Source organism: Talpa europaea, assembly GCF_964194135.1.
Source record: "Talpa europaea genome assembly, chromosome: 12".
Lineage (NCBI taxonomy): Eukaryota > Metazoa > Chordata > Mammalia > Eulipotyphla > Talpidae > Talpa > Talpa europaea.
In genome coordinates this window covers 46094996-46160389 of record NC_140079.1, presented here as the reverse complement: position 1 = coordinate 46160389, position 65394 = coordinate 46094996, and the positions used below count along the sequence as shown (strand labels likewise).

The 65394-nt window shown below is 47.1% G+C and overlaps 2 protein-coding genes across 5 annotated transcripts; both read right to left on the bottom strand.

The window, feature by feature from the left end:
• Positions 1-6730: 6730 nt before the first annotated feature.
• RAB8A (RAB8A, member RAS oncogene family) lies at positions 6731-24949 on the bottom strand (the record flags this gene model as incomplete). Its single annotated transcript, XM_084251119.1, has 8 exons — positions 24772-24949; positions 20663-20723; positions 18827-18887; positions 15647-15724; positions 14080-14169; positions 12870-12935; positions 11333-11383; positions 6731-6823 (listed from the first exon to the last, which is right to left on the bottom strand). The coding sequence occupies exons 1-8, from the start codon at positions 24893-24895 to the stop codon at positions 6731-6733; spliced, it is 624 nt and encodes a 207-aa protein (XP_084107245.1). The 5' UTR covers positions 24896-24949.
• A 3918-nt stretch (positions 24950-28867) lies between these two features.
• TPM4 (tropomyosin 4) lies at positions 28868-49043 on the bottom strand (the record flags this gene model as incomplete). 4 transcript variants are annotated; one of them, XM_084250459.1, is made up of 9 exons in its annotated part: positions 28868-28950; positions 32953-33022; positions 33109-33171; positions 35386-35461; positions 36963-37033; positions 37573-37690; positions 39625-39758; positions 43722-43847; positions 48930-49043. In XM_084250459.1, 9 exons carry the CDS (start codon positions 49041-49043, stop codon positions 28868-28870), a joined length of 855 nt encoding a protein of 284 aa, XP_084106585.1. The 4 variants fall into 4 exon arrangements, with proteins under 4 accessions (XP_084106585.1, XP_084106587.1, XP_084106586.1 ...); XM_084250460.1 differs by lacking the exon at positions 28868-28950 and adding an exon at positions 31694-31966; XM_084250461.1 differs by lacking the exons at positions 43722-43847; positions 48930-49043 and adding an exon at positions 43175-43306.
• Positions 49044-65394: the final 16351 nt, after the last annotated feature.

Below are 65394 nucleotides of genomic sequence, written 5' to 3'. Positions count from 1 at the left end.
ATATTCTTTGTCATATGTTATTATATATTTGTTATGGTATTCATTTTGAGGATCCTTACACATATTGTGGGCTCTGGTTTGGAAGCCTGTGCCTACCAGATTAGCCAGTCCCGGATGTGAGATTCTGCCTCCTTCTACACCCAAAATACACAGGCAAAACCACTTCCTCCTCCCCTTTCTAGCAAAAAAATTACTCAGCTCCTCATAGCCAAGTTGGGGGCCTCCTTAAGGACCTATCAACTTGACCCAGCCAGTCTTGGTAGTCTTCACTGTGGACTCAAGCTGGGTCACCCCACCTTCTCTGCTGGGGTGGAATCTATGGGTCAACAAAGCCCAAGCAGGAGACACATGGAACCCAGATTCTCATAACTCAGTCAGCAGCTGAGTAATTGCACCTCTCTGGACCTCAGTTTCCCTATCTGTATAGTGGGCATGACGATAGCCTGCCTTAGTCAGATGATGATGGTGATGGATACAGACATCTAACATGCAACATAGGGTTGGGATGATCATATCAGCATTCCACTGTCACTTAATCTGATGACTTTGGGTGTGGCTGGAGGACACCCAAGTTTGGGTTCCAAACTGCAAGATCTGGACTGCCTTCAGCAACTCACTTCTTTCTGATCCTCCAGGCCTTATGCAGCTCAAGGGAAGGGCTCTGGGCCTCCACAACAAGGAGCAATGCGTTGGGGAGGTTTCCTTAAGCAGGTTAGCCCTGAGGTGGGACCCCTGTGTCTGCAGTCCAGGCACAGCTGCTGGAGAGATACCTTGTCCACCTAGACCCTGGCAAGCCTTTACTGAACACCTGCTACATACCAGGTCCTTGGGGGACACAGGCATAACCCCAAACCCTCCTAATATCCACCATCTAGTGAGTGATGCAGAAGAATGAAAAATAATTAATAATAGTTGTTTCAGAGGTTGTCGGAAGTGCTTGAGAGACCCTGGTCACTTAGAAATTTTGCGCATTGGGGTCTCATTTGCTTGGAGTTTAGTCTCCAGAAACATGGGGCTTATCAGTGCCCTTCTGGCCTTGTCCCCTGAAGTTCCACCACACAGGGCTTCAACCCGATTCACATGACCTACTTAGGCGGATGTGGTTTCCCACGAACTAACGTATTCTGAGAATGTCACAACAGAATTGTCCCCTACTTCTTGGTCACCACAGTCCTAGAATCTGCAGACAGACCTGCTGCCCCCAGGGGAACTGCTGGAAGGGTGTAAGGGCATCGGTAGGGAGATAGCGAGCCTAGAACACCAAAGCCCCTGACCCTTTGATGTCAGTCCCCCTCCCCCCCCCTTCCCCAGCCCCGACTCAGATAGTCAGAGTCCCAGGAGATGGCCCTTGGGGTAGGCAGGCACAATGGTGTCTCAGCCCTGGATATGCTGGGGCCACAGAGGGCAGAAATGTGGAAGTCCTAAAGCTCTCTCAATACTGGACTTCATGCAAGTTTATTGTTCTGTCATCCTGTAACAAGATGGTCCCTAGGAGGAGGGGAGGTTCCAGGTTCCCTGCCCCACCCAAAGGAGGGTGGAGCTGAGCAGGGAGAGAAGAAGCTGCAGAAGGGCCGGAGGAAGGAAGGAAGCAGGATGGAGAGCCAGAAGGAGACCTGGAGGAGGCACATGGAGCAGGGAAACACGTGAAGAAACTGCACTTGCCTTTTGGTCGTGAACTGGGTGACACAGATGTGGGTGAGAGACCTGTGGGGAGGTGACAATGGCAGTTTTTGTCTTGATTTTGATTTTGCTCTTTTCTTGCCTGACTTGTCTGGTTGTTTCTAATCCTTTTCTGTGGGTCCCCACCAGAAGGTGCTTTAGACTTGTGGCAGGCTTTTGGGCCTTGCTCTGGTCCACTAATGATAACAATAAAAGTCCTGCTTGGGTGGACTCTTACCCATGAGGGGATGGGTAACTGTGGGTGCATGATTTAGAAACTATATTGTTTGCCTTTCCTGTATTGTTTCCTAATTGTATTAAAGTTCCTTTTCATTAAAGTCTCACATGTTTTGTGTTGATGCGGTGGATAGCAGAACCTATTTAGAGCAGGCAGGTTTGCAGGGTCTGGGGTGCCCCTCTCCTGCCCTGTAATAATCCTACAATACCTCCAGTCTATTCATTCATTCATCCCACAAACATTGGCTGAGTCCCAGCTGCAGGCACCAAGTTGGGGATAAAGCAGAAGACAAAACAGGCACTGGCCCTACCCTGCTGGAGTTCACAGTCTCAGGGCAAATGGATGTTACACATGTTCACACACAGGAGAGGCTGGTGGAAGAGGAAGTGGCAAGGGCAAAGGCCCTGAGATCGGAATGAACTTGGCTTATTTGAGGAGATTACAGCCAAGGTTCCCAAAAGATCAAGACAACCCAGATATCCATCAATGGGAGAATGGATAAGAAACAGTTGTGGTCTCTCCCACAGTGAAGTATTACTCTGTCCTAAAAAGGAATCACTCTCTGATGCACACTGCAACGCAGGTGGATCTTGGAAGTTTTATACCGAGTGAGAGAAGTCAGATGCAAAAGGCCACAGTATGTTATCCACTTATGAAATGTCTAGAACAGGTGAATTCATAGACGGAAGGCAGATGAGTGGTTGTGGGGTCTGGGGACTCGGTGGGGAGTGACCGCTCATAGGGACTGTGATATGTGATAATTGCACAACTCTGAGAATATACTACAAAGATATTGACTTGTGTATTGTGTGAATTATATCTCAGTAAAGTTTTTATTCCAAAAAGGCCAACATGTCATCTTTCTTGGTACAAGGGAACCATATCTGAGCCACGTCCCTACCTGCCACCCAATCAGATTTTATAGAAATAAGGAGAGTTAGTGACTCTCTGAATAATTTTTGGATATAAGATGAGACAAAGGAATTTAAGTCCTCCCTTGACCTGGTTGGGGGCAACTGGTGAAAATTTGGGGCATTTACAAGGCAAGTACTTACAGCTTGAGGCCATAAACTATCAGGACAACTTGTTCCCCACTAGAGATAAAAGGTAAAAGAGAAGCGAGTTTCTCTTGGGACACAGACAAATGATGTGATGATGATGATGTGACATTGATGATGATGAGTAATAATAATGATGATGATAATAATAATGGTGATGATGATGATGGGGTGGCAGTTAGTCTTTTAGTGCTCAGGATGACATGTCCCCCTCTGGGACATGCCTCCTCACTGGCTTTCACAGCTACCCGAGAGTGGAGACTGAATCACATCCAGCCTATAGGCAAAGAAACTGAGGCTCAGGTTCTCCCTGGTGGCGCAAGTGAATAAGTTGCAGCACTATGAATCTATCCACAGCCACTGCAGCACGAGTTTGATCCCCTGCCAGGGAGGTGACTCCCATGGCTCAGCAGACCTCTCTTGTCTCGTCTGGTGCTCCTCTCAGCAGTGTATTTCAGTAGTGTATTTCTGCCTGTTCTGTTCCTCACTCCATCTCTGGTGAATCCTCTCACCCCCTGCACCTCTGGCCTACACCCCAGTACTCGTATGCATAAATAAATAAATCTTAAAAAAAAGGAAAAAAGAGAAACTGAGGCTCAGTTAGTGAGGGGATGTGCCAGAGACTGTGCTGTGCATCTAAGGCCAGCTGCCAGCTCCCAGCTGCCTACGACCACGAAGGACTCAGGGAAAAGACATGCACAGGACAGGTGTTCAGTCAGCCTTTGCTATGAATTGCCACGAGCCATTGCACTCTGTTGGGACTTCGGAATGAGGTGTAAAGTAAGCAAACGTTTCCCAAAGTGGCTGTATACCAGGCATTGTTGGAGTGGGGGGCCTGACTTCTAGAAGCAGGATTCGAAGCCTTTCTGAGACAGGTGCTGGGAGCATGTGGGCATGGGGACCTTGACAAAGCTTCTGAGAGACCTTGATGGCAGTTATTCCAGGGGCCATGAGGACCAACCCTAACTCATCAGATGAGAAGGGACTGTATGGCAGGGGTTGCCACTCTATGCCTGATTTCACCCTTGCTTTGTAAGTAACAGTGTAACCCCCACAGAAAGGGGAGGTTCCAGGTTCTTTGCCCCAGGTAATGAAGGGTGGAGTTGAGGATCCAGGAAAAGCTAAGAAGGACTGATAGAGATTGAAAGACAAGAAGAAGACTTGAGAAGGCACTTGGAGCAGAGACATGTGAAAAAGCCATGCTTGCTTCTTGGCCTTGGGACTTGTACTAAGGACTTGGAGGACATGGAAGGAGACACTTGAAAGAGACATGGTGAGAGACCTGTGGGGAGGCTGGCAGTGGCAGCCGTTATCTTGACTTGTATTTTGATTTTGCCCCTTTCTTTCCAGACTTGGCTGGTCTCTTCTGCCCCTTTCCTATGGGAACCCACCAGGAGGTGCTTTAGACTTGTGGCCGGCTTTTGGGCCCTGCTTTGGGTGGATAACTGGGTGTTTCACTAGCATCATCTGTGCTTATGTTTACGGTACCAAGCAGACATTCAGATTGGAATGGATAGCAGGCAGAGGGACACGGGGGTCTGGGGCTGACTCTAGTCTGGGCTGATTTGTGATTTGGAAGTCATGACACATCTAAAGGTGTGCTGGCAATGGTGGTGGTAATGATTTTGTAGTAAACTTGACTGCCTAAGCTGATATAAAACTTCCCCGACACGAGGACTGAATGTTCATGCTTGTGCCTAAACTTACTGTACAAATGACATATTTTACACTAACTGCCTGCCTTCATGGAGGCTTGATCTGGGTGCCTACATGACCCAGGCCCCAATAGAAACCCTAGGTGCTAAGTCTCTATGGAGGGTCCCTGGTGGGCACTTCATGCTCATAGTCATAGCTCAGTGATGAAGGAACTGAACTGTTCCATGTGATCCCCTGGAGAGAGGACTCTAGTTTGGGCCTCGCTTCCTCCTCCATTAGCCTATGCCTCCTCGCTATGCCAGTTTTGTCTCCTTTCACTGTCATGCTTTGGCTTTATACGGAGTCTTAATGAACCCTGAAAATGGAGGTAGTCTTGGGGACCCCCACGGGAGTGGAAGATACCTACTGGGGAGCCAGTCTGGAGGGCCCTGGGAAGAGCCACTAGGGAAGGGGGAGGCAGAGCCCTGTGTCAGGAACTAGGTGAAGTGGGTCTCTGTGAGGTGAAAGGGATGGCTCAGCAAAGTGCTCACTTTGGCAAAGTAGGTGCCATCAGGTACCATGAGAATTCTGGTGGCATGACAGGGACTCATGCTCTCAGGAAGGGATGCCGTACACAGAGTAGTGCTGTGCTTTCCTGCACAGTGGGGAGCTGGAGGTAGTATCAGTTTCTTTTTCCATGTCTTTTGGTATTGGGGGTCACTCCCTTGGAAGGCGCCCTGTATCCTCGGTTGACCCACTACCTCTGCTCTACTTGCCTAGACCTGAGGCCCCCACCAGCTTGGTCAGGCATCTTTCAAACCCACCACAAGCCACATCTGTGTAGGGATGTAGGGAAAATGTGGACATAAAAATCTGTAAACTTTAAAATGAGCTTTAATGTTTCTCTTAAGTGCATTTATCGATGTAAACAGAGCATATTACAGATTCCAGGGAGAGCAGACTATGGTTGGTACATTGGCTTTAATTAAAAAAAAAAAATGAAGAAATTATGAAGTTAATGGCTTGGACTGACAGTGGCTTGAGTGGGTGGGGGACAAAAAGACAAAGACAAGTCTCCCTGGTGATGCCCATCCAACCTGGTGATGTGGTCCCAATGCACTCTCTTCCGGAGGCAGAACTGTCACGCAGAACCTGGATGGCATTTAAAAACCAGCCCAGACTGCTCTCAGGTAAGTCCGTGGCTGGGTACCAACTTGTGTCTGGACCTGAGCCCTGCAGCTGTGAGGACAGCCATGTCCAGCCAGGGGTGGCGTGTCCCCAGTCACCCAGCCTGCCACTGGAAACCAAAGACTACCAATCTGGAAAATAAAAAAATCTCAGCTATAAAGAATGTCCAATTTAGACAGTGGGAGGGCAAAGAGGAGTGGGAACGTTTTCGAGTCTGAGAGGTGGGTGCCCCAACTGTGGGTAGAAGAGTCTGTGTGGCATGCACAGGCTCCCCATGGCGCTCAGATGGAGGCTAGGCTACAGACCAAACCCCGCATGTGAACAGCAAAGCGCACCCCAACTCTGTCCCTTCTGAAAGCTTTCCACAGGATTTTCTGAATTTGTGCTTCCCTTTGGCTTGACTGTGAAAAAGAAGAAAGGGGGAAAAATAATGGTTTTGGTCACTTATCCAAAAATGAGGTGAGTGGATGCGGGATGTGTCTGGCAGATACTTGGGGGCCTGGCGTGGGTCGCCTTGCTCAGGGTGTGGAGGTCGACACTCCTGGGACCACTGCTGGCCTCTAAGGGCCTCTCTGCTGTGGGGTAGGTGGACAGGTTTCCTGGTGGGGCTTTATCTGTGTGGCAGGCAGATGAGGATCAAGGCCCGCCATGCTGGTTGCTGCTGATGGTCACGCCCCGACGCCATCTTTCTCTCTAGTTACATGTTGTGCGAGCCTGTTCAGCAGATGTCACAGGAAAAATAGCAAATTCTTAACTTATTCCATCTCCAAAGTTGAAAAAGATCAGACGGTTACTAAAATAAACAATTTCTCAATTGTGTTCTGCTGGCCATGGGCCCCCTGGACATGGCGAGGAGGGGGCGTGGGAGGGGAGGGCCCTGCTGAGTGACAGGTGCACTCATGGCAGGCACAGTCAGCTCGGCTGAGTGAGGCTCAGAGTAAGGCGGCGTTCCTCACAGAAGAACACATCGGAAAAAGCTGCTCCTCTTCTGTTGGTCTGGTGTGATTTTGACTCCCTGGTTGCTCCCCTGGGGGCTGTTGCCTTCCTGAAATCACAGATTTTTTGATGTTATGGCTGCACATTAATGGTGCTACATCCATGAACCAATCCACCAACCACCCTCCGAAGTCCCCAACCATTTACCTGCCCATTGCTTTTCATCCACGCACCCACTTGTCCTTTCCATTTAACTCTCCATCTTTCACATGCTCACAGATCTACTTTTTGTCTTATTAGAATCCCCATCCCTCCACCCCTTACAACCATTCATTATTTTAATCAGTTATTCACCCACCCACCCACCCCTTTCCATTCACACTCAACATCTTTACAATCATTTGCTATGCCTTCCCTAACTTTCTCTCTATTCATCCGCCCCTCCTTCTTTTTATCCATCTATCCATCTGTGCCGAGCATCCAGCAGTGCCACAGCTGAGGGCACCACAAAGACTGTCACTTGAGATGTGGTGGTGGGTGGGTGGGTGGTTCAAGGTCATACTCCCAGTGTCCCTGGGCCAAGCTCTGGCTCACTACCTCTCACCCAGTCCACCTTCTGTCCTGTGATGTGAGCCCTAAACTAATCGTCTCCATTCAAGCCCTACTGAAAACCCATCAGAACCCTGTAGTTTTCAGAGGACAGCCCTAAATCTGTGGCCTGGCATTCGAAGTCTTGGAGATATGGTTCCTGGAAACTCTGGGAACTCAAATTCTATTTCCTTCCAACTCATCCTGTTTGCAATGTTTGGCCCCATTTCTTTGACTACTTCCCTCTCATCTTTCAGTTCTGAGATAAAACCTGGATGTATTGAACAGTAGCTACCAACTGCCTACGTTATGTCAGGTACTTCTATGGGTGCTGGACACAGTGAGGAAGACAAAAGGCCCTGCCTTGGAGAGCTTACTCTGCTGGGGGAAGACAGAAATCACAAGGTAAACAAGTAAGTTGTGATTTCCCACAGAGAGGAGTAACTAGAAGAAAGACAGGCAAAAGGTGGTGGTGTATTTCAATTGAGATATTTAAAGAGAAACTCACAGAATGAAAGAGTGAGAACAGGGATGGTTCAGGGTGTAGTTAGCAGGATAACTACCCCTAAAGATGTCCAGCTCTTATCTCTGGAAACTGTGAGGACTATGATAGGCGATAGGAGACATGCAAGAGGGAATCTGTAGCTGGAGTTAAGATGGGATAGGGGGAAGAGTATCCTGGATCAGCCAGGTGGGCCCAATCGAATCCCATGAATTCTTGGAAGCAGACTTTCCCAGTTGTGGTCAGAGAAAGAGAAGTCAGAAGTCAGAATGGAAGCAAGTGGCTGCTTGAGGATGCAGGGAGGGGTCAGAGGCTAAGAATGAGGGGGCTTCGAGCTGGTCCAGGACAGGACATGGATTCTCCCTGGGGCCTCCAGGAGATGCAGCCCTGCTGACACAAGATCTCCTGCAAGAATCAAAGAATTCCTGACCTCTAGGTCAGAACATTAAGGTAACCACTGTGTATTACTGAAGCTGATTAGTTACGGGGATTTGCTCAGGCAGCCCCAGTTGGAGAAGAAAGTCCAAACAAACATGGGGTATCCAAACAAGAAAAAATCAGCATGGCTGAGCCTGAGGGGAAGGAAAGAAGTGGCAGGGTGACAAGGTGGAGAGGGCAGCAGTGGCTGGACCTCGAGGCTGGATTGTCCTGGCTGTCTTCTGCACTCGGTGTGCTGAGAGGGAGTGCCCCCCAAATCTGCTGGAGAGGAGCCATCAGCAAAGCCCAGTTTTCTGTGATGTTCTCAAGAGAGAAGACAGACTGGGCAGAGCTGGCCACTTCAGTGATGTAAAGGACATATACACACTTGCAAGCAGTAGATAAGTAAGTTCTAGAGATCCAACGCATATCATCGCAATCATCACTCATGCTAATAATACTGTTTATCGACTTCAGCTTTGCTAAGAGACTAGTTTTATTTTTCCTAGTTAAAGTAACACTGGTTTATAACATCATCTAGGCCTCAGTTGTACAGCCTTATAAATCAACATCTGTATACACAAAATTATATTTGCTTCTATCCTCTTGTTCTCAATACACAAGAAAAAATGATACAAGTTTCTCCCACTCTTCAAAAGCAGAGCGTTCCTATTTGGAATAATTTAGTAGGATATTTTTTGGGCCTGGGAATACTATTATTATTAACATATATGGGAAAAATTTTGAGCATTCCCAGACCCACAAAGTAACTTACTAAATCATATCAAACAGCAACATTCTACTTTTGGAGAGTCCAGGAGGTGTTTGCTACCAATGCTGCTGAGCAGGTAATCACAGCACATAAATAGATCAAACCAACAGAATGCACACCTCACAGTTACACAATGTGGTTATTATTTGTCAATTATATTTCTTTAATAATAAAAAAGGACAGATATGAAATGGTATGGGGGCAGCAACTGAATATAAACAGTCGTGGGAGGAAGTGGTAGGAATTTAACTATTGATGATTTGCACTTCAGTTAAGAAGAGACACCATTCCATTTCAGAGCTTCATTATCTGTGCCTTGGAAGGATATGGCCCATTCTGGAGGCAAATACAGGCTGATTGCAAAAAGCACTGTAATGCATACTGTAACTGCTGGTGGGCAAAAGTAAGCTGGGAGGATTGCTAAGAATCAAAATTTTACTTTATGTTGAAGAAGAAAAAATTTTAAGAAAATGACATATTGTTACAGTGTTCAGTTTACAAGCACTGATTCCTGTTTTGGCCAAAGAGTTACTACTAAACAGAGCAAGTGCTTTACCATTTAATTCATAGCATCTTACACTTAGGAAAACACGTTCACTGCAGCACTATTTACAATAGACAAGCTATGGAAACAACTTAAGTGCCAACGACTGATGAGTGGATTAAGATGTGGCATATACACAATGGAATATTACTTAGTGATCTAAAAAGATAAACTCATGCCATTTGAGTTCCAGTATAGATGGAACTGGAAGGGATTATCCTAAGTGATAAGCCAGAAAAAGAAAGATACATATGAAATGTTTTCATTTACATGTGGAATATAGAAAAATTAAACAATGGATCAGACTAAGACAAACTATAAAACTGACTCCTGAAAGCAGACCACATATTTGAAGCAGTAGGAGGGAAAGGAGAAAATAGGGGGTGGGGAGGGAAATTAGGGCAGAAAATAGGGGGTGGGGAGGGAGAGCACAATGGACTATGGTGATGGACTCTGGTACTCTGGTGGTGGGAGAACTAAGGTGACCACACCTGAGGTGAGAAATCACATACTGTGAAAAAATTTACAAGGATGTAAAGTAAGAGTACCAAAAAAACCCAAACCAAACCAAACCAACAACAACAACAAAACCTTAAAGACAAAAAAGAAATACTACTTGGCTATTAAAAAAAAAAAAAAAAGAGGAACTCCTGCCATTTATGACAACATGGAACTGGAGGGGATTATGCTAAGTGAAATAAGTCAGACAGAAAAGACAAGTCCTGGATGATTTCACTAATATATGGAATATAAACAACAAAGCAAAGGAACAGACCAAAGCAAAACAAACACTTGAAACTTGATTGCAGAACTAAGGCTCCCAGAAGGAGAGGGTGTGGAGCACAGTGGGGAGGAGGGCCCGATGGACTGTGGTAGAGAATTATTTGTGCTCTGATGGTGGGTGTTTTAACATTTTTGCACAAGTGTGAATACATACTCCTAAAACATACACTATTTCAGTAAACATAAGAAAAAAAATAAAATATACATTACAAGTCAGGCATGAACTACATGAATGATGTTTTGTATTAGATGTGAAGGACCAGACGTAAAAGAAACCACAACAGAGCTTTAGTCCTATACCAGATGAGTGGAGCACCACTTGGTCAGAAAAAAGACCCCTGGATTGGAGGTGCCAGAGGAGACTCACGACAGTATTTATGCACTAAAACACCCAAGTCCGGCTCTGTGCTCTGCCCTGACCAGATGGCACTCGTAATGCCAAGGGCTGGGAACTGTGAAACCACACAAGTGGTATTAATAAAAACAAAAGTGGATGTGGAGGGTTTCAGACAGGGACTCCCAAAGGTGTCAGAGCCCTCGAGGTGTCCAAAGGCAGGAGACCCAATTCAATCTGCAGAATATGGGCCTGATGGGGAAAAAAGACAATCTGGCCTACCCAGGAGGAAAGGCCAGTGGCAGTCAGACACAAACTTTGCTGGGGCCTGTTAATCAGTGGGGACTGAAGTCTGGATCTGCCTAGCGGCTTTTCTGCAGCAGGCTTTCTTCTTGCACACTGGTCTCTCTAGGGGATGAAAAGTGCCATGTGTCCCCTCCCAGTCTTGCCTGCCTGGGCAAAGGCTGGCCCTGATCAGCTCTGGATCATGGAGGAAGGACAAGTAGATGAGCATGTTCAGGGCCAATGCCATGGCCATCTCTCTCTTAATTCTTCTTCTTTCCTGGTGATGTCCTACTGGGTCCAGCATGTGCCTGGGGGGGCATCATACCACTGAGGCTGAGGCCAGTCATTTCCAACAGGGACCCATGCTAGGATCCTGAAAGGACATACACTCACCAATTTTTTGTCCATTTTTGCTTTGATGTCTCTGGCGAGAGTGAAAAATGCCTGTGAAATAAGCACATCGTTATGCCACTGGATGATGGGGGAAGACAGGGGCCTGCTTGTGCTCTCCTGTGCTGTGGTGTGGGCCTGGCTATGGAGTGGGCACTAAGGGGACAGCAGTAATCCCAGGATGGTTTCCCTTAGGCCATGTAACACTGCGTGGCCTTAGCTGCACTGTCCAGGCCCATCTCCTGCCCTGACCAGGCTACTCCCAACCCAGATGGCCACCTCCCTTCAACCAACATCCGTGGCAGGTGGGACTGTTCTCGATTGGCCAGAGAAACTGAGGCTTAGCGAGGGTCAAATGACTTGCCCTAGGCAGTTGGTGGTTTATTGGTGAAATAAGAATCTTGTCTTCTTCCCAGACTACTGTACTATGTCTACTCACTTTTATCCCCTTCTGAGGGTCAGGGGCAGGACAGAGAAAGACAAGTGGCTCTTAGGTCAAAAAAGCTTCACTCTAGGTCTTGGCCTAGAATGTAGGCCTGGAAGGGAAGATAAGATGAAGATTCATTTTCTCAGGCATGGGGAAAGCTTGAGCTGGTCTGGCCCCAGGCTGTTGCCTCAGTTGCAGCCCCTTGACCATTTCCTCCCTTCTGTCATCTGTTCCTTTAATGGATACTACTAAACCCCACTTTGGCACCCAGCCTACCCCTGGGTCTCCTGTAAGTTTTTGCATTTGAGGGGCTCCTGGCTTGGTGAAAGAGCTAGAGCCTCAGCAAACACCCAACATAACATGGAAAGTTGTCATGGAGAATGGCTTGGGTGTTTGGGATGCCTAAGGCAGGCCTAAGGATCTGGAGGGTAAGGAGGCTTTCTTGGGATGGGACCACTAGGACAGGTCCTAAGGGGTAAATGAGGAGGCAGGGGGGAAAGTGGTGTGGTTCGAGAAGGAGCAACAGTAGAGATTTGGAGGAAGGTGAGGTATAGGGGTCTGGGGTGGAGAGCCATGGGTAGCAAATAGTGACTGGGGCCAGCTAGAGAGGCCCGTCCATGCCAGACTAGGGGACTGAGGTCAGGAGTGAGGCAGGAGATTTGTTTTGGAAAGATCAAGGGACAAGTGGAAACTGCAAGGCTGGTGCTATGTGTGAAAGGAAAGGCAAGGCCGGCGCTACCTAAGCCGTTTGAACTTGTAACCAGGGACTGCCTGGGTGGGCAGTGTGGCCAAGAGCATGAACGTGGAATTGGGTCCGGGTGCCACCAATTAGCTGGGACTCTCTGGACCCCAGTTTCCTCAAACATAAAACCATGGTTAAGGTATCATTCACTGGTGCCAGCACTTGGTGATGTCAGAATACACAGGTGATTCCCCTGGGCTACCTGGGCCTTACAAGAAGCCTGGCATATGGCACTGCCCAGGAAGTGCCTCTTGGGTGGATCACTGATAAGTCAGCCCTAAGTCCACACCTGGTCCTTCTAGCAGAGTCTCTGGAGGGTGCAGCCTGACCCTAGTTCTACAGGACCAGTGCTAGGGGCATTTGGGACTCACGTTCTCCACATTGATGTTGGCCTTGGCGCTGGTCTCCATGAATTTGATCCCGTAGTCCAGGGCCAGCTGTGAAGGAGGGAGACAAACACATAATGCCTATAAGCTACCAGGTGCCCCTGACCCAAGAGCACCCTGAGGGGAGAGAAATAAGTGGGGCCTCATATTAAAAAAAAACCAGAAACAACAAATGCTGGAGAGGATGTAGAGATAAAGGAACCCTCTTACACTGCTGGTGGGAACGTAAACTGGTCCAGCCACTATGGAAAGCTGTGTGGAGGAGGTTCCTCAGAACACTAAAAATGATCTACCATATGATCCAGTGATTTCACTCCTAGGAATCTACCCAAAGGACACAAAAACACTAATTCGAATGGAAAGCTTCACTCCTATGCTTATTTCAGCACTATTCACAATAGGCAAGATATGGAAACAACTCAAATTCCTCAAACTAGATGAATGGATCAAAAAGTTATGGTATATTTATACAATGGAGTATTACTTAGCAATCAAAAAAGACAAACTCATACTGTTTGAGGCAACGTGGATGGAGCTGGAAAGGATAATGCTAGCCGAAATTAGAAGGAGAAAGATAAATACCGGATGGTCTCACTTACGTGTGGAATATAGAGAAACCAAATGAAAGGTCAAGAAAATGTCAAAACTAGTAAGCTGACTCTAGAACCGAGGCATACAGCAAAGGAGGGGGCGGGGGGAGGGAACAGGGGAGGGATGAAGACAAGGGAATATGGTGATGGTTCATGGGTGATACTGTGGCAGGAGAACTATGGGGTCTACAATGATGTAAGGAAAAAATTAATTAACAATTAATTAATTGTGGCTGTGGATTTAACTTCCCACTGTTGCATGCAGCCACCAGATGAATGGCCCTAGCAGGCGGGTGGAGGAGGCGTGGAGCCTTAAGAATGTTTCCCATTCTTCCCACGGCACATGCCACACAGGGGCAACCCAACTTGTCCCAGTTTGTCTGGTAATGCCTCTCATTCTAGGACCTTCTCAGTCTTGGAACTAAGCCAGGATGGCAGTTCACTTGATGCTCATCACTGTGAGGGATTCTTTCCCAAGGCTGGCCTTTCCGCTGGCGAGCACTCAGGGCCTTCTGGGGCAGGGCAGGGCAGGGCTGGCTTCCATACAGGGAACCCTAAAACCCCCAGACCCCTCTGCCCCAAAAGTGACCAGGTACCAGGCCCACCTTTTCTCCCCGTTCCTTGGAAACTTGTCTTTTGTCATTCACATCACACTTGTTCCCAAGGATCATCTTTTCGACATCTGCAGAGGCATGCTAAGGGGGAAGGGGATAAGAGGTGGAGGTGAGAGATCAGAGAGGCTAACCTGAGACCCACCCCTTGAAATCAGAGTGGTGGAGTCAGGGCTGCCAGGCATGACCCTGTACAGATGACAAGCTGAAGCGCAAAGAGGCTGAGTGGCCTGACCCACAAGACACAGCTAAGGCTAGGGTGGAGACCAGGCTTCTGGCTACTACTCTGACCAAGGCCAAGCTGTCTGGCTCCTGTGGACAGCTTCTCTACAGGCTGTCAACCAGATTCTTGTACTTGTGCCCAGGCTTCCAAGGGGTTATGAGAGGTAAGCCCACTTGCCTCCCTTCCTCCCCAACTCTTCTGCTTGAAGCTCCGGCTGCTGTTCTGGGATCTTCAGCTACTAGTCCAGTTTGCCTTCTTTGGGCTCCAGAAATAGTCTGTGCCTGGGGTCTTTTCTTCCTGCTGCAGTAGTCCTGTGTGCTCTGACATTTCCTTAACCCCACCCTTCCACCTAAAAATGGCTTCTTCTTGTAACTGTCCAACCCTTCTCCCCTCAGTCCTGCTGAAAGGGTCTGAGCTTCTCGAAGGTCTGGGGCATCAGAAGGGACCCTTCTCTCTTCCTGCTTTGATGTGGTCTTGGTGAACTGCACAGCAGCACTCCCTGCCTAACCTCCTACACACTGGGAGACCCTTCTGCCTGCTTGCCAGAAATAAAGCTCCCACAAGGCCCCATGGGAGCACTCCCTCCTGTTGAGTCAGGTCACAGTCTCTTGGCAGCAAGTACGGAGTCGTTGGGGAAGCAGCTAATGTGACTGCTCATAAACATCAGTTGGCCTCTCAGGCTGCCCTGCTGGTCATTAAGCCCTGGGGCAGATGGTGGCAGGGACCCACGTTCCTGGGTGGGTAAAGTCCACTGGCTGTGCCTCAGACCCAGAACCCAGTCTGGTGAGTTATCGAAAGCTGCAGTTCCAAGAATAAGAAGTCTCTGGGGTGAGGGAGAGCTCTTTGGGGCGCAGGATGATCAGAGGTGGGGAGGCAGGGCTGTCCTCTCCTGTTCCCTCCATAGTTCAAAGGCCTCCTTTTATGGCCAGCCAGATGTGATTTCAGTATTGCTGAACAGGGTAGCTCAAAGTACAACCTGAAACCACCTCCTCCCACCAAACACAAGGGCACACCCATTCTAGAACTTTCCTCTTCTAGAAAACAACAAATGCTCATGGTGACCGAGAGCTTGGATCTCCTTTTCTTAAAACTGAGATATCTCTCAGACTTGATAGTCAGCTGGGGACAGGGATGGGGCTCTCAGGGCCAGTCTGTGTCAAGCCAGGCTGGGGTGGTCTCTGGGTTCTAGTCCCATTCTGCCTGTGTCACCAGCTAGAGGGCTTTGGGCAAGTTTCTTCTCTATGCCCTAGAGATCTCCTTATAAACAGGGAGCTTCCAGTGAGGACCAAGGAGAGCACAAATGGAAAGTTCCCACGCAGGTAAGGGCTCTGGCCTTACCTCTTCGATGTTTCGGATCCAGTTCCGGATGTTGTCAAAGGACTTCTCATTGGTGATGTCGTAGACCAGCATGATGCCCTGGGCAGGGGAACAGAGAACCACACTCTGGACATGCTACAAGCTGAGAGGCCTAACAGGATGGGGTGACAGAGGTGCTGACAAGTCATCCTCTCCACCAGCATTCCTTCTCCAGCCCCATGTAGCCCCTGAGGTCCCACCAACCTCTGGGCCTCATATCCTCACTGTCCTCCACACCGTCACTCACCACTAACCCCTGCCCAAGTCACCACCTAGGCTTAGGTAGCACTCGGGCACCCTACATTGCCCCATTGTATGGTACCCACTATGTTGCTAGGTACTATGTAGCAAGGCTTTGCTGAAGCCTCACAGGTACCAGTCAGAAGGGTCCCACCACCCTCATTCTGCAGATGGGAAACCCAAGGCTGAATCTGGGGTCTAGGCTCCTGTTTCCAGGTACAACTGGGTCTTAACCTGAGGCCTCCTGACTTAGGTGACTTCCAGCAACCCCATTAGAGTTAGGGCAGTCTTCTAGCATGGGGCCTGATAATACTGAGCCTGCCAAGGTCCTAACCTATGTGTGAGCAACTGGGATATAGTCCATAGTTCCTGAAAGAACCTCAGAATGTCCCTGTCTGAGCCCACAATCTCACCATCACCATAAAGGGATGTAACCCTGTATGATACAAGGGGATACTGAGGTATGAAGAAAAGACTCTTAAGATTCAAGCCCAGGTAGGGCTCACTCTGTTTAAGTACCCTGCGATAACTGACTGTACCACCGGGGCTCCTGTGCTCGCGCTGAACAAGCTGATGCTACCAGCTCCTGATGGGAACCTCTCTGCGCCCTCTTCAAGACCAACCAACACTTGGGGCCACTCTTTCATGGCGCTGCTCAGGACATCCTCGAGGGACCCAGGCTCTGAGTCTTGTCGGCATGTCTGCGCAGTAGCTGCTCTTAGGGCAAGAGGACTTCTGCCTCTTTATCCAGCACTGGCCCCTCTGAAGACCCAAGCTTCCTACTACCCCACTAAGGTGGCACCATGTACCCAAGATCCCAATGTCCCAAATTTTTATCTGTCATGGGTAGGGCAGCAGATGGAGCACTTTATCAGAAAAAAGCAGTAGTTGGGCCTCCCTGGTGGTACAAGGGGCTAAGTCGCAGCACTATGCAGCAATCTGCAGCCACTGCAGCACAAGTACGATCCCCGGCCAGGAAGCAACCCACATGGCGCAGCAGACCCCTCCTGACTCGCCTGCTGCTCCCCTCAGCCGTGTATTTCAGTAGATCCACCTGTTCTGTTCCCCACTCTGTCTCTGGTGAATCCTCTCATCCCCTGCATCTCTGGTTTGTACCCCAGTTCTTGTATGCATAAATAAATAAATCTTTAAAAAAAAAAAAAGCAAAAAGCACAAAGCAGTAATCATGTGCAGTGATACCAACCTAGATGGCACAGCCTGGCACACTTCTAAGCTAGCGGTACAGCCTATTGGGATGATCATCATACATGCAGTTTCACTGATAGAAATGTCTTTAAATGACTCTACCTGGAAAACACGGTGTCACCTTATTCTGGGTGCTCCTGAGACTCCCCTCAGGACACAAGTGACCATTTTTCTGAGTACCTGCCTGGAACATTCGATATAGCCCAAATTATGAAGATGGAGGATATGTTCTCTGTGCACTCCCATAAGGTCACTGTGGGGTACCTGAAATGTGGTGCCATCAAGAGGCCAGGTTTCTTTAATTTAAATCCATGCCTAAATGTTGGGTTATGCTTTCTCTGAATTTGCTGAATTGACCTGGAAGAACTGGATTCAAACTGCAAGTTGCTAGTACCTTCTATGCAAATCCAGAAGGATTTTGAATCACAATCATCTTGGAGCTGGACAGCCTTATCAGGGACTGGCTAAGGGCAGGAGTGTTAGAGAGAACTGGCTGGTACTGGCTCAGCTTTTAACCTCCATATGAACATAAGCAGGATTCAGGATGGCACTGAACTTCAGATTTGTCTTCAAAATAGGGGGTTATCTATGGTGCCCACACTCAGGGGTTAATGGCCGACCTGGACACATGAATAGGGCAGAGGTGGCTATTGCAGCCCAGAGAAGGCTGTGCCCTACCTGAGGTCACACAGAAGCTCCCACAGGCACCTGGTGCTCCTAGGCCCCTGCCTCACCAAAGCGAAGCAAGGTAAGGGGAAAATTAGTAAGTAAATTTTAATGAGGAGTGCAAAGGTTGACTAAGTTCCTAGTGTGTTTCCAAAGCTGTGTGGGGTGTTCTAAATACTTAATGCCTCCATCCATTTTTGCTGGGTACCAATATTTCCTGAACTCCCATGATTCCAGGGACAGAGACCTGACTATCACTGCAATGTGGCCTTAGAAAGTTAAATGATAGGGTGTACCAGGGAAACGGCAGGATGTGGTGGGAGCCGGAAATGGGGACATGGCCATCTGCCCATGCCACTGCCTGGGACACAGTTCTGCTCCTCCTTCCATAATCCCAGCAAGGTTATGGGACTCAGGCGGCCCAGGGCAACCCCTCTGGCCCCCGAGCACCTGCTTCATACATACCCCATAAAGAGTTTATGGGCCCTGGCCTACCCCAGGTTTCCCCTCTAGGCCTGGCCTGGAGCAGGCACTCATTAAATAGTTGAGGGATGACGAGCCAGGCTTCCTATCACATCACCTCCCTCAAGCCTGGGCAACAGAAATAAGGGCCAACAGCCCAGAGCAAGTTAGCTCCTGGACTGGCTTCAAATTTTCAGGAGCAAATTCCACAGTGATGGATGCGGGCCATGTGAAAGTACCTAAATGTTGGGGCATGCCGACTCTGATTTCGCTGACTTCACCTGGAAGAACCGGCTTCCTGTGTCTTCCTTCATTCCCAAAGAATTAGGTTTCTACTCTACTTAAACCCTGCATTGTCTCTGAAGTCAGAAGGGGGTGTATGTACATGTGGTGGAGCGAGGTACATGACCTTTCCTTAAAACTAAGCTGGGACCAAGTACCTCCTCCACCTCCCCCTCTCCACCCTTCCACCAGAAGCCAAGCATGGGTGCTCCAGAAACATTCATACTTGGGCATCCAAGGCAGTGACAGTCATTTTGATTAAAAAAAAAAAAAAAAAGATGAAAACAAAATGAAGCCGATCCATACCATTGCTCCCCTGTAGTAGGCTGTTGTGATGGTCCGAAACCGCTCCTGGCCAGCTGTGTCCCTGGGGATAAAGAGAAGGGGGTTGGGTTGATAAATGGGAATGATGAGTATTTACTTAGGTTGCTGGGGTATCTAATGGGTCTGTTCCTGATTCACCCTCTGCTGCTGGTGCAGCACCCCCCCAATTCTCCTATCATTACAGAGAAGGAAATTGCAATTCAGAAGGTGAAGGGGACAGCTCAGTATTGCAAAAACGTATTCTCTCTTTCTTATGATTTTAACAATATATTTCAAGTTTATAAGAATATAGTACATAATTAGTACCTATAACACAAAATATGTGTTCATTGCCTGTTTATCAGTAAGGCTACTAGTATTTATATATTTGGGGTAGTCAAAAATTATATGTGGATATTTGACTGCAAGGGGGACAGTTTAGCTAAACCCTACATTGTTCAAGAGTCAGCTGTGTGTGCAAAAATCAGGGTTTGCATGTGTAAGGCTGGTCTCTCGGCATGGGAAGGAACACAGTCCCTGCTGGTGGGCTGAGAGGGGAGAACTTGCAGGGGCCCAACTTCTTGGTAGAAGTGAGGGGGAAAGTCCTAGCTCACAGGTATGGAGGTAACACCTGCATAAGACATATCTGTGCCCAGCCGAGATGTTGGCACAGAGGGCATTCAGTGTTTGGTTTAAGGATGACCAAAGTGGTCAGCATGGAGTCAGGGCAAGACTACTGTCACAGGGTTATATGTGTGTGGGTTGTACAGAAGGACCTTATTTGCGGCTAGGCTGACTGATGCCAACAGCAGGTGACACTGGTCACTTTATTCTTAGCTGTGGTCTTGGTCTAGATTGCAATAAGAGGAGAAGCAGGAACACAGGAAGAAAGGAAAGTGAAACTCCTACCTGCTGGTACTCTATCTCTTTGGACTTAGGCACTGAGGCTGCTGGGGAGCCAATATGCTGCAAGAGGAGGAGCTTTTCTGGCTTTTCATTTACAAGCTGCACAAACTGACTACTGAGCCCAGGATCAATAAGGCACTGGGCTTCATCCAGATTTTGGGTGAAAGCAGACGCACAGGTGAATACGACCCGAAGCCAGAAGGCCCAAGAAGCAAGCTGGGGCAAAACTCATGCTCCGAGACTTGAAAGGGGGAGCTGTGGCCCATCTCATAGTACCTCATCCTACCTACAGTTTCTACGGGGTGGAAGTGCCACTTCCAAATGTGACATTCCTTTCTTTTGCTCAGTGCTTTCCTGCAGGGTGGGACTCTGTTACCTCTGATCAAGCTGGGTTTAGCCTACCCCGAGAACTGGGCTACAGTGATGGGGACATACTTCTCTCATTTTCTGTGGCATGGGGAAGTCAGACCGAGATGAATGGGATAGAAATAGCTCTTACAGGTGGTCTGGCTTCAGTTATTTTAATTCTAGGGTTTCGGGTCTTTGCTCTGGGAAGCAAGGTCTGGGCTTCCCCAAAAGAAAAAGAGGAAGCAAGAAAGCTGAGAGGCTCAAAAGGAAATGCCAGCTGAGGCACCTCTCTCCTAGCAGCCTGTACTACTATTCAAAAAAGCAGGCTGCTCTGAAGCCCAGATGCAGTCTGTGCCCACACTGGAATGCTGAGCTCCCTGGGCCTGCTGGCTGTGTCCCCAGAAGGTACTGACACAGACTCTGGGCATCAGACACAAGGATCTTCAGAGGAAAGCATGATGTGTCTGTGCTGTTCGCAGAGAAAGAGAAAGAGAAGTGGTAGGCAAGGGAGGGAAGGCCATGCCAGGGGCTCTGGCTACAAGTACTAATTGGGTGAAGGGGCTAACAAAGATCAACAACTCTTACCATATCTGTAGCTTAATTCTCTTGCCATCGAGTTCTATGGTCCTAATTTTAAAGTCAATTCCTAAAGGAAAAAAAGAAAAGGAAACGAAGTCACGTCACCATTAGCTCATGTCCCCAGCTGGATTTAAGGTAACCACTGCCAACCTGTGGACTCAACAGCCAAGGCAGGCTCGGGGAGCACCTATCTGGCGCTGGGCATATGGTATCTGGAGGCACCTGGAGAAGGGCCTGATCTCATGGAAGGGGAAGCTGATGCTCAGAGGGCAGACAGGAGCTGCAGAGTAAAGCTGTGACTAGCAGAGGGGGTGGGCAGGTCAGGTGCCAAAGTCTCCCTCTCTCTTCTCCCCACGGGCAGCTCATAGAGCCCTTGCCAAGCCATAGTCCCCCACTATCTGCCACCCTGCCCAGACCCTTCTAGCACACAAGGCAGCACACCCCCAGTGCACCTTGATGCTGTTCTTGGGCATTTTTGCAAATGCTATTTCTTATCTGTGGAGCCCCCACTCTGCCCACCTGTCATCCTTCTACTCCTTTAAGACCCACTGGAAGGCTACTCCCCAGAAGCCTTCTAGACTGGCCCTCCTCTCCCACTTACCAACTTTTGTCCCCTAGGCCCAGAGAGACTTCTTTGTCTCCCTGGTTGCTCTGCAGGATCCCACCATTGTTCCCCCAGTCCCCTTCCAACTTCAAACACAAACCAAGCCATGTCACAAAGCTAACCTCCACTCCAAACCTTCCAGTGTGCCAACAGATGAATGGATAAGCTCAATGTGGTCCATCACACAGGGGAATATCACTCAGCCATGAAAAGGAGTGAAGCCCTGACACACATGACAACACACGTGGTTGAATCTTGAAAATACGCCAAGAGAGTCAGACACAAAGAGAGCAGAGTATGTGATCCCATTTATACGAACTGAGCTGTAGGAGTGCTCAAAGGTCTTGCCTAACCTGGTTACCTCTCAGCACCCAATGCTCAGGCTCTCCTCTCTGGCCACAATGCCCAAGTGTCTGTTGCCTAAATATCCGAAGCACGTCTTGCCTCAGGGTTTTGATGCTTGCTCTTCCTGCTCTTGGAATGATCTTTCCTTCCACTGCCACCTGGCTCTCTGCTACCTTCCCTCAGGTCCCTGTTCCCAGTCACCTCCTCAGGGAGCCTTCCTAATCTGCCATATCTCATTCCCCTCATCTTCTTCTTCTTCACCCACTTATCCCCAACATTATAAGCATGTTTACTCACACCACGAAGCTAGGAGTAAAATACATTGATCTGAATTGTCTACATGGAGCTAAACCTAGTCTTTGGCCCTGGGAGCTTATTCTGAATCTTGGCCTGTGAAGCCTTGAAGGTCAGGTCTGACTTGACCTCTCAGAACCTATGACGGGATGCTAACTCCATTTGGCCTGCCAAAGCTGCCTCTGACAACACAGGTACTATCACCCCCCATTTTAATTCTGCCTGCTAGAACATCAGATCCATAAGCAATATCCAAGTCTCACTCAATGACTGAGGCTGGAAGGGGCTGGATAGGAATTTGCTAGACGCTGCCTGCCCAACACACCCTCATTTCTACTTCCCGATTCATCCGAATGATCTCTGCAGTCCCTGCACTGAGGGGAATGTCTGTTATACTGCAGGCACTAGGAAGGATGCATAAGGATGAATGAGAGAATTGTGAGAATGAGCGCTGTGGGGTCTACATGTGTTACTTGGTTTGTCTCACTGAAGGAATGAATGGGGACCTGAGGAAGCAGCAGGAGCAGAGTCAGACTGGGTGAACTGACTCCAGGGAGTCACAGAGCCAAGTTTACACCACAACCACAAATGATTGATGGAGCTTATGCGAATGAAAACAGCCTCTGGCAAGACATAACCCAGACTGAAAATAAAAAGCCACTTACTTAATCCTTCATCTATAAGGGAAACCCAGGAGTATAGTCAGTGCAAACACAGATTTGCCTTTATGCATTAAGTTGTATATCAGGACTAAAAGGCCCTGTGACAGCTCTTCCTAAAACATCCCCTGCTTCTGTCATGTTTCACAGGGAAATGTGAAACTAAGGAGCTCTATTTAATCAACAGAGCCCAGTGCATCACTCTATCCTATCCACCTCCTAGGCTTTATTAATATACCAAATTTAATTAGGAAGTGTAAACTTTACGAGACCCAAGAGTTATAAGGCCATAATGTCAAGGTCAGGGCGAATTAAACTTTCCTAGAAGACAGAGGCCTGCAGGAAGGCTATGAACATAATGAAAAGGATACTAGTTGGGAGGGAGGGATTCTGCGTTCAAGTATCTCCTCCACCTCACAGGGTGACCTTGCCCAAGTCACATCCTCTTCTGCAAATGGAAGTCAGCCTCCTCAGAGCCCTGAAGTGCTGCACTAGGTTTTGTTTTTTTTTTCTGTCAAAAATTAGAAACAACCCCCTGAAATGATGTCACTAGTGAGTGTGCTGAACAGAAGTTTCTAATGCTGGGAAACTGAGGTCTGGGTTGAGAGAGCCATAGAGGTTAACACCACTTCCTGACTGATAGGGATGCAAGTGTTGTCCCAACATCTGACCTTGGACTCATTACAGGAATTATTCTGCTTCCTTTAAATGGCTTCAGGGGTGACAACCCCTTACACATCGGATAGATCTTATCCTCAATCATCCAGAGCACTGGCTAAGGCAGAGAGCACCTTCCTAAAGTGAAGAACGGGGTTCAGAGAGATGAAGTCCTTGTTCAAGGATGAACAGCACCCAAAAAACAGACAAGACGATTTCCAGTCCAATTCTCTCTACTTTACACCTGGTATATAATTGTTTTACAAAGGACAGCCCCTGGAGGAGAGCATGGACAGATCATCATGGGTTTGGGAATATAGCGCAATTGGGTTCAAGTTACACAGGGGAAGCAAAGCCTATTCCCTAGGTTTTTTTCACCCAGGGGATTTGGAATCAACCCCTGGGCTTGGTGACTTCTATTTCCTCAATCCAGAGCAATGCTGCATAGCTCACAGGGCAGTCCATCTGATCAGTGTTACTCACAGGTCAAACCTTTTTATGTGGGCAAGGGTTGCTTTTGTGGCATGGGGAGAAGTTAGCTCCACTTTTGTGGATGACAGAACTGAGAAGCAACAAGACAATTCTGTTTGACCACAATGTAGGCTGGCTCTGTGGTAAAAGCTGTTCTGCAGACAATCGGTATCCTGGGCTTTGAGATAGGGAAGTGAGGATATTTGTGACAGTGGTTGATTTAAGTTTCAAAATGAAGTTTTTATCTAGTATCTCCTTGGGGATGACAGGTCCTGGGGTAGGCAGCTGTCACCATCACTGTTACCCTTGAGAGAGATGGAAAGAAGGGCAGGAAAGGGCTCTGTTCTTCCTTTTGCCATTCCTTCTAGAGGAAATTTGCCTATGTGTGAGAAACAGAGAGGGGCCTAACCCCTAAACACTCCAGAGTAATGTGCAGGAGAGTCTGGGTTGGAGTCCTGGCTCCAAGGTGGACCAGTTGTGCTTGTCCTGGGGTGTATGTTCCCTCTTATCTCTCTGGATTGGTTGAGCCTTCAGTTTCGGGTTCAATTCCCATCTTCACCACCTGCAGACTGTGTACCCTTGGGCAATTCTCTCACCAACCTGAGCCTCAAATCCCGCATCTGAGAGTCGGAAGCATACCAGCACCTAACACAGAAGACCGAGAGTGATAATGCACATAACGCGCCCTGCACACGCCAAATAGAAAGGTCAGAGGTCGCCGGCCTTTTTTCAAGGCCAGCTCTCCACGCCTGTTTCCATTTCTGTAATATGGGGACCCCCGAAGAATCGCTTTGAGGGTTGCTGTAAGGACAGAACAAGATGATAGGCACTAAGACTCCAGCCCAAGATACACACTCCCTGACAAGAGGGCCGAGAGTTGGGCCTCAGTATCCACATCTGAAAAATGGGCACTCGCTCCTCTCTTCCCCCAAGGCCCGGGACCACCCGAACCGCAGTGGGAGCAGCCGCTCTTCTTCCCTTCGGCCTCCTGGACCCTCTCAGACCCCTTGGTCAGTACAACCCAGTCGCTCCCTCAGTCCCAGACCCGGCCTTCGGCGCCCCCGGTTGCTCCCCGGCCCCTTTACCTATTGTGGAGATGAAAGTGGAGTTGAAGGCGTCCTCGGAGAAGCGGAACAGGACACAGGTCTTCCCCACCCCCGAGTCCCCGATCAGCAGCAGCTTGAACAGGTAATCGTAGGTCTTCGCCATATTACACTCTCTCTCCGACGGGAAGTGCGGACAGCGCCTCGCCACTGGCCGCCCGCCCCGTCTATCAGGACCGAATCCACTCCTCATTGGCTATCGGCCCGCTGCGCGTCACCGAGGCCGATGCCCACCCTCTGCCCCGCCCGTCGCGGGGAAACCTGGGCGAGGGGCGATCTGCGCGCGAAGCCGGAAGCGGCCCGAGCATGCCTGTCATTGGTCGGCGCTCGAGACAGGGCGCGCTGCGATTGGCCAGCCTCGAGGAGTCGGGGCTTCAAATGAAGACCAAGCTGGGGTGTGTGGAATCTTTGTCCCCGCCTTCTTCCCTCTCCCCTGACTCTCGGGGGGCTCCGCCCCAACCCCTGATGGGAGGGGAAGAGGTGGGAGCGCAAACGGCCCTCGCGCGCCTAGCCGGAGGCGGGGAAAAGGGGGTGTGGCAAGTGGTGGGCGGGGCTGAGACTCTTGCGCATGCGCGATGGGAAGACGTTAAATGCTGACAGAGGGCGCGCTCGCTTGGGACCCGCGCAGGCGCAGAGAGTGCCGGGAGAGCGCGGGAAGGGACGGTGGCACATACCGGCGAGTCTTGAGACCTTGTCGTCAGGCCAAGGGGAGCCAGAGAGGACGGAAGAGTTGGAAGGAACGTCATATTCGAAGCGAGGTCCTCTCAAGACCTGCCCCGGGCTCTCTGTGCTGGTCAGGAGGCCTCCTTAGATACCTAGGCCCCCACAAGTAATGATTTCAGGTGCTCAGCGTCTTTCTATTTGGGACGCTCCTGCGGACCATTCTGCCTCGAAGTCCCTTCTCCCCTGCTGGACAGCCCCAACCCGCATCCATGCAGGTATCTGAGGCGCGTTAGGGAGCCTGGGAATCCCCCTATGGAGTTAGAAAAGTGAGAATCACAAGCATTGACTTCGTGCCCGTCAGTGATGTCACCTTTTTTTAAAAATATACATTTAATCCCCACACCAACCCACCGAGGAAGGTATTTCTGTTTTCCACCAGTTTTATGATGAGAAAACCTAGGTCTGAGAGGTGAAGTTACTTTCCAGACCCCGAAGTACGAAGTTGGTTTTGCAACTTAGACCAACAAGGGTGGGAGGCCAAGGTCTTGATCATTCTTGTTTCTTGCTTCTCAGAGATGCGCCAGACTGCCTCCGCTGTGTCACCTAGGGGCATCAGAAAGGCCTTGAGACTCTCACAAATATCTTCCAAAAGATGATCCTGACCTCCCATCCTTTCTGCTTGAGCTCCTTCTTCTGCTCATCTAACCCTTGTATAGGAAAAGCTTTGCCCAGAGCCATTGACCAGTCTCTTACTATTTCATGTGACTGACCACTTTTTCTGAGTTCTTTTTTTCTTGGAACCCTCATTTTATTTGCCTCTTTCTTCTACCATCTACACCTCCCCTCTGGGCGCTATTCAGATTCCATTGCAAACTCTTTGGGTTTTTTGCGGTCCCCTAGATGTTAGTGTTCATGGCTCTCAATCTCTATTCTCACTTTCCGGGTGATCTCATTCACTCCTATGGCTACTACTATCTCCACACTGGTGGTTCTCACTAATTAGGGAATCCATCGTCCAGCCATACCTCTTTTCCAACTGCTTTCTGGGCATTTGGCCTTGGGTTTTTCAAAGGTACTTCAAACTCAAAATGTCCACAACTGAACTCATCTGTTTACACTAGCTTTCCCTGGATTACTATCTGAGTGAAACCCAGGTTCTTGTTAACATCACTTTCATCCTGGTTAAGTGGGTTCTAAATAGCTTTTGAATCTTGCCCTCCATTTCCAAATCAGTGTTTATTATAAAACTTACCAAGTATTCACCCTTGGTATAAGGGTAGGATTAAGTCCTCACAATCTGGTCTTAACCTCACCCTCAGTTCTACCCATACTTCACGGGGCTGGGAACTCCCCCTAAAACTTAGGTTATTTTAACAAAGCCAAATCACATGTTATGTGCACAAGGATGACTAACACAGTATCCTGAGATTAGATTCTAGCCCAAGGGTGTGGGGAGGAGGGAAAGAAGACACTTTAATAATGGTGGGGGCAGGGGGATGGATTATATGCCCTAGTCACATTTTCTGCATCTGCCATCTAAGCAAATTCCAATCAGATAATATTGAATATGAAGGAAATAATTTTAATTGTATTTGGCAACAAAAAAATTTGTATACTCAGATAATTTCTTCCGTCTTATTCCATGGCAAATACTATCCTGGATTACGGAAATATCTCCCTTACTGATCTTCCTGGCTCATCTGCCCCATTCCAGTCCTAAAAATGAATCTCAGTGGATTTCCTTAATATTTTGCTTTGAGTTACTACTATAGTCTTCAGTGGCTTTTCATTCCTGACCAAATTAAGTTCAGGTTCTCATCAGTGTGGACCCAGTCTACTTTCCAACTTTCTTTTTCTTTATATATGTAACAAAGTCTTATGCAGCAGGACTGACTGCTTTCCTGACTCAAGCAGTGTTGGGACCATGTACTCATCCTTCACAACCTAGCTTAGCAGGACTGGGATAACAAAGGACAGCAGAGCTTTTGTATTACGGCGGTAAATGTATAAAGGTCATAATCTTTACAGCATGTCATGTTATAAAGCAAATAAATAGCACGTGCTACGTTCTTGGAAGTTATCTTTCCATCCTGTTCATATTCATTGAACTAAAATGGCTTATGTGTCCACAAACATTGTAAAATACACACAAATTGTAGTTTATGTAAAAATTTATTTGACCAAAATGTAGAAAAAGTGATACTATTACATATGATACAGTTGCAAGAATCTAAATGAAAGTGTAGGTTTTATTCAGTTGCACAGTTTGCTAGTGTATCTCCTGGGTAGTGTGATGCTTAATAAATAGGTGTGAGGGGACAGAGGATTCGAGTAAGCTAGAAGCAGGGTGATTTTTAGTCAGTTGTAAACTTGAGTCGGCCCCCACACTACTGGGGAATGTGGAATGTTTCAGTGTTGAGATGTTAACCGAGGAAGCGGAAATATAACAAAGCCAAAGTGTGCAGCCTTGTCTACAAATTACTCCATATCCAGTTTAATCAGGAGTTTCTTGTTCATTTATTAACTTGGTCCTGAAGAAGGAATTAAATCCCTAGATAAATCTCCAGTTTCCCATACTCTGCTGCCAGAGAGGCCCCTGCTGGCCAATGTATATTAATAGAAAAACACTCTTGCTCAATTATTGATGACTGGCAGTGTTTTTGGCATGGCTTCCCTGAATAGGACTGAATTCTGCCATATTCTTTCCTGTTGAGTGGGTGGCACCAGAGCAGACAAGCATGGGTCATTATTGGAATAAAATGCCTGCTTCTTTAGAAAGAAACGTAGAAGATCATGGTCAAGGATCTGCCCTGAAAATATCTGGGTAATTATGGTGACTACCATTTCCCAAGCATTCTCATGTGGACTGCTAAGAGGATGTTTGTTCTATATGGTAGAGTGTGGAAAAGAGCCAAGATGATTAGGTTAATCTGTGCTTTCTGATCTTGCTCAATAGGCACTCCAGTCCTTTGGGTTTTTTGGGCTCTAAGTGAGGTATTCTCACCCACTTTATTGTGATGGTCCCTGACGTTCTGTTGTATGACCAAATAGTGCAGAAGTTGGACCCATGACTAGATATTGGAGTTTGCATTTTGAAAGTGTGGGGTTGTCTATTCTCCCAGGAACCAAATGCCCTCATTCTCATGAAAATATGTACCCTGCCTACCTTAGGAATACATGCAACTTGAGGATAAAAATAGAGCTGAAAAAGCTGGTGCCATTTGAAAATAAGAAAGGAATTAGATTTAACTGGTGCCCAAAGCTTCTCTGATACAAAATATTTGGCCGTGTATTCATAATTTGCTTGACATTTCCAGCAAAGCGAAGATGCAATAACAAAAGAAACTTCTTACAAGAGAAGAGAAAGACACAAAAGTTCTGGAGTTTCTGTTGGAACAAGACTCTTCTGTTTTGGTTATATACAGTTAAGTTCATTTAGTGTCTGATCCAGTGTCTGATGTAAGCCCACATTCTCTTCTTTGGCCTGGGCAAGTTTTTCTGGTGAGGATTAAGAGTGGGGGGAAAAATAAATTAATATGCATCTTTGTTAAAGGAAAAAAACCAAAAAACAAAAATGGTTTCTAAACTCCAAACTGACATAGTCAAAATGATAGCAGATAAAGTACTTCACATTTTCATTACAGCAGACCACTGTGAAATAACTAAGTACTAAGTATGAGAATCAGATATAGTGGCAAGATAAAATACAGGGTGCTCAGTTAAATTTTAATTTCAGATAAACAATTTTTAAATATAAGTACATCTCAAATGTTGCATTGATATACTTATGTTAAAACATTGTTCATTGACTATTTGAAACTCAAATTTCACTGGGCATCCTTCCAACTTGCTAAATCTGGCAATCTGAAAGTCAGAACACCTGGAAGTAAGCCACAATTGAGCCACTGAAGTAATCCATCTATACCTTTCTAGGTCTTAAGTTTCCTCATCTATCAAATGAAGCTAACAATACCAATGTGTGGTATGGGGTTATTATGAGGAACAAATGAGAAATACTTCAGAACCTATGAAGTGCTATACAGACATAAAATTTTGGTCCTACATATGGGTGATGTAATACATTCTCCCCCTAGTGCCAGTTAATTAGTCCTTGAGCCTTTGGTGAGAGAATAACCCCGTAAGCAATCTTTCCTTTTGAGCTTCTGGGAATGGCTATTTAAATTCCAAGTGTAATTGTGTCATTTTGTCTTTGTATCCATAGTAATATAGTCAAGCCCCAGGTAAATTGCTGAAAGTTCAGTGAGACTGCAGGGCACATTATTAAGTGGCTGTGTTATCAGGTCTGAGATAAAATAACTTTGCCTTAAAGTGTTAACTGCCCTTGAGAATTGTGGCAGGCCCATAGACTGTCACCAGGTATTAGTGGGTTGATAGTACTAATATCTATAAATAAAGGTCCACTTAGGTGCTCAGTTAGCCAGAATGATTGGATATGCAGGGCTGCAGTTATTTCAAAGGATGCAGAATACAAACTTCTGGAAAAAAATCCAGGAATGAACAGAGAGCAAAGGAAAAAACCCACTCCTACACAGTCTGTCATCTTTCCAAGGGCATATATGTGGCAATGTGTGAGGGGAGGAGCTTATGTACAAGTTCAGGTAGATGACAGGAACATGGAGAGGAAGGGGGTACAAGGGTATGGGTAGTTTAGGGGAGGTTGTTTTGGAAAAATGAATATAAAGAGGAATTGAGACAGAAGTTTCCACTTGACTAAAATAAATTGGCGATTTTAATGCCATTTCCAGGTTCAAGAGGCAGTCTGGAAGATGGCTTGGACGTAAAAATGTAAGTTACTAGGACAATTTGAGGTGGTTGAGGTGGTGCAAGGGAGAACTGGAGAAACTTTGAAACTTGAATTAGGAAAATTTATGAAGGCCTGCCTCCCTGGTGGCGCGGGGATCAAACAAAGACACAGTGCTATCAAGCTATAGGCAGCCACTGCAGCACAAGTTCAATCCAACCAGGGAGCTAGGCAGACCTCTTCTGTCTCACCCGCTGCTCCCCTCAGCAGTGTATTTCAGTAGATCTGTCTGTTCTGCTCCCCGCTCTGTCTCTGGTGAGTCCTCTCACCCTCCACACCTCTGGCATACAGTTCTTGTACGCATAAATAAATAAATCTTTTTTAAAAAAAGAAAAATTCATGGGCTTTTGGTCACTGGAAGCATGACCTGTTAGCACCCACATGCCAACTTTATGGGTTCTTACTAAACCAAAGCAAGGTTTTAACTCAAGTATAAGGGCGGGGTGGGGGGGCAGGTAGAAGTTAGCATGTCAGGCAGCTTTGTTTGGAACTCAGGAAAGAATCACTTCACTCCCTTTTCTTACTAATGGGGTGCTCTTTAATTCTGTGTATGGTTGTTTTCTAAAGGCAAGTATAGAGGTGAGCTTCATAGGTGAACATCCCCCCACAAGATGGAGCTGGATAGATGTTCCATGAATAATGCAGGCTCAGGGAACCCCAGGCACCATTCTCAGAGTATAACAGAGAGAAAACAAATGAGAGAGAACAAGGAGACCAAAATGCCACTGCCGCTATTTGAATCGTAGATCCAGACCCATACATAGGTAGCCTCTTTTTAGGCACAAGCCCGCTTGTTTTTGCAAGTTTTGCTGACTCTATTAAGCTGCTTAAGAGGCTAGAGGAGCCTCCATTCAAAATGATTTCTATTGCAGAAGCCCGGTAACACGGTGTTTGAAAGCTCATGCCAAATTATATCATATTATCAGAAAAGAATCATGTGAAATACACTGCTGAGGGGAGCAGCGGGTGAGACAGAAGAGGTCTGCCCTGCCTTGTGGGTAGCTCCCTGGTTGGATTGAACTTGTGCTGCAGTGGCTGCCTATAGCTTGATAGCACTGTGTCTTTGTTTGATCCCCGCGCCACCAGGGAGGCAGGCCTTCATAAATTTTTCTAATTCAAGTTTCAAAGTTTCTCCAGTTCTCCCTCAACCACCTCAAATTGTCCTAGTAACTGACATTTTTACGTCCAAGCCATCTTCCAGACTGCCTCTTGAACCTGGAAATGGCATTAAAATCGCCAATTTATTTTAGTCAAGTGGAAACTTCTGTCTCAATTCCTCTTTATATTCATTTTTCCAAAACAACCTCCCCTAAACTCATTTGGAAATGAGCTCTTCGTCCTAATCACCCACTTTCTGTTACAGTCACAGTAAAGGGCATTAGAGCTACAGCTCAAAGGTGGCAAATAGAGAAAAAGAGAATGAGAAGGCATGAAGACGAGGACTGCCTGTCTTTATTCCGGTTGCAGTTACAGATATGGCTGGGGATGGCTTAAAAGATCAAACCAGGAAGCAGGAAACTGGAGCTTCTAGAAGGCCCCAGGATGTGTAGGCACCACAGTGAGCAGACAGACGTCAGGACTGCTGGGACAGAAGGCAGCACCCATTTGCCTCTTAGAGAGAGGTCATGTTGAGAGCATGATCCAGTTCCTCGCTGATAGCTTTGTACTTGAGATTCTGAGCATAGAGCTCATCTAGAGGGTGGAGGGCCCCAGGGAGAGTTCAGAAGCAGCAGAGGGGACAGAATGAGAGGGTTGGAATGGAGTATCACAGATGAGCAACAAGAAGCAGAAAAAAAAAGTGAGAAAGCATGAAGTAGGAGACAGTAAAATGAGTGAAAAAACAAAAGACCTACAGAATGATTTCTGAGTGGTTTGAGGTTCTGCAGGGAATTAGCCATGTGAATGTCTAAAAGAATGGCAACTAGAGCTTCTCCCTGCCAACCTTCCGCTGCAAACACCAGGTTATTTCTGACTCATAATGATGTCACCAGGTCCAAAGGTTATACTTTGAAATGGGGCATTTCCCCTTACATGGAAGCCTTGCTTTCCAAACGAACACTAAGATGCATGGTCTGTGGGATGAGTTTTGCCTCCTTTCTTGGTGGGATAGGCAGTGTGGGAGATTTTGTTTGAACCCCCGAATTCTGGAATTTAGGGATTATCTCATGAAGAACACAGGATAGTATTTTTAAAGTTGGAACTCCTCAACAAATTTGGGGATGCGTCGGCACCAGACTTGTGGACTGGAGTCTTTACTCAGGTCTTCCCATTTTATTTCTGTTTTCTCATATTCTGATAAGCTTTGAGCTCTCTGGGAGAGAGCTTCTGTAAAAATGCAAGGCATTTAAAACATGCAAGGCATCTCAGAAATGAGCAAATTTAAGGAAATTCTAAAGACTTAAAAAAAAAAAAATCAGCCAAATTTGGCTCTCTGTACTCACATGTGGGGCTAGTTAGGCAGAGATATTTTACTTCTTGAAAAATGGCAACCCAAGTCTGAATCTGATTTGCACTGTCCTATTCCAGTGTTCCATTCTTCCAGATGTGACATCATTCTGCACTTCATTTTCCCAAGACAAATGAAGCCCAACTCAACCCCTCCACAGACTTCCCCCAACTGTTTGTGGGGGTGTCAGATCGGAGGAGGCAGAGCAAACAATTATGCGGTAACTTCATACCTTCCAGGTCATCAATTGTCTTTTCCAGTTTTGCAACTGTTCTTTCTGCAAATTCGGCACGGGTCTCAGCCTAGAGGAGAAGAAGGCATCACGGTTGCTTCAAGTCTGGCCTTGAGAAACCTCAAGCCACTAGCTGGGTGGTGGGATCATACTCACCTCTTTCAGTTTGTCAGAAAGAAGTTTAATTTCTTCTTCATATTTATCCTCCTTTTCAGAATACTGTGGGAGAAACCAAAACACTACTTTAAAAATGAGAACAGAAAAAGCACAAAAGAATGCAAGCTTCCCCTTTCTTGGGGCATTGTTTGGGCTTGAATGCTGTCAACATGCCTAAGAAGCAAAGGAGACTAAGGCTCTTTCCAGGCACAAGAAATGCATGTGAAGCTGAGACAATAGATGGTCCCTCTGGGACAGTTTTCAGCTGAAGGCCTGAGCAGGCTTATTTGTGATAAAAGACGGTGATGGAGCGGATGACTGAAAGAACCATACGTTATTTAAGGCATTTCCCAGGAGCTGGCTTCATCTCTGTCTCCAGCCCCACTTCCCACCAACTTCCTCAAGGGGATGGCCGCTTCCCAAATGCATCCTGTGTACTTTGGGCTCCCAGCCCTACATTATGACTGGATGCTCCCTGCATGGAATGTTGTAGGGTAAAGAAAATATCAGGCTTTTCTGCCCTTCCGCCATCAGGATAGATGATGGATCCTTGTCCTGAATGCATGCCTGATGGCGGGCACCTGGAATAGGGTGTGGGCATAGGTAGATGGGATTCAGCTGAGCTAAGACTGTGCTTTTTAAGGGCGGCGTCACGGGGACGCCAGCAGCAGCAGCAGCAGCAGCAGCAGCAGCAGCAGCAGCAGTAGCAGCAGCAGCACCAGCACCAGTAGCAGCAGTAGAAGCCAAAAGAGAAGCCGAGAAGCAGCAGAACGAACGCTAGAGAGCCCAGATAGAGTGAAGACTTGCTGGGGGCTGGGAGGCCTGCCAGCCTCCCAGCCCCCCAGCCAGCACCCCTGCCTGCCCTATGCCTGGTGAACCCCAAATAAAAAACCTGCAAAACTACTGAGGACTCTGGCTCCTCCTTTACCCGGTCTGCATGGGATCAGAAAACCTGCACTGTGCCCAGTCCGGTCCTGCCTCTACAAATGTTCCATTATTATTGACCAGAAATGGTATGTCTTTCAAGGCTGAACTCGGATGAATTTTGGCCCACATTTATTAACTGCTTGCTACATCACCAGACATCCTCCATCCTATTTTTCAAATGAATGCAGAGTCATAGAGAGGTTAAGTAATTTGCTGAGAGTTGCATGTCGTGACCAAGCCACACCTACAAACTACCAGAAATTTGAGCTCTTGGCTGTCACCATGCTCTGTACCTCCCCATGACACCTGTCCCAATTTTCCAAGGTCTCTCTGTTGAGGTTCCAGCATACTCTGTTATGTTGTCAGTTGACTCCAATGGATTCAGCTCTTCAAAAGCAGGAATTGTATGACTGTTAACATCATCCCCCCGGCATTGGCAGCCTTTGGCATGTACACATGGGTTGCACTTATTCACTAAATATCCTTGTGTACAATAGTCACAACACTGGCACTGGTGACACAGCTCTAAAAAACACAAGGTACCTGTCTTTGAAGCCTACATATGACAAGGAAAGCATGTAGTTAATTGAGTGATTGATTACAATGGATGTGGTCAAATATAATGAAGGGAGTCACCCAGCTGAGAAACATCAACCTCTCAGAAGGAGCGCTATTTAAGTAGCTATTTAAGAAAACATGAGGTTATCAAGCAAAGACACAAGGGAAGGCCACTCCAGGCTGAGTGGGTAGCAGGTTCAGAGAAAGGGGCAGTGACAGGTGAGCACAGAACATTTTTGGAACTTAAGATGAATGCACCCCGAAGTGAGGACGAGGTGGGTCTGGGGTTTGGACAGGACAGGCCACAGAGGAGCATGTATGTTGCTCCTAATGTTCTTTCCTGTCGTGAGTTACTGACTTGGGTAGTGATTCAGCCTAAAAAGCCTCTGATACCTGTTGCTTGAGGAACAGCAGAGAATTCCACTCTGATACCTACTGCTTGAGGAACCAGGATTTAGGTGACAGGCTTGGTATTTACACAGTTATGCTCAGGTTTCCCTAAAAGGGGCCTGACCAGGTACCAACCTCATGTTCCTTATCTCTGCCTCATAGGCAATGGAGATAAAAGATGGTGCAGGACCCCGCAGAACAGGAAAATCTGGCCACTGGACCCCTCTTTGTGTGTGTGTGTGTGTGTGTGTGTGTGTGTGTGTGTGTGTAACCTGGTTGCAGAGCACCACAACTACTGCTCACAGAGACCTGGCCCTGATTCCTTAGCATGCTCCTGTGCAATTCAGGGGAAGAAAAGAAGAAAGTCTGGCCAGTTAACTCCAACTCAAGCCAACCACCCACCTTTTCAGATGCTGCCTCGAGTGATTTCAGGTTGTTAGTGACATTCTTGAGTTCTTCTTCCAGGTCACCACATTTTCTGTGCAAAGACAAAGGGTTTCTGTGTTTTACCCTCCCTCACAATTCCCCTAAAAGAAATTTACAAAAGGAGGAATCCACACTGCCTAGGGCCCCCAGAAGGAATGCAGGAGAAAAATGTTAATAGCTTTCTCTGAGGTCTAGTGCTGTGTACTTATGGAAACCCTGTCCTGCCAGGCAAAGGCGTGGCAGGCCGAGGGGTATTTGGAAGGCTTATAAAGCACTACTGGGCCTCTGCCAGCAGGGAGGTCACAGGGTCTTGTGAAATCCATGATTGATGAGGTTGATTCCAGAAAAGAATGAGATAGCTTGGGAGGCAGGAGGAGTGCAATCAGTTTACACCGACACTCCAGGAAGCAAGGTTGGGATGGATTTAGGAAGCCAGATCTCTATCAGCACAGCAGGATGCTCTGTGGGGCTGCATTCCTCACCCAGGGCTGAGGGGAGATTTTTTGGGTTTTATTTTTTGAGCTTGAAGGTTTCTCACCAAGCTTCTCACCTTTGCTCCGTAATGTGTCAAGGCCAAACAATGACATCAGGGGCAAAGTGTTTAAACACTGACGGTGCAGTGTACTTTCCACAGGTCAGTGTTCACTTAGGTAGGCACAGCTTCCTAAAATATCCTATCTGGGACAGTGAGATTTTTGGGCTTTTCTGCTTCTGCCTGTCTCATTTCTATTTCCCAATATTCCTGTGGGATGAGTCAACACGTGGGCAGCACCTCCCAGGGCCGTAAGAAAAAAAGTTGCCATTTCTCTTTGCTAGGCATGGAGGTATGAAAATTAACAGACAGAAATCCTACTGAAATGAGGTCAGAAGGTTGAAAGAGCCCTCATGCACAGCTCTTAGCAAACTACAGGACCCAACATGCTTGATCTCTGACAGGAAGTGATACTGCTTCCAGACCCAGGAGGAAGGAGGCATCTTTGAACCAAGCCCCTTTAGTTATTTAGTTCTAGGGGAGGGCACTCGTGTGTCGCCATTAAGACTGCACTTTCCTGGGCCTCCCAGGTGGCGCAGCGGTTGAGCGCTGGGTTGCGAAGCTGCCCGCGGCTGCAGCGCCGGCTCAATCCCGGGCTGCTCCCCGGCCACCGGAGGAGGGTCCCACATGGCGCGCAGACCTCTCCTGCCTCCCGCTGCTCCCCTCAGCAGTGTACTTCATCAGTCTGCCTGTTCTGTTCCCCGCTCTGGCTCTGGTGAATTCTCTCACCCTCCCGCGCTTCTGACTGTACCCAGTGCTTGTATAAAATAAAAAAAATAAAAAAAAAAAAAAACAAAAAAACCTAAATAAAAAAAAAAAAAAAAAAAGACTGCACTTTCCTAATTGCCCTTTTGTTGTTGCCAAATAAACCCATTTTGGTTGGAGGTTGAAAGAGCAAAGAGATCGCTCAGGCGATGAGTCCTAGAGGCCTATGCACCTGACCTATAAGTTTGGAGTCAATTCCGAACAAAACCTACTCCTCTCTCCTGCTTTGCTCCAGGAGCTGAGCCTTGCTACTCACAGTTCAGACACCTCAGCACGCTCTTCTGCCCTCTCCAGTTCACCCTCCAGGATGACCAGTTTACGAGCTACCTGCAGAGACAGAAAGGATTGAGATCCTGATCCCCAATAGCCATGGCTAGCGGGTAACCTCCCGCCTGAATACAGAGAGGCTGCGTCCAGGTTACCTACAACATGGAGCTTTCTGCTGATTTTTCATCTCAGATAGTCATGGGGAAAATCTAAATTTTCTCCTTCAGGTCCCAGGAGTGGGGCAGGAAAAGATGAGATCATGGAAGCAGGCAGAAGGGGGACTGAACTTTTGTGGTCTGAAAGCCCACAGCTGAGAACCACAATTCTCAATTTTAGCCAAACTGCCAAAACACCCTGCTGTGCGACAGAAAGTGATCATCGGTTGGTTTCCCCAGCAGGTGTTACAGAGTTCCGCAGGACTTTTTGGCATTGGGGAAGACAGTTTTCCAGCCAAGTGTTCATCTCTGGAAAAACGGATGTGGACACAGAAAGACAGCTGACCTAACCAAGAGCTTCCTTTAGGCGGTCCCATGGGCCTCCCTCTCACAGATCCATTTCCTCCTTGCTTCCTGCTGCTGTCATCTACCAGCCCCACTCACCTCCTCATATTTACGGTCAGCCTCCTCAGCAATGTGCTTGGCCTCTTTGAGCTGCATTTCCTGAATCTCCATCTTCTCTTCATCTTTCATGGCCCGGTTTTCTATCACCTTCATTCCTCTGCAAAGAGCAACACTGTCTTTACTCCACACACACACTTCTGCCTCACCACACACCTCACTTCTCTGACATCTACCAGGAGCCAGACTCCACAGAACTCACTTCCCCTTTACTGAACACTGGCACTAAGTACCTTAAACTTCACAACTGCCCATTTGACAGAGGAAAACACAGGCACTGAGAGGCTGAATAACTTGCTCAGGTTAGGAATGTGCTAAGAGGCAGAGCTGGGCATCAAGCCCCAGTGGTCTGGCTGCAGAATATGTGCTCCTCTAGCTCCACAATGCTTCTCATCATCTAGGAAGAAGGCACAGAGTGTGCCAACCATGTGAGCAGAAGCCCGGGCCACTGTGGCTGTCCCTTCTGGAAGGCTGTGATGAATTCTGCCTGTGTGGGGGAGGGGGTGCTTATGCCTTCCAGAAGAGAGTCCACAAGCGAGTGAAGAACAGAGGGGTACCCTTCAGTGGGAGTGCTAAGAGTGCCCCAGAGGAATGGAAGAACACGGGTGGCTACAGCACAAGCTGGGTACCCAAAAGACATGCTGACGGTTTCATGCTGAAAGGCCAGGGGACCACTGGCGGGTTTCAAACCAAAACAATGGATGGATGGATTGCAATGGGAAACCCAGGTGACAGGCAGGCACCAATGTGGTGATGGGGAAGGAGGAGCTAAACTAAAGTGGATACATTCAGTCTGGAAAGGAAGGTGTCTTGGGGACAGCTGGAAGTCTACAACTCAGCAGGCCTTGAAATGAGTTTTCTCTGGCCCGTGGGGAGGACTAGGTAAATCAGACACCACCAAAGAGCAACCCAGGATTATGTAGCGGTGCATCTCCTGTTTGCTTAGAGGGCCACATACCTCTTGCTGTGTAGTAAATACTTCCATTTGGGCAGTCACTACCATTCTCAGCTGTCAAGTACCCATCACACTTCTACAAGGTCTCACCCTCAGCGTGTGAGCAAGCTCAGAAAGCCCACTGCAGTACTGGAGAGAAGAAACTGACCTCCCTAAGACCACACAGTAAGTGCAGTGGGAGGACCCAAAGTATAGAATTCTTTCTAACAAAACTGTTTCCAACAAAAGTTGGGGGTCCTTCTCACTCTTTAGGATTTGCTGTGGGGAGTTACTGGAAGTCAGACATCCAGCCACTTCTGCTGGTCTGATTATGAATGTGGGCAGCGGCTAATCCAGGCCCCAGACAGCCTTGAGCAACCCATGGCCAGATCCTCCACACTTCAAGGGGGCTACCCGAGCCACTGCCCTCTCCTATTGAGTGACTGAAGCAGGAACTGCACTGGAATTTGTGCTCTGGAGACAGTCCCTTGTTCTACTGGACTCAAAGAAATCTCCCAATTAGGCAATTCTCAGTGAACCCCCAACATTCCCCAGTTGCTTTGTAACCTCCAGCTTATGATCATAACAACATACTTAGAAATGAACCCTTTGGAGATCATACCAGGAAGCTGGTGGATGGTGAATTTTGTGTATCCATGTAGTAGCTGTGCAGTGACCACCTGCCTGGCCCATGCTGCTGCCACACCGAGACCCAGGGATACTACATGGTGATGGCTGCTTTTGTGAATTACACCATCTGCCCTCCAGAGTCCATGCCCAGGTGTGCCAGAGAACCAGTTGGCTCCAGAGAATGGAGAGCTCTGTTGCAGGCCTGAATGTACAGTTGCCCAAGGTCTGTCCGACAGCACTATTCATCATTCCACGTATCTATTTCCCCCCTGCATCTCACATCACCCTGGAAATGGATGTGTCTAGAACATCGATAAGGTGTGCTATGGCTTCCAGAGAGAGGGTGTGGTCATGCATCTGTACACACGTGTACACATGCAAGTCCACGTGGCTTCATTTACTCTCACCCTAGCCCTGGGAGGTCCCAGTACCATCCCCATTTCCTTGAAGCAGGCACTTAGCTTCCTTACCTCTCACTTTCATCAGCAGCCTTTTCTGCCTCCTCCAGCTTCTGCAGGGCTGTGGCCAGGCGCTCCTGAGCCCTGTCCAACTCCTCCTCCACCAGCTGGATGCGCCGATTGAGAGCTGCCACATCTCCTTCGGCCTGGGGAGGTCAGAGGTGTGGCCAGGTTAAGTAACATGCCAGTCAGTGGTGGGAGCCCCCACTCACATGGCACCCTTTCCCTTAGCTAACAAGCTATCCATGCCCCCAAAGCACACCCAGGAGACCAGGCAGCAATGTGAATTTTCCACATGATCTTTTCTGAAACCATAGGGGAACATCTGATACTCAATGATAAATAGGATGGACAGTCAAATCAACAGAGAGACAAGGACACTGTATGTTACAGAGTCCGGCACTGGCCTCTCTCTGGGATTCCTGAAAGTAAGATCATGGGTGACCCCGCTCACCCAGTCACCTGAACGATGACAATGCAAGAATACAGAAGCCTCAGTTAAATGTTGATTATGGAAGCCTCAGTCCATATAATTGGCGGTCATGCTGGCAGGGCAGGCCTGAGGGAAAAATGTCCTTCACTATTTCTGACTGAGAGATGAGGGAACAGAAAGATAAAAGAGAAAATTTGGTTTCTTCACACAGCTATGAGGGCCGTACTAGAAGGGTACCCACCACATGGGAAGTCCCACAAAAGGGCAGTTCTTACCACTGAGATTTCAACTTATTTTATTCTGGCCTATCTCACACATTTTAAAGGTGGGAAAATGGAGAGGCACATTGAGATTTAGTGTCACAGAGTCATAATGGCCACCTGAGCTCTACTCAAGTTCCCACCCTTTCTGAACCTACACCCTGAATCCTGCAGGGGAGCTGAGGCCAATCACACTTTGGAAAGAATATTAAGTCGGTGAAATAGAGCTCCATGGAGGAGGGAAGTGCAAAGCCACAGTGATTTCTTCACATCAAGATAAACTGAAGAATCTTGAAATTGGGGAAGGCTATAAAAATTTGTGGGAAACCACTCCTTCCCCTGCCCCCAGAGTTTATACAGCAAAAAATAGGGTAACAGAATGAGGCCAAAACTACTACAAAACACAGGGAAGCCTCAGCTTGAGTTCTAGCAGCAACTGGAGGGAAAACTCTCACAGGTGTTTCTGGTCCAAATTTCCTCAGAAACACCAATTTGGAGAATCCACTAAAACCGCTGATGAATTATTTTAAGAAATGTCACCTCTCCTTCCAATGAGCAGATATCTTTCACTCTTTTGTAAATGATATGGCTCTTAACTCCTTCAGCAACTGGAGCCAGAAATTGATTCCCCTTCCATACCCCCTTCTACAGCAACTGGAGCTAGTAATCAATTCCCCTTCGATCCCCTGCCCCACAACTGTTTTGAGTCTATTTACAATATTGTGCAATCAATACTACTAATTCCAGAACATTTCCATTAGTCCAAAAAGAAAGCCCAGAGCCATTAGCAGTCACGGAATTGATTTTTAAGATCATTCAGAAAAACAAAACTGAGCCACTCCTTTTGCAGGGAACTCTGGATCCTGACAAGCATGCTTTTGGCATACATTCAACTGTCTGGAATTGAAAAGGCTCCAAGACATATTCATTTATGTACACAAGTACATATATATGTACTTTTGAAAAACTGCTAGTCACTGCTAGTCATTTTGGACTCCACCCCTTCCTGCAATCAAAGCCTCTACACTCTACAAAGGATTTCCCTTATAAGGTAAAAGAGGCTAGCTAGATACATGTGGCAAAGGAACAGGAAGATGTCGGTTAATCACACAAAAATCTAAATGAAACCAGCTGTCGGAAGACAGTCCCAGAAGTCTGCCACACGCCTGCTCTTGGCTTTCTCTACAAGAGAAAGCACCCTCCTCCCCACCCCCCTTTTCTGGGTGCAGTTTCTACCCAAGAACTTTCTTCAGTTTTCCTCCTCCTGACCAAAAAGGAGAATGCTCTGAAAATCAAACTTTTGAAGACGTCACAACTTTTCCCAAAACTTTTCCTGTCCCACTCCCAAGCTCTGGCTGGTGGCAAAGGGCCATTTTTATGCAGAAGTAATTGTCCTCCAGTGAGATGACTTGGGATGAGATCAGAGGGTTATGCTGGTTACTTGTATGAAAGAGGCCAAACCAGCTACTGTTTGAGGCTTACACAGAGTTCCTGAGCCCGTTTCACGCCAGAGCAGCCCTTATAGGATTAAACTCCAACTCAGGCCAAGGCTCTTCTCCAGATCTGTCACTGCACACAATTCTGCCTGGCCAGTTATCTTTTTCCATTTCTGGGGTCTCCACCCTGAGTCCCAGAGCTCCAGCTTTCAAGGACCCTAGACTTCCAGGGGTTCCCCAACTTGCCTGCCTCCGAGTCTTTGCCCAGTCAGATAGCTGGTCCCATCGAACTATTTTATAGGAACCCCCTCAACCTCCATCTTGAAGCCTCTGCCCCAGGTTGGCTTCTTCCCTGTCTTGCTCCTATAACAAAACAAGGATTCACCCCCCCCCACCCCAATCCATTAGCATTATTTTTCTCCCTTACCCCCATAAGACTGTGAGCGCTTCTGGGGGTAGAGGAAGAGTACGAAAAAAACAAAAACCAAAATCAAGACTGGAACATCCACTATGTGCCAGATGCCAAACAGGAGGTTTTACTCCTAAGGCCTAGGGGTAGACAACTCGATTTTAGAGACGGGAGCTGCATAATCCTAGGGGTTAAGAACAAGTAGTAGGAGAGATGGGATTAGATCCCCGGGTTCCCACCATCTGCCCCGCTCCGGGGGGGTGGGGCAGGGGAGGGAGGGTTGGGGGGAGTACGTAGAGACGCCGGTGAGGCCCCCACCTCCGAGATCTGCCTCTGGCCTCGCGACGGAGGCAAACTAAAGGACCGTGAATCCAGCGCCCGGCGCAAACATTCCAAGGGTCTGCAGGACGAAGGCGGGGCTCCTCGGCCCGGGGTCCCTCAGGGACCAGCTGGGGAGGAATGTCCAGGCCGGCGGCTCAGGATACAACTTCCGCCCCCCACCCGCCCCCCAACCCTGGAGCGGACACGTCGCCCCGCCGCCGCCGCGCCCCAGGGAACAGCTGGGAAAGTTCGGCAGGGGCTGGGAAGCCACCGAAGAGGCGAGAAAGTGCAGTGGCCCCATAGTCCGTGGCGGCTAGTCCAGCCCTAGACAATGGAAACTCCACGTTTCCACGCTCACTTCCCGCTCCCGGGGCGTCTCGCCCTCCACCCCCTACCCCGGCCCCGCCAGCGCCACAGCCCGGAGTCGGAGCGCCGCGCGGAGCCCCAGCCCGGCGCCGGGAGAGCGCGCCCCTCCCGGCCCCCTCCCGTCCGGCCGGCCCGCCCGCCCCAGGTGCGCCCCCCACCCCGTTCCGGGCCGGGGGGGGGGATGGAGGCGAGGAGGGGGCTTCGGCGGCCAGGCGGGGCGCCGGCCCGCGACGGGGGCGCGAGGGCGGGCGGAGGGGGTGGGTGGGGGCGACGCCGCGCGAGGAAGGGCGAGGGGAGCGCGCGCCGGGGCGGCGCGGGGCCGGGCGCGGGCTCTCACTTTCTCGCGCCGCTCGCGCTCGCCGTCCAGCTCCCGCTGCAGGCCCTGAGCGCGGTCCTCCGCCTCGTCCGCTTGCTGCTGCAGGGCCTGGATCTTGCGTTTCACCGCCTCCAGGGAGTTGAGGCCGGCCATGGCGGGGGGCGCGGGGGCGCTCGCGGCGGCGGCGGGCAGCGGGGGAGCGCGGCGCGGCTCGGCTCGGCTCGGCTCCGGCGAGAGCAGCAGCGGCCGCGCCCCAGCCCCCGAGCCTTTGCCAGCGCCGGGGCCGCCCCCGCCTCTCCCCGCCCCGGCCCGGCCGTCGTGGGGCGATGAGGTCACCCGGCCTGACCGCCGACGTCAGCACCGCTGGGGGAGGGCCTGACGTCGGCACCGCTGGCCGCAGCTGCTGGAAGGGGCCCCTTTTCGGGACTTATTTGGAGAAAGCACCGGGAGGCGCCACCTCCTCCAGTTCTTCCTCCTCCTCCTCCCTCTTCCTCGGGTGCCGCCTGCCCGCCCCGCCCAGGGGTTCCCTCCTGGCCCCGCCGCGGGCCCCGCACTACTGCGCACGTACGTCTGAGGCTTTCTTCTCCGTCAGTTCTAGTTTCTCCTGCGCGTCCTTCAAGTTCTCGGAGTGTTTGTCCAGCTCGTCCTCTGTCCCCTTCAATTTCCTCTGGAGATGCGTCAGCTCCTCCTCCATCTGGGGACAGATGGGGGGAAGATGCGTCAGCTTGGGAGGCATTACCCCCCCCCCCCGCAGTGCAGGAGGCCCCCACATGTAGGAGAGTTCTCTGTGCAACTCTTTCTGAACCTCAGTTTCCTCATCTGTAAAACAGGGATAACAATGCTGTGCACCACTTATGAGTGTTACCTGTTAATATGATTTTCACTTTTTTCCTCTTGTCCTGGGAACTGCTGTGCTCATTTTGGGGGAGGGGTTCCCCCAGTACTCTTGGAGTTTTGAGTCCAGCTTGAAACTGAAGTCCCCACAGATTTCCCATAAACACATTTAGTTTTGCATTCCAATTTCAGGGATATAGCCTTCCTTGGATTAAGCAGAAAGGGGGAGCCTCATTGTCTATGCCTGGACTTCCCCCTTCTCCCCAGCCTGTCCCCTTCCTCCAGCTTACAGCCAGGGAAACTCTCTAAGTGGATATTTGCCCTCCTCCTGCCTGGTACCTGCCATGGCTCTCCAGTGCCAAAGTCATTTTCAGACTTTCTCACAAAGTGCTCTGAAGACCTCAGAGCCACCCTGCCTGTGCCTTTGGGGGCCTGGCAAGAAGAGTTGCTTCTCAAAGAGCACTTCCAGGACTCAGGTTAAATCTTTCAAATTCTTGCACATCTGACTTGTGCATTTGAGTAAAGATATCCCTTATATCCCCCCAAGTTTCAGTTCTCCTTTATCTTGAGTTTGCCTCCCCTTACCCCACCAATGTAAGCTCAAGTCTGTGTGATACAAACCACAGACCCCTTCACCTCTCCATCTCCATCCCCCCAACACACCAGTCAAGGGTCTACTCAGGAAGCCTCTACCTCCCCTCTAAGCCCCCACCTGTTTGTATCTACCCCCTTTGCCCCTCACTAAGGGCTGGAGTGATCATGTCCAGCCCCTGTCTTGATCTGACTCATGTCTCCAGTGGTTTGACCTGATCCTATTCATGCTCCCAAAGTGGGCAGGCAGCCCCACTGGACCCCTCTTCATTCTCCTGTTTCCTTCTCATGGCAAGAGGCCCGGAAAGGCCAAGTGATTTACCCCAGGTCACACAGCAACAGGATTTGAACCCATTTCTTGTGAAGATAAGCCCCTAACTCCATTCGTCATGCCAGGCCTGTTTCCTGCACCTCTCCCTGACTTGGGTCTCTTTTCTTCTCAAACGCTTGTTAGAAAAGCTGCTGCACCTGCAGCTTCTAGATTAAGCCCTAAATCTTATCTGGGTTGCATGCTAACCCTGGAGATGAGGTGCACAGTGTGCCAGGTGTTATGTGAGTATGTGTACAGATCTTAAAAATGCTGCTCTCCCAAGGAGTTATCCCATCTGGGAAGCTGCTGGGTGTGATTAGAGATGGAGGAGGGTAGGGATAAATCTTGGGGGTTGGCCAAAGTTGCATAGGTGCCACAGAGAGTTGGGGTAGAGGGGTTATTTTGTCTAAAGGCCCTAGGGGCACCCCAAGGAAGTTCATGGCAAGCAGGAGGGAGCAGGAGGTGCCAGCTGCTCAGACCTGAGTTCGGGTCTGCAGGCCTGACCTTCACCTCCAGGCATAAGTCTGAAGCCTGATTCCAAAGCCCATCTGTATGACCCTGTTAAAGGTTTGACATGGTGGTCACTGAGTGTCCTATAGCTGCTTTTGTAATTCTGCCTTGACAAAAAATGAACCAGTTTCCTTCAAGCCAGGTCAGTGCGACTCAGTGTCCATGACTTCCTTCTAACTCTCCAGGGCTCAGTGTTTATGAAGTGCCAACTGTGACAGGCACAGTTCTTTCTTAACATGAAAGTGCAGGAGCCTGTTCTGCAGCATTGGGCTTTTTGGGTGTAAAGAGTGTTGGGGTTTTTGTGACTTTCTCTGCAATGTTTGGACAACAAATATTAGATAAGGTGTCCAGGGAGTTATGAAGCATTTAGAATGTGTCAGGCACATTGCAAATACCATCTTGTCACAGAGTCACAGAGTCCTTGAATGAGGAAGGGGCTTGCCCCAGGCCATACAGTGAGGGGGTTGGGACCCTTGTCAGTCTGACTGCAAAGCTGGTTTGACCACTAGCCTATGCTGTACCCACAGTCCACATGTCTGCCTCTGACTGAGCCTTCACAGCCAGTGCCAGTTACCCTCTTCCTGGGAGGCTGCCCTGCTGCCCTGGGCAGAGCTCTTGACACTGCCCTGTACCCCCCAGTCCTCTCTTCCCACTGGCCCAGGCTTGGGCCCTAAAGCGGGGTGTCCCTACAAGTTTGGCTCTGTTCTTTCCATACTGGGGCTCCTCAGGAGTCAGGCCCAGGGCTAAGGTCATCTGGGCCCCAGCAGGGGCTGGGCCCAGTGCTCACTATGGAACTCTGGGGTAAGTTTGCAGAATGAATCAAACAGCCCCACACCCTTCAGGGGCAGGATCGTAAGCCTGAAAGATAAGTAAGACAGACACAATTCTGTTTCTTTTCCCTCTGTTGAATTCCAAATACAAAGCATAAGTTGGAATGTGGCCCTTGCTGGTGTTACAGCCTTGCCCTCGTTCTTGAGTCTTCTTTGGGCCTCAGCTTCCCTGTGTGTAAAATGGCTGGGAGGATCATGGACTGTACACCTTAGTCTCTGAAAATGGGCTTTCTGGCAGGGTTGAGGCAGGATGTGGGGGCAAAGGTCAGCAGTGGCGGATATCACTGCCCTGGGAAGGGAATGGACAGAAAGCAGGCAGGCTGGGGCTCCTGGTTGTTTCCATACTGGACAGATGGGGTCCAGAATCTAGACTATGCTGCAGAGTCCCTAACATCAGGTGGGTGCTGAGACCCATGCTCTCTGGCTTCCTGAAGCACAAGGAACAGAAGTGGATTCTCTCAACAACTTCTACCTCTGTTTCCCAGCTGGACTGGTCTTTGGGCCCCATGGGGCCCTGGCTACTGTTTGGACCTCTGGAATCTTGGGTTCCATGCCCAATCATAAGAAGGCAATGTTTGTCCCCATTTCACAGATGACAACACTGACAGTTCAGAGACGGGGAGCAATGCACCCTGAGACACAAAGCTAGAAGACCATCCAACTTGCATTCAAGCCTAAGTCCAATAAGAGGGTGGTTTCGTGAAGGGAAAAAGAACAAAATGAAAATTCAAGTGGAGGCTGGAGAACCTGTCCCTGTTTCCTTGGCCACAAAGGTGGCTGGAGGTTTAAGGACCCTTCTCTTTTGAATCTGTGTCTGCCTTGGGAGGCTCTGTAGTATCAGTCATTCACACCTTAGTAAAAATTAGTCATAAATTTGCTTTTCTCTAAATCCCTAACTAAGGCCCTCCTGGTGAGTGCTAAATGATGGATGGAAGTGACAGCTGAGAGCTAGCATTGGATGGGTGTCTGCTTGCAGGGGTGGGCATAGGAAAGGAGGAGGGGAGTCTGTGACAGGGAGCATTTGGGTGAGGCTTGTGTGCTGGATGTGTCACAGTTGCTTAGGGCAACCCCGGGACACTGGGGGATGGGGAGGCCCAAAGGGAAGTGGGGTGGAGCAGGAAACAGTCCCACACTTATCAAGCACTTTCTCAGTCCAGGCTCTAGGACAAGGGTTCCAATTGCCCCTCTGCCCCTTCACCTTGAATCCTGCCATGGCAATAAGGGAGGCTGTCACTTTCCCTTCTCACACCGGTGGAGGCACTGAGAGGTGAAGGTTCCAGGTCCAAGGTGCTCAATGACTAAGCCATGAATGGGGTCATTCTGAACCTAGAGCTTGTGCTTTTACCTGCCAAGCTGGCCTGGCATCTGGGCTGGGCAGGGTTGGGCACCTGTCATCACCCTGGGTGTCTCCTTGGAGCTTATCTGAGACCCAGATGCTCCTACTCCTGAGGGCTTGGTGGTTGACCCTGGTGGGGTGCCTGTGGATGGTTCCTGTGGGAGCAGGGAGCTGTGGACAGGAGGGACCCTCTTCCTTCTGCCTGCTGCTTAGGTCACCTGGACCCACACGACTGACTTCGTTCTGCCCCACACCACTGCCCAGGCCAAGCCTCTGCCTCACTGCCCCTCCATTGGCTCCCTGATGTACCCCTGTTTCAGGAGCCCCCAAGGTCTCGTCTCCAAAACTTGGGATTTAGGACCTTTGCCTTCCGTGGGCACCTCTGCCTTCCCCAGCCAGACTTACAGCAGGGACACCCCCAGACATGTATTCTCATGTTCACCCTCAATTCTCTACCCACCCCGGTGTCCTGACCTTCACTGAGCTGCCCAGTAGCTATTATAGCTGAACCCACCACCACCACCACATTCCTCACAGGTTCACAGTCACACCTGCACATGGACATGGGGCCATCACCGCTCAGACACAGATCCACACTTTTTCGATTCACACTCTGATGTGCACACACAGCTCCTTACTGTCACCTTCACCTTGACGTGCACGCCCAGACAATGCACATTCCATTACAGTCACGCCAGCTTTCACATGAGCGCACCGCCAGCCTCTCCCCAGACACACGCCCATGCTGACTCCACACCAACACACACAGGCTCACAGGCACATCACTCTTTCATATTCACTTCCCCACAGGCACGAGCTCACTCTCTCCATGCACATTCGTTCTCAGTGACCTTCACTTGAGACTCTCACCACCCAAATACACACATGTGCACACACAGAAAACTCAAATACACATGGATACACTTTCACACATTTATTGTTCCTCTGACCACACCTTCTAGTACATACACCTTATGATGAAACCCCGACATATATATGTGTACTCCCATGTCTACACCCACACCCAAACCCACACCAACACTGAGTGTGTCCACCATGCACACGCGCACACACAAACACATACACACACCCCCCTGTCTGCCTCTCCCCTCTCCCTCTGTCTCTGTCTCCTCTGCTCCCATTGGGAGTGAGTCCTGTCACCCTTCTTTCTCCACTCCAGGTACCTCTCTGAGGAAGACAACAGTCCCCTCACTCTTGGTCAGAAATCAACCCCTGTCCCCACCCCAACTCCAAGGTTCCAAGGTTTCCTTAACACCCATCCTGAGCCCCACAGCCTTTCTTCCCTGGGAACCAGATCAGAGAAGGCATTGGAGAGCTGAGTGCAGACCAGCGGAGGCATCTCACCTGCTTGCACTTCTCCTCTGCCACTTTCTTATCTGACTCCGCTTGCTCAGCCCGGTCGATGGCATTCTCCTTGTCTAGCTTGAGCATCTGCATCTTCTTCTTGATGGCCTCCATGGCTAGGCTTGGGGAGGTGGGTGTGGAGGGTGTGCAGTGGGACTTTGGCTGCCGGTGAGTGAGCAGCTGGGGTGGAGGGAGGCCCTTTTAGCCTCCCAGGCGCACCGCCCAGCTGCTGGGGTGAGTCTTGGAGGAGGCCCAAGACCAGGCTGATGACTGGGCTAGTTGCCACTCGCTTGCTTAGGAGGACTTGGCCAACTCATCATTCTCCCCACAGCCCTCACCTTATTTGGGCCTAGGATTTTCTGAAAGGAAAAAAAAGGCCTGATCTGTTTCCGTTTTTAACCTGGTGACACAGGTCCCTGTGGACCAGCAGGCACAATGCTGGCCCAGAAGGACCCCAGCTAGGACCCTGGAGTAGGGGTCAATTTCCTGCTTGTAATTGGGAGGGCTGGAGAGGACTTGTTGGTGGGTGCAAAACAGGGGTACTGGGGAGAGTCGCCTGCCTGCCCATCTCTTCCCCTCTGGGTTCTCATCCCATCTTCTGTGACTCTGCACTCCTCCTGCCCCTTTCGGATGGGCCTTGGTCTCTTCCGGTGACTCTATGTCTCTGTCTCTGTGCCTTTCTTCATCGTCTCTTTCTCTCTCCAGCTCTGTTTCTGTGTCTCTCTTTATCTCCCTCTTTCTTATCTTCTCTCTTTTTTCCCATCTCCATTTCCCTCTGTTTCCTCATCTCTTTGGTCTTTTCTCTGGAACTCTGTATCTCCATGTCTGCCCCATTATGTTTCCACCTCTTCTCCACCACCGCCACATGCAACAAGCTCACTCAGGTGAGAAAGCCTCTCTGTCCACCTCTCTGAAACTCCCAGGCCCAGCACAGCTTCCTGATGCCTCTCAGGCCTCATCACCCACTGCCCTTCCCCCATTTAGAATCCCCTTGTGGCTGTCCACCACCCTCAGAACAGGAGGTGCCTTAAGGCCCAACTTCCCAAATCTTGCCATCTTGGAGCTTAGAGCCCTTCCAGCCGCTTCCTAGTCCAGGCCTCCGAGTCCCATCTCCAGGCCTTTGCATGGGTTCCTCTCTCCTCCAGCTATTGGGACAGGAAGGTTTATTCAGAAAGATTTATTCACTTGATGAACACAGAATGTCTCTTGGATTGGACCCTAGCATCACACTCTAGTGTGGGAGTTATTACTATTATTTGATCATTGCTTTTGGATTGTGAGCTGCTACGGGGCCAGCCTTTGCCTTCTTGCCTCCTTGGTCTTATCTGTGGCCCCTGGAGTGTTTGGTTCCCAGAAGGTAAGAGTATCCTTGCTAATCAAAATACAATTCCCTTTATGTACTATGTGCTCTCTCCTTTTCTCTTTCTGTAACACACACATAACTGTCCCTTTCTCTCTCTCTCTCTTTCTCTCTCTCTCTCACACATGCACACACACACACGCACACACACGCACACACAGAGTTATCTGACTAGGAGATTCCTATTCATTCTTCAAAGCCCAGATCAGAAGATCCCTCCCCCTGGACTCCTAGATAGAGTCTTGCACCCTCAGCCAACATCAAGACGTCTATGTGGGATGGTGTGTAGGTTGTGAGGCTTTGCATTTCTTGCATAAAGGGACTGGGCAGTGCAGTGCCTCTGGGGAGTCTGGGGATCAAAGTTATTAAGTTCCCAGATCCCATCTGCCCCAGTCCTGCTTGTCCACTGCCTCTTAAGCCGGCCTCCTCTTTGCCATGGTGAAAACTCCACCCACATTGGCCTGCGGGCTGAAACAATAGCAAACAGAACATTCTGGAACCTCTCTCATGCTCCAAGGATATTGACTTCTCTCTGTGTTTTAGAACCGAGGGGGCTGAGTCTAGACCCTTCCCCGCTTCCATACTTCCATTTTCTATCCCTTCCCCATATCCGGGAGGGCAGACTCAGACTCTTTGTTTGATGAAAGCAGACTATCATAATCATGTCTTGTAGAATGTCAATGACAAATAAAGAACACGAGATAGATAATGAAGTAATGTTCATGCCAGCACCACGCTAAATATTTACACCATCCCTACTCCTTGAGCTCGAAGAACGGGACCATTTATAGTCTCAGTTTCTAGAGAAAGAAACTGAGATCCAGAGTGGTTCACTAGCGTGTGAGTGCTAGAGCTGGAAACTGAACAATTGATTTTAGAATAGAGCGACATAAGACCCCTCACCATGCTTTCCTGGCCTCAATTCCTATCTTTTAACTGTTTCAGGCTGTCATTAGAGGTCAACACTCTCCACCTCCATAGACCCCCACCTCCACTGTCCCCCAGATCCTGGGACCAGCATCGCCAAAGGTGGTGTGGCTAATTCAAGACCTCTCCTAGGACATGCTGCCTCGCTTGGTGGCCATGTAGGGCAGGCTTGTCCCTGGAATGGTTTCTTGCGTAGGGAGCTCCCAGAGGGGAAATCTGATGCCAGGGGCCAAGGAATGGCATTAAAGACAAGCTGTTCCCCCTGTCTGTAGCCTTGGGACCAGAGTTATGCCTTCTCTGTGTATCTTCCCCAGGGATACCCCAGGAATCCTGGTCAGGGCCAGCTGGGCCATTAGGGGTTCCTGGCCTCTGAAGATTCTGGTCTAGCTGTCTGTGGTGTATGACTTGGGGCATGAGATGGGCAGAGGCCACCATTAATAGTGCAGCAATGAGCATCTCTCCTATACCTTAATTCTCCTGTTGGAGGCCTCTGAGGATAGAGTGGGGGCAGAGCTCCCTATTGCCATCAGAGTCACTATACAGTCATGAGACTCAGGGTCATTTATGGAGCATCTACTGTATACCAGGCACCTTGCAGGTTTTGGGGGTACAGTGGTAGACATGACTCAACCCAGTGGGGAGAGACAACCTATACATGCAGGTGATTACAGAATTCATGATGATGGGGCAAATTGCTACCTTAGGTTAGACTCGTCTAGAGGCAGACCCTGAGGCAAGCATTGAAGGGCAAGTGATTTATTTGGGAGGTGCTCAAGGAGAAACCAGTAAGGGGTGGGGAAGTGAGACCCAGAGGGAAGAAGGCCTGTAAAGGCTGCATGATGGAGCTAGTTACTAGGATGGAGGGCAAGGGGCACTGTCCTACCAGGCACCTGTGGGAGGCAGGAGAGAGAAGTCCTTTGGAACTGTAGGCATCGAACTGGAGGGAGTTGGGGTATTTATCCACCCATCCTCTCCTCTTGATTGCTGCTCCCCTTCATGCATTTGCCAGAATTTCTGACCAAACCTTGTGTGGGCCATGCCAACCTCAGCAAATGGAGAAAGACACCCCCTACCCCCATACAGGTGCTGGAAGAAGGAAGGAGAGGGGGGTGGGAGGAGATCAGTGGGAGCCAAGGGGACCTGGGCAGACATTGAGAATGGATGAAACTGTTAATGGAACATGTAACACAAAGACCTGATTAGTCCTGAGAGTAAATTAGGGAAGTCTTCCCTGAGGAAGTGGCAATTGCCCTGAGGCCTGAAAGAGGAGTCAAAGGTGGGTTGGAGGAGATAGAGACCACAAGAAGGTGGGACTAAGAGAGATGAGTGTGTGTTGATTGTAGAGAGAGACTGGGCAGGGGCAGTGTGGTGGATGATGAGGTTGCCAGGATCAGACAACAGAGAGTATGGGGGTGGCCACCACTGTGTCACCTGGAGTTTAAGGTACGCAGGGAACTAGAGGGACCAGAATGAATTTGCCAAGTACTGGAGGAAAGGAGCAAAGATGTTCTTCCTTCCTATGCAGTCTTGCTCATTGAATAATGATATGACAATGGTAATGAAAATGGCAATGGCTAAGGATGACCCAGAGTGTGCAACATCTCAGGGAACAGGGGACTCATTGGTCTTTTGCCTGCAACCTGGTGCAGTATGTACTTGGAGGCCCCCCAGGAGGGAGGCTGCTCAGCCAAGGTCATAAGTCTGGCAGGTGGCAAGGCCAGTATTTGAACTTGAGTCGGATTCCCTGGTACCTGAAACCAGTTTCCTGTCCAGTTGCCCCTTTATTAGGAATTCCCCTGGGGAGCAGCAAGTCAGTGTGGGGGTGGGTGGGGAGGGAGAAATGGACCGATAGCCTCCTCGAGTAGCTGAGACAGATTCCGAGGGAACTGTGTGGGTTACAGAGCTTGCCAACAGATGCCGAAAAACAGGCACAACCACAAGCTTTGCTGCCTCATCATGATAATTAATAATAATTATAGCTAACACAGACGTGGCCCTCAATTTACTTGCGCTGATCTAAGTGCCTTGCATATAAGCATATATGTATATTTGTGGCATGTGTGTATGTATATATTTATTTACAAAATGGAAGTATAAATGAAATTATTTTAGTTTCAGGTGTACAACATAACGACTTGACATTTCATACATGTGAAATGATAATCATAACAAGTTACTGGTCATCTCTCCTTATAAACTTTCAAAGTTGCAATACCGTATTATTTATTATAGTCCCCATACTGTACGTCACATCTCCTTGCCTCATTTATTTTGTAACTTGAAGTTTTCCTCAAGTTTCTTGACCCCCCCTTGTCCATTTCACTCACCCTCCAACCCTTCTCTTTGGTAACCACCAACCCATTTTTGTCTCTATAATTTTTTTAGATTCCACATATTGTATTATTTTTTAGATTCAGCAAATAAATCTTTTTTTAAATCTTCAAATACTTTATTTCATTTGCAAGTATTTGTTTTCATTCTTCCTGATTTTATTTATTTATTTTTATTTTAACATTTATCATTTTTAAAATGTTTTTAAACAATATTTGTTTCCCCCCACCCCCTCAGATTGAGTCCCCATAGAATTTCCTTCCCCAAGGAATCCATGCACCATCACCACAGTCCCCTGTGCTCCTTCCTCCCTTCCTCTGATCCCTCTCCCTCCTCATCCCCTGCAGGATGTCTCTGGTTTATAATTGTCTGTTTTTGCTTTGTTGTGTTTTGTACTGTTATTATTATTTTTAAAATAATAATTGGTTATTTGGTTCCCCTATATTCACGTTATAAGTGAAACCTTCTGATATTTTTCTTTTTCCTTCTGGCTTATTTCACTGAGCATAATTCCTTCTAGCTCCATCCATGTTGCTGCGAATAGCATGAGTTTATCTTTTTTGATTGCTGAATAATGGAATTGTGTATATATGCCACATCTTCTTGATCCAGTCATCTATTTTTGGGCAATTGGGTTGTTTCCAGGTTTTACCTATTGTAAATAGTGCTGCAATAAACGTAGGTGTACAGGTGCTCTTTTGAATCACTGTTTTGTGTCCTTTGGGTAGATTCCCTAGAACTGGAATTGCCAGATGTTATGGTAGCTCCATTTTTAGCAGACTGAGGAACCTCTAGACAGCTTTCCACAGTGGTTGGACCAGTTTGAACTCCCACCAGCAGTAGGAGAGTTCCTTTTTTACCGCATCCTCACCAACATTTGTTGCTGCTTGTTTTTTTGATGTGTGCCATTCTTAACAGTGTAAGGTGGTGTCTCAGTGTGGTTTTGATTTGCATTTCCCTGATGATAAGGGATGTTGAACATTTTTTCATATGCCCGTTGGCCATTCGCATTTCCTCTTTGGAGAAATGTCTTTTGAGTTCTTCTGCCCATTTCTTGACTGGATTGTTTATTTTGTTTTTGTTGAGCCTGGTGAGTTCTTTGTATATCTTTGTGATCAGTCCCTTATCAGTTGAATGGAATGCAAAGATTTTTTTCCCAATCAGGTGGGTGTCTCTCTGTTTTGGTTAATGTTTTCTTTGCTGTACAGAAGCTTTTCAGTTTGATATAATCGCAGGTGTTTATCTTTGCCTTCACTATCCCTGATTTGGGTGATGAGTCTTTATTTCTGGGCTCTCTATTTGGTTACATTGGTCTGTGTGTCTGTTTTGGTTCCAATACCAAACTGTTTTAATTATTATGGCTTTGTAGTATACCTTGAAGGTTGGAAGTGTGATACCGCCTTTCTCCTTTGTTTTCATCAGTAGGGCTTTGGCTATTTGTGTTTTTTTTTTTTTTTTTGTGGTTCCATATGAATTTCGTCAGTATTTGTTCTATTTCTTTGAAGAATGTCTTTGGGATTTTTATTGGAATAGCATTGAACCTGTATATTGCTTTTGGGAGGCTGGCCATTTTAATAATGTTGATTCTTCCAATCCATGAGCAGGGGATGTCTTTCCATTTCTTTGGGTCTTCAATTTCTTTAAACAACGTTTTATAATTTTCTGTGTATAGGTCTTTCACCTTTTTTGTTAGGTTTATTCCCAAATATTTGATTTTTTTTTGGTTTCAATTATAAAAGGGATGGTTTTCTTGATTTCTTCTTCAGATTGATTGATTGTATATAGGAAAGCTCCTGATTTTTGTGTGTTGATTTTGTATCCTGCTACTTTACTGAACTGGTTGATTATTTTGAGTAGTTTTCTGTGGAGTTTTTAGGGTTCTCTATGTATATTATCATGACATCTGCAAATAGTGATAGTTTTACTTCTTTCCCTATTTGGATTCCTTGTATGTCATTCTCTTGTTTTATTGCCCTGGCTAGGACCTCCAGTATTATATTGAAGTGCAGTGGTGAGAGAGGACAACCCTGTCTTGTTCCTGATCTTAAAGGAAAGGCCTTCAGCTTTTTGCCATTGAGAATAATGTTGGCAGTGGGTTTGTCATATATGGCTTTTGTCATGTTAAGGTGTGTTCCTTCTATCCCGAGAATTTCAAGGACCTTCAGCATAAATGGATGTTGGACTTTGTGGAATGCTTTCTCAGCATCTATTGATATGATCATATGGGTTTTATTTTTCTTTTTGTTGATGTGTTGGATTACACTTAGTGATTTTCTTATGTTTAACCATCCTTGTGCCCCTGGGATGAATTCCACTTGATCGTGGTGTACTATCCCTTTGATGCATTGTTGGATTCTTTTGGGAAGGATTTTGTTGAGGATTTTTGCATTAGTGTTCATTAGGGAGATTGGCCTGTGATTTTCTTTTTTGTTCTGTCTTTGTTTGGTTTGGGTATTAGTGTAATGTTGGCTTCGTAGAACATATTTGGTAGTATTCTTTCTTTTTCAAATTTTTTGAAAGAGTTTGTGTAGGATAGGCACTAATTCACTGCTGAATGTTTGGTAAAATTCATTTATGAAGCCATCTGGGCCTGGGCTTTTGTTTTTGGAGAGTGCTTTGATTACTGCCTCAATTTTGCTGCTTGTAATTGGTATGTTTATTTGTTCTATTTCTTCTTTGTCCAGCTTTGGATGATTATATCATTCTAGGAATTTGTCCATATCTTCTAGGTTGTGGAATTTGTTTGTATAATCTCTGATTATTCTTTTGATTTCTACTGAGTCTGTTGTGATTTCTCCTCTTCCATTTATTATCCTATTTATATGTGTTTTCTCCTGGTTTTTCTTTGTGAGCCTCGCTAGAGTTTGTCTATTTTGTTTATTTTTTCAAAGAACCAACTTTTGGTTTCATTGATCTTTTGGATTTTTTTTTAAATTTCCAATTCATTTATTTCTCCTTTGATTTTTATTATTTCCTTTCTTCTACTGACTTTAGGGTTTTTTTGTTGTTCTTTTTCTAGTTCTTTGAGATGTGAGATTAGGCTGTTTCTTTGGGTTCTTTCTTGTTGGTTGATATGAGCCTGTATTGCTATATATTTTCCTCTTATTACTGCTTTTGCTGCATCTGGAAAGTGGTGTCCTCCTTGTCATTCAACTCAAAGTATTTCTTTTTTTTTATATTTTATTTTATTTTTTTATAAATAATAAATTTTGTTTTTATATTCCCCATACAATTGCAGCCCCCCCCCCATTCTGACCCCAATCCCTCCCCTCCAGCCCCCGCCCCCCTAAAAGTGTCTCTGGTTCATAGTTTTTTGTTGATTTTGATTTTCACTTTCTTATAGTTAATCATTTTCCTGGTCCCTTATTTAAGTTTTCTAGATTCCTGCTATGAGTGAGACCATCCGGTATTTTTCTTTTTCTTTCTGGCTTATTTCGCTGAGCATGATCCCTTCCAGCGCCATCCATGTTGCTGCAAATTGCATGTGTTTATCTTTTTTGAATGCTGAGTAATATTCCATGGTATATATGTACCACATCTTCTTGATCCAGTCATCTATTTTTGGGCATTTGGGTTGTTTCCAAAGCTTAGCTATTGTAAACAGTGCTGCTATAAACATAGGGGTGCAGGTGTTCTTTGGAATTGATGTTTCTGTGTCCTTTGGGTAAATACCTAGGAGTGGAATTGCTGGATCATATGGAAGCTCTATGTTTAGTAGGTCCAGAAATCTCCACACAGCTCTCCACAGTGGTTGGACCAGTTTGCACTCCCACCAACAGTGCAGGAGAGTTCCTTTTTCTCCACACCCTCGCCAACATTTGTTGTTGCTAGTTTTTTTAATATGTGCCATTCTCACTGGTGTAAGATGGTATCTCATGGTAGTTTTGATTTGCATTTCCCTGATGACAAGTGATGTTGAACATTTTTTCATATGCCTGTTGGCCATTTGCATTTCCTCTTCAGAGAAGTTTCTTTTTAGCTCTTCTGCCCATTTTTTGACTGGATTATTTTCTTTGTTGTTGTTGAGTCTCATCAGCTCTTTGCAGATTTTTGTGATCAGTCCTTTATCATTAGTGTTGGGTGCAAAAATGTTCTCCCAGTTGGTGGGGTTTCTCTTTGTTTTTGTTATTGTCTCTTTTGCTGTGCAGAAGCTCTTTAATTTGATGTAGTCCCAGCTGTTTATCTTTGCCTTCACTATCACTGCTTTGGGTGATGTGTCTGTAAAGATGTCTTTGATGTGCAAATCACATAGTATTTCGCCTATATTTCCTTCTATATATTTTATGGTTTCGGGTCTTATGTCAAGTTCTTTAATCCATTTTGAGTTGATTTTTGGGTATGGTGTGAGGTAGTGGTCAAGCTTCATTCTTTTGCATGTAGCGACCCAGTTTTCCCAGCACCATTTATTGAACAAACTTTCTTTGCTCCAATGCATAGTCTTTGCTCCTTAGTCAAAGATTAGTTGACCATAAATCTGTGGGTTTTTTTCTGGATTTTCTATTCGATTCCATTGGTCTGTATGTCTGTTCTTGTTCCAATACCATGCAGTTTTGATGATTATGGCTTTGTAGTATAGTTTGAAGTCTGGGAGTGTGATGCCTCCATTTCCTTCTTTTTTTTTCAGGAGAGCTTTGGCTATTCGGGGTTTTTTGTGATTCCATATGAATTTCATCAATAATTGTTCTATTTCTTTGAAGAATGACATTGAAATTTTGATTGGAATAGCATTGAATCTGTATATTGCTTTTGGTAGGATGGCCATTTTAATAATGTTTATTCTTCCAATCCATGAGCAGGGGATGTCTTTCCATTTCTTTGTGTCTTCTTCTATTTCTTTTAACAGTGTTTTATAGTTTTCTTTGTATAGGTCCTTTACCTCTTTTGTTAGATTTATTCCCAAATATTTGATTTTTTTTTGTTTCGATAATAAAAGGGATTTTTTTTTTATTTCTTCTTCTTCAGATTTATTGTTTGTGTATAGGAAGGCTACTGACTTTTGCGTGTTGATTTTGTATCCTGCCACTTTACTGAATTGATTGATAAGTTGAATTAGTTTTTCTGTGGAGTTTTTGGGGTTCTCTATGTATATTATCATATCATCTGCAAATAGTGATAGTTTGACTTCTTCTTTTCCTATTTGGATTCCTTGGATGTCTTTCTCTTGTCTTATTGCTCTGGCTAGGACTTCCAGTATTATATTGAAAAGCAGTGGTGAGAGTGGACATCCTTGTCTTGTTCCAGATCTTAATGGAATTGCTTTCAGCTTTTCACCATTGAGGATGATATTGGCTGTTGGCTTGTCATAGATGGCCTTTATGATGTTGAGGTATGTTCCTTGTATTCCAAGAATTTCAAGGGCTTTTATCATGAATGGGTGTTGCACTTTGTCGAAAGCTTTCTCAGCATCTATTGATATTATCATATGGTTTTTATATTTCTTTTTTTGATGTGTTGGATAACGTTGATTGATTTTCTGATGTTAAACCATCCTTGTGTCCCTGGAATGAATCCTACTTGGTCGTGGTGAATTATCTTATGGATACATTGTTGGATTCTGATAGCTAAAATTTTATTGAGGATTTTTGCATCAGTGTTCATTAGGGAGATTGGCCTGTAGTTTTCCTTTTTTGTGTTGTCCTTATTCGGTTTTGGTATTAGTGTAATGTTGGCTTCATAGAACGTGTTTGGTATTATCCCTTCCTTCTCAATTTTTTGGAAGAGTTTGTGAAGGATAGGCACTAATTCGTCTCTGAATCTTTGGTAGAATTCATTTGTAAATCCATCAGGTCCTGGGCTTTTGTTTTTGGGAAGGTTTTTGATTACCATTTCAATTTCGCTGCTTGTAATTGGTCTGTTTAGGTGTTCTATTTCTTCTTTATCTAGCTTTGGGTGATTGTAGAGTTGTAGGAATTTGTCCATCTCCTCTAGATTGTTAAACTTGTTTCCATATAACTGTTCATAGTAGTTACTGATTATTCTTTTGATTTCTGCTGTGTCCATTGTGATTTCTCCTCTTTCATTTATGATCTTGTTTATTTGTGCTTTCTCCCTTTTTTCCTTTGTGAGCCTGGCTAGGGGTTTGTCTATTTTATTGATTTTTTCAAAGAACCAGCTCTTGGTTTCATTGATCTTTTGGATTGTTTTTTTAGTTTCAATTTCATTTATTTCTGCTTTGGTTTTTATTATTTCTTTTCTTCTACTGGTTTTGGGTTTTTTTTGTTGTTCTTTTTCTAGATCTCTGAGCTAGGTTCTTTCTTTGAGTTCTTTCTTGTTTTTTGATGTGAACTTCTATTGCTATATATTTTCCTCTTATTACTGCTTTTGCTGCATCCCATACATTTAGGATATTGGTGTCCTCCTTGTTGTTCAATTCAAAGAATTTTTTAATTTCTTCTTTGATCTCCTCATTAGTCCAGTGGTCTTCCAGTAGTTTGGTTTTTAATCTCCATAAGGTAGAATAGTTCCTTGCCTTCTTTTTAAGGTTTATTTCTAGTTTGATGCCTTCATGGTTAGAAAAAATGTTTGGTATGATTTCAGTCTTGGTGTATCTGTTGATGTTTGTCTTGTGCCCCAGTATGTGATCGATCCTGGAGAATGATCCATGTGCGCTTGAGAAAAATGTGTACTCCGTTTTTTTTGGGTTTAGTGTTCTATAGATGTCTGTTAAGCCCAAATGCTCTAGGTCCTTATTTAGAGCTTTAGTTTCTTTGCTTATTTTTTGTCTTGTTGATCTATCCATTGTTGATAGTGGTGTGTTGAAGTCTCCCACTACGTATGTGTTTTCTCTGATGTCTGTTTTCAGAGAGGGCAACAGTTGTCTGATATATTTTGGTGCTCCTTCGTTTGGTGAGTATATGTTAATGAATGTTATTTCTTCTTGAAGTATTGTCCTCTTGATCATAATGTAGTGACCACTGGGGTCTCTTTTTATTTTTTTGAGTTTGAAGTCTGTTTTATCTGATATAAGTATAGCTGTTCCTGCTTTCTTTTTGGTCCATTTGCTTGTAGGATTGTTTTCCATCCTTTAACTTTAAGCCTATTTTTATCTTTTGTAGCTAAATGTGTTTCCTGGAGACAGCAAAAGGTTGGGTATTGTTTCTTAATCCAGGCTGCAACTCTGTGTCTTTTTATTGAAGAGTTTAGTCCATTTACATTTAGAGTTAATAATGATATGTTAGCATCTGTATTTGCCATTGTGATTTTCTTTCCTTTGATTTTATTTATTTATTCTTTTAATAACTTTTTTTTTTTTGGCCTTCTTTCATTGTTATTCATCCCTCTGAGTTTCTGGCTTTGGGACTCCTTGTAGTAATTTTGGAGTGGGGGTTTAGTTGTAATGAAATTCCGGAGTTTCTGTTTGTCTGGGAAGGTCCATATTCTTTCTTCAAAGAGGAAGGAGAGCTTTGCGGGATAGAGTATTCTTGGTTGGCATCTGTTTTCTTGGAGTCTGTTGACTATGTCCCTCCACTCTCTCCTTGCCCGTAGTGTTTCTTCGGAGAAGTCTGATGTCAGCCTGATTGGCTTTCCTTTGAATGTTATCTGTTTCTTCCCTCTTGCCAGCTTCATTATTTTTTCCTTGTCCTGGATTCTTGGGAGCTTTACTATGATGTGTCTTGCTGTATTTTTCCTTTCGTCGTGGAAGTTTGGTGTTCTTCTTGCTTCTTGTATATCAATTTTCAGCCCCTTCTTCATATTTGGGAAGTTCTCTTCAATTATCTCTTTGAATATTTTCTCTGTTCCTACATCTCTCTCCTCTCCTTCTGGTATTCCTATAACTCTTATATTTCCTTTCCTCATGGAGTCAGATAGTTCCCGAAGTCTTTCTTCGTTCTTTTTCCTTCGTACTTCTCTTTCCTTTTCTGTTTTGGTTCTTTTTATTTCTGTGTCTTCAAGATTACTTATTCGTTCTTCCATTTCATCTATTCTGCTTTCATTGCTTTTCCCAGAATTCTTTAGTTCTTCCATTAATTCTTTGATCGCCTGCATTTCTTTTACTTCCCTCTTTAGGGACTCAATTTCATTCTTCTGACCATTGTTTTCCCTCTCTAGGGACTCGATTGCATTCTTCTGATCGTTGATTATTTTTCCCTTATCATTGTTTTCCTTTATGACTTCTGTCAGTTTTTTAATCACGGCAATTTTAAATTCTCTTTCTGGAAGGCTCAGAAGTTCTTCCAAGTTACTGTCGTTGCAATCTGGGGGCTGGTTTTCTTTTTGTGGTGTGCTTTTTCCCTGGGGAGTTGCTAGGTTGCGTGTGGTTCTTCTACTCCCTACTGTCTGTTTTCTAATTTGCCGTATGCATTGGGACAGTGTGTTGTTGGGACTGGCCGGCATCTTGCGTGAGCTTCTCTGCTCCCCTCTGGTTCCTCCTGGAGCCATATGTCAGTTTCAAGCAGTCTTTACTGGAGAAAGGTCCCTGTTCTAAAATGCCGATGTGAGGACACACTCCCCTGTGCGCCTGGTCTGCCCTGGAGGTGGGTTCCTGCTCCCCCTCTGGGCTTGGACTGCAGGCCAGAGGGGGTCTGGCGTGGGCGGACTTCCCCCGCTCACCTCTGGCTCCTGAGGAAGCCTTCTTTACTGAAGAAATGTAGTCTTTACTGAAGAAATGTCCCTGTTCTAAAATGGTGATGTGGGACACACTCCCCCTGCGCGTCCGGTCTCAGGCACACTCTTCTGCGCGCCTGGTCTGCCCCGGCTGTGGGTGCTCGCTCCCCCTGTGGGCTCAGACTACTGGTCGGAAGGGGCCTGGCGTGGGCTAACTCCCCAGCCACTGGCTCCTCCAGGAGCCTCTGCTGGCTTCAAGTCGCTAGGTGGCGCCAGAGATCTCTCCTAGAGCCCTTGGGGAGCTGATTTTCCACCCTGTGGGACTGGGAACAGAGCGGGAATGGTAGGGTACACCTCAACAGCTTTGGGGTGCTGTGTCTGCCTTATGCCCCACCGTCGTGGGGAACCCACGCCCCTAATTTAATGCCCCGGGTCTCAGTTCCAAAGCTCTCAGTTCCAGGACGTGGGCTGTAGCCCAGTTCAGTGGCGCGGGAATGGCGCCTTTTGAATCCGGCTCCTGTGCCTGGGCGCCTGGTTTCTGCTCACTCAGTGAGGGCCTCCGCGTCTACCCGCAAGCCTAGGTAGTAGGCGCGGGGACCTGCGCTTGCTTTTCAACCGCACTGCTTTTCCGCGCGATTCCGATTCTGGTCTGCGCTGCTTTTCAGCGCAATCCCGATCCCGATCCGCGTCTGGTTTTCCAGCGCGCCACTTTTCGGTGTAAGCTTACCGGGTGGCCTGGGGCTGTGTGCTGGTGCTGGCCTCCTCCTGGGGGGCGGGGTCTCTCTTCCTGGAGCTCACCGCTGCGGCGGATCCTGCAGGATTCTCCACAGCTCCCATTCACGGGGTGTGGTGGCTGAAATAGTTCCTTTCCACTCACAGTCCCGCTTGCTGCGTAGTTTGTTCTTGTTGGTCCTTTTAGTTTGTTGTTTTCCTCCTCTCTGCGGGTCGGAGAGTGCCGCCTCTGTGGGCGGGGTAGGGGAGCAGGGTTTTGCGCTTTCCTCCCTTCTGGTCCTCTTTTATGGCCACTTTCTTCTTCGGGCAGTTTGCTGGAGTCACCCGTTTATCTTCCGTGTCCCGGTTCTCACTGGGACCTGCCGCTTTTCCTCCCTATTAACTTTTTTTAATGGGAGATCTTACTCGCAGCGTCTCCTCGCCACCATGTTGCTCTGCCCATCCAGTTAAAGTATTTCTTAATTTCTTCTTTGATGTCCTCATTAGTCCAGGGGTCTTCCAGTAGTGTGGATTTCAATCTCCATGAAGTGGGAGTCTTCCTTGTTTGCTTTTCTTGATTTATTTCTAGCTTGATGCCTTTATGATCAGTGAAGATACTTGGAATGATTTTGATCTTCATGTATCTGTTGATGTTTGTCTTGTGGCCCAGTATGTGATCGATTCTGGAGAATGATCCATGCGCACTTGAGAAAAATGTGTACTTGGATTTTTTTGGGTGCAGTTTCCTATAGATGTCTGTTAAGTCCATGAGTTCTTTGTCTTTATTTAGGGCTCTAGTGTCTTTGTTTTATTTTTTGTCTCGTTAACCTGTCCATTGGTGAGAGTGGGGTGTTGAAGTCTCCCACTATATATATATGTTTTCTTTAATGTCTGTTTTCAGAGCTGATAATTGTCTAATATATTTTGGTGCCCCTTCATTTGTTGAGTATATGTTGATGAGTGTTATATCTTCCTGATGTGTTGTCCCCTTGATCATAATGTAATGTCCATCAATGTCTCTTTTTACCTTTTTTACTTTGAAGTCTATTTCATCTGATGTAAATTTGGCTATTCCTGCCTTCTTTTTGGTCCATTTGCTTATAGGATTATTTTCCAACCTTTTACTTTCAGTCTGTGTTTATCTTTTGTGTTTAAATATGTTTCCTGGAGTCAGCAGAAGTTTGGATTTAGTTTTTTAATCCAGCCTGCTACTCTGGGTCTTTTTATTGATGAATTTTATCCATTTACATTTAGAGTTAATATTGATATGTTGGCATCTATGTTTGCCATTTTGTTTGTCTTTTTTGTGAATTTATTCCTTGCTTTATTCTGTTCTTTTTGTTCATTCCTCTGTTGGTTTTGGCTTTAAGAATTCTTGTAGAATTTTTTGGAGTGGGGATTTAGTTCTAATGAATTTCTGGAGTTTCTGTTTGTCTGAGACGGTCCATATTTTTTCTTCGTAGAGGAAGCAGAGCTTTCAGCAAATAAATCTTATAGTATTATATTTTCCTCTCTCTCTCTCTCTGTCTGATTTATTTCATTTGTCATAAGACTCTCAAGGCCCATTTTTGTTGTCACAAAAAACAAGATTCTGTCTTTCTGTAGCTGAGTAGTATTTCTTTGAGTATGTATACCACGTCTTCTTTATCCATCCATCCTTTGATGAGCACTTAGCTTGCGTCCATATCTTGGCTATTGTAAAATTCTGCCTCCGTGACTCTGCGGGTACAGATATCTTTTTTCAATAGTGCTTTCATTTCCTTCAGATAAATGCCCAGAAGTGGAATTTCTGGATCATGTGGAAGTTCTATTTTTAATTTTTGAGGAACCTGCATAGTGTTTTCCACGTGGCTGTGCTAGTTTGCATTCCCAGCAACACGAGGGCTCCCTTTTACCACATCTTCACCACACCTGTTTATTGTCTTTTTGATAATAGTCATTTGCCACAGGTGTGAGGTGACATCTCATGGTGGTTTTGATTTGCATCTCCCTGCGCTTTTATGATGCTGGACATTAGCTCATATATTAATTTTCACTGTAACTCTATAAAATAGGGATTATTATTATTCAGTTTTACAGCAGGAGAAACTGGGGCACAGAATGGTCAAATAACTTGCTCAAGGCCACACAACTAAAAAGTAGCAGATACAGAACTTGAAACCAGACTGGCTCTGGAGTCTGCACCCTGAACCACTATGCTATACCCAGAATTCTCTTTAACTCCTGGTATATAGCTCAAATTATCTTTTCAGACAACAGCTACTGCCCATTGAGTATTAATGCTACCACTACTGGGAGACAATTCTCTCTCTGTCTCTGGAATTTTCACACAACGTATAAACAGGGGTGTGTACAATATTTGTTTGGGCTTTCTGTTCAAAGATGTTTGTATCACAAACAGTCTTGGAAGACAGAATTTCTTTTTGTAGAGCAGAGGGAAGATTAGCTATCCACATAATGAAGATAATGCCTCCTTCTGACATAGAGGTAGGGTCTGCTTCTTTGCAGTTCACTAGAAGAAACTGGGAATTCTAAGCTGGGAGGTCCTCAGCTGTAATGTAAGCCCATCCTATGACCAGTGCCTATTTGGGT